This window comes from Zootoca vivipara, chromosome 11 (genome assembly GCF_963506605.1).
Source record: "Zootoca vivipara chromosome 11, rZooViv1.1, whole genome shotgun sequence".
In the NCBI taxonomy this organism is placed as follows: domain Eukaryota; kingdom Metazoa; phylum Chordata; class Lepidosauria; order Squamata; family Lacertidae; genus Zootoca; species Zootoca vivipara.
This window is the reverse complement of record NC_083286.1, coordinates 16,804,984-16,877,072: the sequence shown is the minus strand read 5'-3', so window position 1 is coordinate 16,877,072 and position 72,089 is coordinate 16,804,984. Positions and strand designations below refer to the sequence as shown.

At 40.5% G+C, this 72,089-nt stretch overlaps 1 protein-coding gene across 7 annotated transcripts; it reads left to right on the top strand.

Moving 5' to 3' along the window:
* Positions 1 to 14,494: 14,494 nt before the first annotated feature.
* Positions 14,495 to 70,790, top strand: CSNK1G3 (casein kinase 1 gamma 3). 7 transcript variants are annotated; one of them, XM_035099621.2, is made up of 16 exons: positions 14,495 to 14,744; positions 15,480 to 15,596; positions 20,129 to 20,201; positions 23,808 to 24,239; positions 30,870 to 30,910; positions 33,228 to 33,297; positions 39,215 to 39,363; positions 40,986 to 41,220; positions 43,189 to 43,274; positions 43,368 to 43,452; positions 44,283 to 44,431; positions 45,903 to 45,998; positions 48,035 to 48,130; positions 54,267 to 54,373; positions 55,326 to 55,349; positions 64,254 to 70,789. In XM_035099621.2, exons 4-16 carry the CDS (start codon positions 24,062 to 24,064, stop codon positions 64,306 to 64,308), a joined length of 1,371 nt encoding a protein of 456 aa, XP_034955512.1. In that variant the 5' UTR covers positions 14,495 to 14,744; positions 15,480 to 15,596; positions 20,129 to 20,201; positions 23,808 to 24,061; the 3' UTR covers positions 64,309 to 70,789. The 7 variants fall into 7 exon arrangements, with proteins under 7 accessions (XP_034955512.1, XP_034955511.1, XP_034955514.1 ...); XM_035099620.2 differs by lacking the exon at positions 15,480 to 15,596; XM_035099623.2 differs by lacking the exons at positions 15,480 to 15,596; positions 48,035 to 48,130 and having other exon boundaries at positions 64,254 to 70,790.
* Positions 70,791 to 72,089: the final 1,299 nt, after the last annotated feature.

Genomic DNA, 72,089 nt, shown 5'->3' with positions numbered 1-72,089 from the left:
TCTAAGCATTGTAGAGTTGGCAGCAGGGCAATGTGTCAAGTCACCAAACATCCCTCCCATTTTCAAGTTTTCCTACTCTGTTCTGAATAGCAGGACTATTGATCCATGCTACTTAGCACAGAGGAGAGAAATCCAGAAAGATTTAAAAAAATAGAGAAAAATACCAGCATTTAATGGCACAGACTGCAAACAAAAGTTCCACGTCAGCAATGGCAGTAGTGCATAGGATATGACTGGGGCTTTTCTACAGGAGAATGCTCTGTAGCAAGAATGAACATATATACAGTGGAACCTCGGTTTATGAACACCTCGGTTTACGAATTTTCGGTTTACGAACGCCGCGGACCCAGCTGGAACGGATTAATTCACTTTCCATTACTTTCAATGGGAAAGTTTGCTTCAGTTTATGAACAGACTTCTGGAACCAATTACACCCATGCTTCGGGTTAAGTACGCCTCAGGTTGAGTACTCCGCGGACCCGTCTGGAATGGATTAATCCACTTTCCATTACTTTCAATGGGAAAGTTCGCTTCAGTTTATGAACAGACTTCCGGAACCAATTGTGTTCATAAACCGAGGTACCACTGTAAACCTTGACTGACTGTCAACCACATAACCATGAAATAGTAGGCACAGGCAAGAATAAAGATAATGAGATTGATTATACCTTATCTTGTGGAGCAGGAAAGAAGCTAGGGCCAGACACTAGATTTCTAAGCACAGGAAACCTCGACCCTTGTGTAACGAAATAACCCTAGGATGATGTATTGGGTCACAGCCTGGATGTATAAGGGTTAATGCACCTCCTACCCTGAGTTACATCACATGCTTGTGGGGGCGGGGTTACGAACATTCTATGAGGAGAAAACGGCAGTTAGTGACAGTTGGGGGAGAGAGGGAGATTGAGCAGGAGCGTGTGAGCTTGGGTGAGGGTGGAATAGGTTTATAGAGTAGTGTTAGGTGAGGAATTGGTGAGGTTTGAAATTATATGTTTAACAAGAACAGTTCTATTGAAGCCACATGCTTGTACACATGAACCTTGAATGCAACCGTTAAGATCTTGAGACATTAAATGTTAAGCTAAAGTTCCATCTGAACTATCGTCTGTGTGATCTATCCAGCAGAGGTATCTAGTGCTCATCTGGTGGGGATACTCATTAAAAGGACAACACCCCTTATCTAAAGCAGGAAGGAGAGGTTGTTGTCCCTGGAGTGCACGGGAGGAGGAGGAAAGGGGAGACTGGTTCAAGGGTGTCACAAAGTTTCCTCAGGTGGGAGGAAGGCTTCAAGTGGGGAATCCCTTTCTGTTGTGTACACTAAGAATAGTCTCATATTCCCCTCAGACTTTAAAGGCCATGTTTTGGGCTGGAAGAGCACTCTCCTTGTATCTTTAAACCCCAAGCGTTATAAGGGGGTTCATAAGGAGAATAACTGGGATAGTGGGAGGTGAACTTTACCTCAGGATATCCCCATTAAATCTTTTTATAAGCTGAGACAAACCTAGACAGCATCTTAAAAAGCAGAGACATCACCTTGCCGACAAAGGTCCGTATAGTTAAAGCTATGGTTTTCCCAGTAGTGATGTATGGAAGTGAGAGCTGGACCATAAAGAAGGCTGATCGCCGAAGAATTGATGCTTTTGAATTATGGTGCTGGAGGAGACTCTTGAGAGTCCCATGGACTGCAAGAAGATCAAACCTATCCATTCTTAAGGAAATCAGCCCTGAGTGCTCACTGGAAGGACAGATCGTGAAGCTGAGGCTCCAATACTTTGGCCACCTCATGAGAAGAGAAGACTCCCTGGAAAAGACCCTGATGTTGGGAAAGATGGAGGGCACAAGGAGAAGGGGACGACAGAGGATGAGATGGTTGGACAGTGTTCTCGAAGCTACGGACATGAGTTTGACCAAACTGCGGGAGGCAGTGCAAGACAGGAGTGCCTGTCGTGCTATGGTCCATGGGGTCAAGAAGAGTCGGACACGACTAAACGACTAAACAACAACAAAGCTGAGAAGTAGCTTGTACAATAAAGACGGAAAGTAAAGGACTTTCGTCACACCTTGTTAATGCAAAATGCCTTTACTTGCAGAACTAACGAAGGGTGCAAAGTATTTACATTTACATGCTTATCCAAGCATGGGCTTCATTTTTTTCTAGTTGAAGATTACAGCTTCTTCCTTTAACATTCAAATGGTCTCTTTCTCTCTTTCTAGTACGTACTTGCACTCAGCCTTCTGTATGTGACCCATCTAGGCCATGTGGTTCCTTCTGAGAGGTTTCCACTTCCTCCTTTCAGCAGACTTCTCCTTACTGCTTCTTTGGGGGAACATCAACTTCTGTACTTCTTTCTGTCACATACGTTCACAAAGATGCATTAGCTTTCCTCTCCTCTGTTGTGCTTGAGAGAGAGAGAGAGTTATCTAACACAGTCTCTTCTTCAGTGTTCATGGAGATGCAGCTATTACAGGCAAGTCACTCACACACAAAACAAAAGAAAGAATGAAATAGGATACCCATGTGACCAAAGTTACATGAGAGTTACTGGGAAACATTCCAGAATTAAACACAGAGCTTTCCAAACTGTGTGTCACGACACGTTCGTGTGTCGGCTGCAGTGTGTCACACAAAGGCTCCCCACACTACTCCTAGGAACGAAAGGGTTTAGTCTAACCTCTGATGTGACGTGAAAATAATGCATGTCCAAAATGGGTCACCAACATGGAAAGTTTGGAAAGCTCCGATTCAAGCACCCTCAATTTCAGCCAGGTGGATCATTGCTGGGAGCATATCTGAATTTGTTCTGCATTGTAGGCAAGTGCAACAATTTTGGGGGGTCTTCCTAAAAAAAAGCTCAGCAACCTTTGGGGTGTCCTGGTATTTACTTTTTGAAATAACTGACTGAGGTCCAGCGCTGAGGGCCTTCTGGTGGTTCCCTCACTGCGAGAAGTGAAGCTACAGGGAACCAGGCAGAGGGCCTTCTCGGTAGTGGCGCCCGCCCCGTGGAACGCCCTCCCACCAGATGTCAATGACATAAACAACTATCTGACTTTTAGAAGACATCTGAAGGCAGCCCTGTTTAGGGAAGTTTTTAATGTTTTATGTTTTATTGTGTTTTTAATATACTGTTGGAAGCTGCCCAGAGTGGCAGGGGAAGCCCGGCCAGATGGGCAGGGTATAAGTTTTAATTAATTAAGTTGTTGTTGTTGTTGTTGTTATTATTGGTGGCACACAGAACATGGCTTCTTCATAGGATGTCAAAGTATTTCATGTTGGTTATTCCATTAGGTATGATGGACCTAGTTTATACAGAGGTAAGAACTAACAGTCTTAACTGCTTTCAGAGACTTATCAGCAACTAGTCAAGATTAGATAAAATTGACATAATATACAGTGTTGCGTACTATCCATACCTAACATCAGCAGAAGGCAGGCTGCAGGATTCTGCCTTCAGAGGAAGCCCCACACAGACCCCATTGCAGTATAAGGATGGCAATGACTCCTGGTGTTTCACTAATTTGGGGTGTGTAGCCTGGATGAAACTTTTTTTTTTAATTAAGTAAAATAATCTATAAACTGAGTCTGTCTATTTATAGCACTATGTGAAAACAGTATGGATTTAAAATTTAAATCACGAAACATCTAAAAATGGAACATTTTTACACACTCAAAATGAAGAGTATCTGTTACTCCGCTAGATGAATAAATAAGACTTGGAAGGAATATTGCTGTATCACATGTAAACGAGACAAATCTGATTAGGCTCCCTGGAGTAACACTTACCAAATTACATTTCTTACCAAAAGAGGAGCTCTTTTTTGTGTGTGTGTAAATTCTGGAACATGGACACAGATGAAAATAGGATTTATACCCCAAATCTTTCAAGCAGCAATATATATTGGGTCAGACTCACAATGAGGAACGCAGTAGAAATCGTCAAACAGGAGTTCTCTAACAGTCTTTTCAACACAGCTCACATTACAAACGAAGAACGATTTGAGCGGCTTGATGCTCACAGGAATATAGAGGGATTCTTGTAAAACCTTGTAAAGCTATGGAAAGTACACTGCATGGATCTTCTACACAGAGCCCTCACTGATGGCAACCTCATCAATAGTGCAGATCTTCGTGTTGAGCTGGGCCCCCTCCGTCACATCCTACCTTCTGGAAATGGATCGCCACAAAATCCGCTGCGTGCATTCGCAAAATGACTGACGTCTTCCCAAATGCCTGGATGGCACCATGCCTTCTCAAGACGCTGCCAGTTTAGTTGCCAGCGTAGCTTCTCATAACGGGATCGCGTCAAAACACACTTGCAATCTAGCATGACGGATGAGAGGCTCCCATCACTTGCTATCCTATCCATCGAGAACGACATTACTCAAAAAACCTTGATCTCTCAGCCACCGTGCAGTTTGCACAAGACAAAAAGCCACATTCTGAGCAATGGCAGTGCACTGAAGAGGGCCGTGTCTTCAAGGGCATGTATGTGGCCCCCTAAACCATCCTTTCACTACCGGATGCCCTACAGGTATTTTGGACTACAACCTCACCAGCCCCATGCTGGCTGGAAGTGATGGGCGTTATAGTTTAGAACACCCGGAGGGCATGAGGTTGGGGAATGCAGAGGTTGGGGAATGCAGCCCTGTTCAATGGCCTTTTCAGTAGACATTGACTATTTGGTGATTTTTCTTCTTCAAAAAATGTTTTTTTTTTAGCTAAGGCCTTTGTTTATGTTTCTTCCAGGGGTGCCAAATATGGGGGCAGAAGGGGCTTCAGCCCCCTCAATATTTCTGGGTAGGGTGGGCGAGCCTTCCCCAATATTGAGGGGGTCACAATCCCCCACCGCCCCCAGGCCAGCGCTGGCCCATTGGGTGGGGGTAAGTGGTGGGCAGTTTTCGCCCTCCACGTCCTGTTGCCGCTGGGCCAGCACTGGCCCACCAGGGTGAAGACGGGACGGGTCATGTGACACCGAGTCCCCTCAATGTGGGGGGCACGTCAGCGCCCCTGGTTTCTTCTGTTGCTTTTACTGTTATTTTCTGCAGTTCAATAGTGTTTTAAATTGAAAGCTACCTCGCATTAGGTCTTTCCTCAAATAACTGGATATATTAGCAAAAACCGCATTGATTTTTCTTCATCAGAGACAACTAACATGCACATTCTCCCAGCATCTTGTTTTAAACCCTTTTTATCTGTTTAATCTACAAGAATTTATTCCAACCCCCCCCCCCCCGCAAGATAAATGATTCATAATAAATGTCCTTGGCTGTGCTACAGTGCTTATAATCCCCACTGTATTACATTAAAATGTCTTGTTCTTCCTTGTAGAGAATGAAGATGCATATGAACCTAACTTCTGTGACAATAAATGATGCTGCAGTTCACAAATCACTAGCTTTCCATGACCAATTTAGATCACAGAAGCCAGGGTGATCAAAAGGCACGTTGCTGTTCGAGGTATCTATAAAGTAAAGAGATCTCTCATTATTTGTGCTGTTTTATAATCTGAACGGAGTTGGTTATTGTGTTTTCTTGAATAGGATCCAGGATGAGGCATTGGCAGCAATCCAGTGCACAATTAAGCATGCTTAAGTCCCACGGAAAGAAAAGGGGCACAATGGGAGTTAAACATGCTTAACTGTGCACTGGATTGTGGCCATTTCCCATTCATCCTAGGACAAAGTAGGTTCTGACGTTCCTGAGCATCTAAAGTGATTAGTGGTACCAACGTGGAAATGTTGTCTTTAAAAAGTAAAGTATGGCCATGCACTTGTCAGAAAGAGTTCGCTTAACTAGAACGGTTTCTAATAGTTAGCTGTAAAGGCAGCGGCGGAAGGAATGCCCAAACGGATTGCTGTTTCAACAACTATCCCCTGGTAAGAGGACGTCAATCATTCTTCCATCACTCATTCCAGAAGACAGCAGATTGCAAGGTACGGTAAGTTTAATTAGCTCTCCAAGTTGCATCAGTGGGTACTGTCTCAACATCCCTCCTCAGGCCCAATCCTGGCAACTGAGGCATCTAATCAGAGGCTGATTACTACCCCTCCCCAAGGGTAATTCCTTAAGGATTCAGTTTTAATTTTCTTCTCTTCTGATTCCTGTTTGGGGTTTTCCTGGTAAGGCGGTTGTCATCTCAGGCCCTCCTGTTGCTTGTACAGTGGTACCTCTACTTACTCTACTTACGAATTTAATGTGTTCCGAACGCACATTTGTAAGTAGAAAAAAATTGTAAGTTGAATCCCATAGGAATGCATTGGGAGAAAAAATTCGTAAGTAGAAAAAATCCTATCTAAACCGCATCCAAGATGGCGGACGGAGCTCCATTCGTAAGTAGAGTTATTCGTAAGTGGAGGTACCACTGTACCATGGAAGAACAATGATAGTAGTCATAAGAGGTTAAGGCTCTCATCTCTATAAAGCCAATGGGTCCCAAGACATTGCGTTTGGGGGGCAGACACAGGTTTGCTTAAACCAGAGAGGATGCTGACTGCTTATAAGTGCCTCCCACATGACTGGAATAGCTATAGATTCCTCCTCCAGACTTCATTCGACTCCCCTATCCTATTCTTGGAGTGGCGACTTTGCCTGTGTACACATTACCATTTACTCCAGTGTCACTGCGCTCCCATCACTGGTATATGAAGCCAAGTACACACTGACACCAGCCACAATCCATATGTATCCTGTAGTTTCTTGAGAAACACCCTTGTTTGATGCATTTCCCCTCAAACTAGCTTCTATCCAATATGAAAACATAGGTTGCGGTTCAGCTGGGGCGCGGGTCTACATTCAGACGTGTTGTGTATGCGCAGGTGACAACATTGTTGGATAGGAGTTTGCAAGCACGGGGAAACAAATAAGGCAATGTGCCTTGAGTGAAGATATCCCTGTCCCCTTCCTTTTCTGTACAGCAATGTAAAAATGCAACTTGAAATACAATGGGGGGAAATGGCCTTGCTGTGTTTTGAGTCAGTAATGTGCACAAGGACGTGGCTATGCAGGCTTACCAGTATGTGGTTTCTGCCACAAACCTGTCAGTGCCACCACTTTGCTGATTATCTGCCCCCTTTCGCCTTGCATCTATGCCATCCCTCTTCCCCTCTCCTGTCTGCCCAAGGGATTTAAAGTTGCCCAAGGCTTCCTATAGGCCACATTTCCCACTTGGTCTTCTGTTGTAGCTGGAGGAGACAGGGTTGGTATGTGGGTGGTTCTCCACAGCGGTCCTAATCTTTTAATTCTTATCTTTTAAAAAAACATCATTTCTATCAAAGGATTACTGGAAATAATAGCAGGGCTTTACCTCAGTGCTGCTTGATAACTGCACGTTAAGCTCCATGTTTAGGAAAAAGGTGGCCTGCTGTATTCAAGAGGCTTTGGTTGTACAGTTAGACTGCACACCTTGGCACTCTTGTACAGCACATCCAGTTCCCCCAAAAAGAAAAAGAGAAATCAGGATTTGTGTGATAAGGTAAGTGACCAGAAAATGGACTAGAAGGTGTGGCTTAACATTTTCTTGATGCAATGCCAGATATCCACTGCACAAACAAATTGGAATGCATGTGCAGGTGAGCATCATATAGCCTTTGTGCAAAGAAATCAGGATGAACGGTCAATAAATAGGCCTGGAAGCGACCTTCATTTCCACAGAATTCACCAGTTTACTGCTGTTTTTTCTATCTCAGGAGCTTTTGCTCAAATCAACCAGAATGTAAGGAAGACTTGAAAAGCATATCCAGAGGTACCAAATTGGTGCCTTTAAAAATTATATGGGCATGATTAATTAAGCAGTTTTGGGTTCCACTGATTCCAGTGAAATAGACGTAAGGATGTGTTGAACTCTTCCACTTAAATCAATAGAACTGAAAAATGCCCAACTTCGGCTGTATACATTTTGGCTGCCAAACCAAGACCAGAGTCCCACAGAAATAATATAAGCATAAGAGGCAGAAAGTTACCATCTTCCGTATTTATTAATTTTTCTTCCAAAAAAAGGGAGAGTTGATTAATATTTACCCAGCTGTATTTGCTCTTCCAGCCTGGGTACTTCCATGTTTCTGAATTATTTCAAAAGCAGTCACACACACCTGACAATGAGACACTCCACTGAAAGGTACACCGATTTAATCAGCACGTACACGAATATGGAATGTCTTAACAGGTAGGTAGCCGTGTTGGTCTGACGTAGTCAAAACAAAATAAAAAAATTCCTTCCAGTAGCACCTTAGAGACCAACTAAGTTAGTCATTGGTATGAGCTTTCATATGCATGCACACTTCTTCAGATACACTGAAACAGAAGCTACCAGACCCTTATATATAGTGAGATATATACATATACCGGTAGTGGACTGTATTTATAGCTGTTCTTTCATTTGCAGTTATTATCTCCTGCCTATGGTTTTGAACTTTCTGATTACTTACATGCATTTGTTGCTGCTCCTGCCTAATATGCACTTTTGAGCTTTATGTATCAATGTTTCACATTATTTGCGCTGCCCTGATACTGGCCACAATCCAAGAAAATGATACGCATGAGCAGTAGAAAGCTATTCCTACAGCGGGCAGCTGCTTTGAAGCTTGCTTTGCAGCTGCTTATACCCCAGAAGAAAAGCAAGCTACACTTCAGAATAAAAAGTGATTTTTCTCTGAAGCTGTACAAGTGAATCCAGTGGATGCTTCTGAGTAACTTCATGGCAAGTTCAAAGTATTATCTCAATTATTTTATTGTTATGAGTTGGCGGTGGGGAGTAGGCTGTATGCTGAGACCCTTCTAATGCCTGGGCTCCCTTCTAATTATCAGAATAGCCAGGTTAGCTTCCTGGGGTGGTGATCGCCATTAAGGGGAACAAAGGAAGTAGATCTGTGTGAGGCGGCAAATGGATCAACTCATGGATCATTAGAAGGACAAAGCCAGAGTTAAGAACAGATATTTGAGAGTGGTGTGAGCTAAAAGAAAAGCAGCAAGCTGGGGAGAGTGAGAGACAGAGTGATGGTTGATTTCTATTTGAATCCAAGGCTGCAGGAATGGGGGAAACAAGACCTTCTTGGGGTGTTAATGCTGTGAACGCCTCCATCTTAGGCTCAGGATGTGTGTGTATTGCTATTTTTCTAGAAAAAGAGTGCCCAGAACCCCCCTGATGCTCTGGACTTTAGTACTCTCATTATAGGCTGTACCATTGCTCCAGAGCTAGCAAGGTAAGTCTTGCTTAACAATAAACCATGTTTATCTGCTCCCTGTCTATTTTCTGCCTCTCTTGGGAGAATTTCAGATACCCAAAGATTGGACACCTGTCTCCATGAAGGAAGGTCTCCTTCCATTTGGAAACTGTGCGAAGGATCCCTGTTATGGGCGTAGCCATGGGGGGGCTAGAGGGGCAGCTCCCCCCCCCAAGATCAAGTAAAACAATAAAAATACTTAACTGACAATCACGTCGGTTCTGCCCCCCACTACCAAAAGTCCTGTCCCCCCCCCAACAAAGTCCTGTCCCCCCAACAGAAACCCTGGCTACGCTCATGGCCCCTGTCAGCTAATCAGACGCCCCTCACCTGCAGGAGGATGGGTCAGTAGTGATTTTGGTGGCCCCCTCTTCTTCTGGCAGTTCTCTCTATCACAACCAGAATGGATTTTGGGCAGAGGAATAGGGGAAGAAGCAATGGTTGAAAACCATCTCTTCCTCCTAATGGAGCATCTAGCTAGTAGAGCTCTATTAAACACAGCTCTGGAACCAACCCAAGAGCCTTTAAAAAAGTTTGGGATCTGCCTCTTGCCAAGCATTTAACAAAAAAAGGGGGAAAAGCGGTTGTTAGAAGCCAAACTAAACACAATCCTATATCAGCTATGCAAACAGAAGTGATGTTAATGCGAATCCTCCAGCTATCAATGTTTACTTATGGAGATGCTATGTCATGGATAGTTGAGGCCTTGGCAATGTAGTCAATGATTCAGTTATTTGACAATTTCCTTGCTCCGTTTTTTTCTTTTATGTGACCAATATAAGCACTGTGAGTTTTGTTGGAACTGATTGATGTTGCCTTACTATAACATTAGTAAAACACTCCTTTTTTTAAAAAAAACATGCACTAATATCGATCCTATCCCTTGAGTCCTCTGGTGTCAATAAAGTGTTAAACTGCACATCACCCGCTTTGTGCACATATAGTTGTTAGGGAATTTATTTTATTTTCCAATAAACAGATCTGCAGATTAATTTGTGCATGTCCTGGAGGTGGAGAAAAAAGGTTCAATTGAACATGCTCCATTCAATAGGTAAGAGCCGTTTCCATGAAGACAGGGTTAGAGGTGAAGATATTAATGATAAATAAGGGGGAGATGGACACAGAAGATCCGGGTTTTAAAAATAGTCCGTACACAAACCACTTGGTTCTGGGCAGTGTGAGGACAAAGCGATGATTGAAAATCTGGATTCTCTAAGCGAGTATGGATGAGCTCTTGGTTTTGGTGAACTGTTGCAAAAAAGGATATCATGTTCATAAACCACAAACTTTAGATTAAATGCAATATTTCTTTATATAAAGGTATACAAAATTTTAAAAGGGAATCCCCCAGCAAGAATGAGGCAGATAATTTTTAAAACAAGTGATGATGCTTATAAGAAAGGGTATGTGAAGTTTTCAGGAATGGCAAAGTGAGATGGGAATTGATAACAGAGATAGCAAAACACTCTGCAGGAAATCATGGAAACAAGTTAGAAATCACAGCAAAATAAAAAAGTTGTTTTGAAGGAACCACAATTTGGACATTTTTGTTTATGAACAAAGGACTGGTTTCCATATACCAGTATATCATTTTTTTTAAAAAAAAAACACAAAACCAGCTAACTAATAAGGTAGAAGTGACTGAGATAAATGCCAAAAACACAAATGTGATTGAAGGAACTAGCAGAAGCATGATAAACTGGAAAGAGATGGAATAAAAATGCCCTCACTGGAAAAACTAATGGAAAGTGGCTGCGGACTGCTGGTGAGTATGGATTTATGGAGGGGAAAGTGTGAGATAGTCCTTTAAGAAGGATGCTGCATGGCGCATGGCTTCCCTCATAGAATCCCAGGAACTCCCAATTTCTCCCCCACAGATTAACAATACCCAGCACCCTTAACAAACTACAGTTTGTTCCCTCGATTCTTTGGAGGAAGCCATGTGCTTTAAACGTGTGTTGAGTGTGCTTTAAATGTATGGTGTGTATTTGACCATAGGTGCCAGACTATGGAGTGGAGAAAGGGTAAGCGGAAAGATGCAATTTAGACAGATTTCTGCTATGCATAAATAACTCAAACTACGAGCACCATCAGAAAAAAAGGGCATTTGAGAGAATGGTTTAAAAAGAAAAACTCCACAGTTAACATTGTAAGAGTTTGTGCTCAGCATAAAAATGTGGCAGTCTTTAGTAAAAATTTGAAGGGTGGTCCTGAAAGAACCTTGAGTTTAGCACTCCTGAATTATATCCTTCCGATACAGTACTGACTTTTTCTTCTCTTGATACACTGCAAGGCCAAAATGCGATGAGTAAGCAGAAGCAGGCAGGAGCAAAACTGCCTGCTGAATATTGACTGTTATGAAGACAAATAGTTTAACACCCTGAAATATATGTGGAGCTTGTGATAAATGTAATTTGCATGTTATATTCATATCTAGACTGTATTCAACCAGTCTACAAGGAAATAATTAATTTAAGAAAACCCCCAGATGGAGTATTAAAGAGATTTCTACTAAAATTGTTTTCTAGACAAAAAGAGCTTAATTTATTTTGCAGTTGGTATGTAGGCAATGCCGCCAAAACATAATAAAACAACCAGCAAAATTGCTGTATAAATATGGAAATTTCTATTGTTTTTATTCTCGTTATTTTACTGTTGGGTATTTAGCAGTATTTTACACGCTTTGGGGAACAGAAAAGCAGCCTATTTGTTTTTCAAAATCAAGAAACAAAATGTCCTTGCTGTGAAACCAAAGAACTGAATGGTTTGTAGTCTTGCATTAAAAAGAAGATGATGTATTTTGGGTCCTGCAGGATGTTCTTTAAGGTAATACTTGTAAATTGAACAGGCTGAAAACAACCAATAAAAACTTCTCAGATAAAATATGACGCTGTTTTGTACAGAAACTTTTATCCAACAGTACTAGAAGATCACCCATCTTCAGAAGGTCGGAGGTTCGAATCCCTGTGACGGGGTGAGCTCCCGTTGCTTGTTCCCAGCTCCCGCCAACCTAGCAGTTCGAAAGCACGTCAAAATGCAAGTAGATAAATAGGAACTGCTACAGCGGGAAGGTAAACGGCGTTTCCATGTGCTGCTCTGGTTTGCCAGAAGCGGCTTTGTCATGCTGGCCACATGACCTGGAAGCTATACGCCGGCTCCCTCGGCCAATTATGTGAGATGAGTGCGCAACCCCAGAGTCGGTCACGACTGAACCTAATGGTCAGGGTCCCTTTACCTTTATAGTTAAGTGTAATAACATGGTATGCAGTATATACTTTCAGCAGCAAAAAAAGACCTAACACCACTGTCAGTCACCATGCTGAATTATTACTGGTAAGTCCACTGCCATTTGCAACAGAGTTCCCATAGCATTAGTTGGTTTATTTAAACACATATATACAACCCGAGCCAATATAACCCTACAGGGTCTTATTTCTCCTATAACTGCAGCCTTGGATTCAAACAGAAATCAGTCATTGCTCTGCTTCTCTTCCTTCCCAGCCTGCAGCTTTTGCATCTAGGGTCACACCCTAAAACTCTGGCTTGATCTGTTGAGGGAAGTGGCCCCTACTCATTTGCCATCTTGCATAAGCACTTGATCCTTGGTTCCCTTAATGGCCCATCACCCAGGACGCTAACCAGGCTTGAGCTTTTAACACTTGCTGGATCCAGGATTTAGAAGTCTGGCGCCCAACTTAACACCTCAAGCTTTGATTAAATTTTATCACAATTGGTTACAGAACAGAAAGCCAAGTAGGACAAGAGAATTCTCCCAACAGAAGGGTGTAGAAAGTGGAGTCCCCAAAGGACTGGTACTGGGACCTGTGGCTTTTAACTTGTTTATAAATCACCTAGAGTTAGGGGTGAGCAGTAGGGTGCCTGAATTGTTCAGGATGGTTACATAAAAAAAGGGGATTGTCAGATGCTCCAAAAAGAGATCTTTAAACTGGGTGAATGAGCAGTAAAAGGCAAATGCAATTCAATGTAAGCAAGTGTAAAGTGGTGTACATAGGGGTAAAAAAAAAATCCTAATTTCACATGTATGCTAATGTGGTCTCAACTGATGGCGACTGTTTAGGAATGAAACACCGTAGCGAAAAAGTTGAATTCAGTGTTAGGGATCATTAGGAAAGGGAATGAAAACGAAACTGGCAATATCATAATACTATGGCACAACCACACTTGGAATACTGTGCTCAGTTCTGTTCATCTCAAAAAAGGATATCGGTAGTAGATCTGGAAAAGGTTCGGAAAAGGGCTCCCAAAATGATCGAGGGATTGGAGCAACTCCCCAGTGAGGAAAGCTTTAAAAAATTGGGAGCTTTTTAGGTAACGATGAACATGATAAAGAGTTGATAGAGAACTTTCCGCCCTCTCTCCAGAACTTCAGTGGGGCTACCCTTGAGTAGGAATTGGCTGACCAACCATAGGAAGGTTGTTTACTTGCGACACTTCCAAACAAACAAGCGGCGCAAACAGAGCCAGATGCATCTGCACTGCCGTGTAAAGGTCAGCGCAGCCACTGCACGCCTCCCACGGAACCGACACGGCCTCCCGCGCCGCAAACACCCTTCCGCGCCCACTCCTCGTTTCCCACCGCTTCTCTCGTAACGTAGCACCTTGCCTACGTACTCCTTACGCGCTCGCTGATTGGCCGCGAAGCCCATCCTTCAAGGCGAGGAGAGAGAGGCGGCTCCGGGAGAAGAGACTCCACACAACCCGCTCGTGTGCCCTTTCCCTGCCCCCGCCGCAGATTCTCACACGGCCCTGCCCGCCCCAGAAGCTCCTCCCCCTTTGCGTCACTCATCTCCCCCGCCCCCGCGGCCTCGGTACCTCCCACTTTGCCTACGAATTCGAGGTTGGCAGGGGAGGGTGGTTTTTTTTTTTGAGGGGGAGGGGTGGGGGTTGAAGAGAGAACAACAAAAAAGCCCTCCTCATGGCCGGCTGGCTCGTGGGCGAGTCTCCGCCCACTTCGGCGTAGCCCCTCCCCTCCCCTCCCTCTCCTAGGCCGCCGGCCGGCGCAGCTAACTGCGGCCGTTGCCTGCGAGGCGGGGCGACGGGAGCGAGGCGGGAGGCCGCCTCCGCTTGCCGCCGCCGCAGCCACAGGGGAGACTTCCGCCGCTGGTCCCTCACCTCCCGGCAGTCTTTCGCCCTCTCTCTCCCATATTTCCCTCAGGAGAGGCGGCGAGGCGGGCGGCTCCGTGGCGCCTCGCGGCTGTTGTCGACCCCGCGAAAGCACCGTCCGCCCTCTTTTATTTCCCTGCGCCGGCCAGGAGCCGCGGAGACTCCTCCCCTTCCCTCTTCTCTCTCTGCCTTACTCGCCTCCCTTCGCCCGCTCGCCGCCTCAGCAGCAGCAGCAGCAGCGCCACCTTCCTTCCTCCTCCCTTCCCTCCCGGTTCCTGCTGCCCCCGCGAGGCACCTGCGCCCCTCCCCCTCCTCCTCAGCCGCCGCCACAGCGAGAGAGAAGGACAAGGCCGGAGTCGGCCGCGACCTCACCCCGCGCGCGAGACCTCCCTCCCTCCCTACAGGTACGGTCGCCTCACGAGAGCCAGGCGCCCACGGGTGTGTGATGGGGCAGGGTTGGCGATTAGCGGCGCGGGGTTCCTGTGGAGGTGTGTGTGTGGGGTCTCCTTGAACGGTACACAATGGGAGGTGGAGAAGGTGGTGGTGGCAGAAATATGGCCGTGGCGGGATTGGGGCCCTGCCTCGCCTGTGGATTGTGAGGCATGTTGCTTTTGTGAGGAGAAGGGTGGAGTGTTGTGTGTGTGTGTGGTTTTTTTTTTTTTAGGGGATGATTTGGAAGGGAAGGGGGAATCTCGTCCCTTGAGGGTGGCTGGGACTCCCGGAGCCTGTTTTGTGTTTCCACAAGGGAGGTTCGCTTCGAAACCCCCGTGTCCCAACTGGAGCTTATAAGGGTGGGGGCAACGAGCGCTATCTATATACGTGGGTTTCATCGCCGTGAGTCAGTCTGTTGTTGTGCTGTGAATGGGAGTGTGGCGTGATTTCCACCCCCCCCGGTCACTGTGCGTATTTTTGTGTGTGTGCATGTGGGGGTGGAATTGTATGTATGTGCATAATACATGAGGGTAGCAGTGGTACGTACACACACTCACACACACACAGGCTGGCGCATCTGCCCATCTCCTTGCGGAGGAGTGTTAATGGGGGTGGGAGGCAGGGGCGACGAGGCCGAAGGCTAGCGGGGTTGCCTGCTCCTCCAACCAGAAAGCAGAAGGGAATTAACAACCTAATCTCTTCCCTAGGAGGGACCAGCCCTTAACAGACGGGATTTATTACCATGATGCCGCATGTGTGCGGTGTGTGTTGCTGTGTGGTGGTGGTTGTTGCCTTTCACTTCCCCACCTCCCCAATATACAAAGGTAGGGTGGTCCGTTTGGATGCAATGCCCATTTCCTGTAAGGCCCATATTTACTCTTTCTCGACTGCTGGGCATTTTCCGTAGCTGCAAATAATTGATTGCAGCCTTGTAAACAATACTTAAGAGGTCTCTTTTCTGTAGGCCTGCTCCTATGCCTCTGCTTGGAAGATTGGTTAATTAAGCTACTGTACTGTGCTGGCTACTGGATAGCCAGTAAGAGCGGATGGCATATACTATAGTATTTTATTTCTCTCTCAAAAGTTTATACGCTTTAAATGCAGTATGCGTTCAACTGAAGGTCTGTCCTATTAAAAATTTCTACCTGTGATTTTTGCATGTCATATACGTCAGAGCATAAAAACTTCTTTGTGTGAAATGTTAAGCTGGCTTAGACTACTTCTTTGTCTTTTGAAAAAGCTTCAGTCCTCAGTAATTTACTTGCTGTATGTGGGATCTCAAGAAATACCAGAAAAATAAGAAATCAAAATAATACATTCTTATCAAGCAATTATACAAATAAATATCAATTATGGATTTTCCTTTTGCTTAGTGATAGGGCTTCTTTGTACATATCATTTTTTGCTCTTACAAGTTATGGAACTTCCTTGCATATTTTCTGAAACTGATGCTTTAAAAAATTGAGGGTATTCTGGTGAAAGTGTAGCATGAAGTAATCCTGAAAAGTAATGCTTGAGTGAACTTTTACAGAACAGATACTAGCACTAGTCTTGGAATAATGAAACTTTGGCCTTTTGTTCTCACATAAAACCAAGCTATAGTTTATTAAACCATTATTAAAACCATTATTAAAACTATAGTTTATTAAACTATGGTGTAGCATTATGTGTTAATCCTGCCCAACAGCTTAATTATGGTTTGTTTGTTGCCAACAAACTACAGTCAGAATCTATGGTTGGCTTATGAACTTTGGTTTGATTTAACTATGCCTGGGTGTTACATTCGAACCCATCACTCTACTCTAACTTTGGCTTGTTTCATAACCTCATCTCAAATGCTCACCAAACTACAAAGGCATGAAGCAAGTGCAGCTGAAAAACAATATGAACTTTGTAGAAACTAGACAGTTGGACAGTATAGTCTTGGTGACGCTTTCCCCATAATTGTTATTGGCATAAGAAACTCGTAGTATTTTAAGAAAACTTCTAGGGACTACCTGATCTCAGATGAATCCTCCATAGGAAAGACTCATCCTGGTTGCTAAGGGAAAAGGAAGGGTAAACGAGATTCTGAGGACTAGGAATTAAGACAGAAGCCTCAGAAGTGCACCCAATGGGAAGTCAAAACAACATCTCTTTAGCACGCCCCCCCCCCAATTTTTGTTGCCTTGGAGTAAAATACAGTGGTACCTCATGTTGCGAACGGGATCCGTTCTGGTGGCCCGTTCGCAACATGAAAAGGCCGCAACATGAAGCGCCACATCTGCACGACGTGTCCATAACCTGAAAAGACACAAGATGAAGTGGACATATCATGAGGTATGACTGTAACTCACTTATCATCACAACTCTGACTTCTCATTGGCTAAAAACGTCAGGCAGGAGCAGTCAGGCTGGTTCATCTCACAGTAATTGCTTAAAAGAATACTTGCACATTTTGCTGCATAACTTAATTTTTCTACAAAGGGGTTCAAGCAAAACTTTGCTGTTGCCTATCATTCAGTGTGTATAAGTAGAATGTCATAGTTGGGGTTTTTTGTCCAGCTCTCGTCCATAGTGATGATTGATCTCTTTGTCTTAACCCCCACCCCCAAGTTATGATTTAGTTCTAGAATTCTATACATAACATTCACCTTGGAGTAAGTACGATTGAACTCATTAGGACTTCTCAGTAGACATGCATAAGATTGTTAGCTTATTAACATTTCCAGAAACTATCTCTGGATACTGCTGACTTTTGGTAGGAATGCTAATCTTATTTATACAGTATAGCTAAATGAGTGAGAGCTTCAGATCTACACATCCAGACATATACATCATAAGAACTCACTTGAACCATTGTCTTGTATTCTATTGTATTGTAAATATGGACTCAGAGTGCCAGAAATGCTAAAGTGCCAATGCATATTATTAAATACTGTACTTTATTTTTTCTCTGCATGCATTTATATCCACATAATATTGCTATGATGATAGTTCTGAATCACAATTTTGTATAAGAGTTAACTTGTGATTTATTTATTCTTAGAAAAGCTTTTCTGTTACCATTCTAAATAATGTTTTTATATTTGCCCATTGTTTGACCACTGCATAGGCAGACCAATGATGGACAGAGTGCTAGGATTAAATGTGGCAAATTAACTGAAATCACTTGACAATTGGGTGCCTGAACCAAATCAGAAAGCTGTTGAGACAGAATTGCCATTGTGCTCCTTATGTAAAAAGACAATATTTACATTCCGTAAACACATTCCACATACCGTACACCATGATACAGTTGAAAAAATAGGCTACTTAAAAAAGGCATGCCTTGCCTAATGGAAAGTTCAATGGTTGATAAGTGTTTCACCCGGAAGAGTGTGCCACACTGGCTTGCTTAAAGTGGCACGACGCTAAGTGATGGCAAAAGGCCCATGTCTTCCAAATATATGATCTGTTCTCTAACTACATTTAAATACTTCATTTAGTCTGTTCACATACTCTGTCTAGTCAGTTTCGTTGTATGGCTCCTGAGCTCTAGAGTCTAGTATACCAGTATTATGAGGGAGAAACATCCTTTTTATCCACACATGATTTTATGAATTTCTGCATATCCTTCCCGTTTTCATTTTCTTCATGTAGCCTTATAGGGCTGTTGATTCAGCCCTCAGACACTTTTGGTTGGCCTTTTCTATACTTTTTCTACTTTTACAATACAGTGGTGCCTCGACTTCCGAAGGTTTCGACTTACGAAGTCGGCAAACCCGGAAGTCTTTTCGCCGTGCGTGCGTTGTGCGCCTGCACAGAAGCGGTGTGCACGGTCTGCGCAGACGCGCAAAATTGCGCTTCACGCATGCGCAAAATGGACGCTTCAACAACCGAAGGTTTCGACTTACGAAGAGCGCCACGGAACGGATCGCCTTTGTAAGTCGAGGTACCACTGTATCTTTTCTGAGATGTGGTGACCCAAACTGTATATTATTTTCCCAAGTTATGGCCACATTATAACTTTGTATAAAGGGTTTTTGTTACTAGCAGTTTTGTTTATAATCTCTTCCTAATAGCTTACATAGAGTTTGCATTTTTCGCAGCTGACATACACACACACACAGGCAACATTTTCATTGAGCTATGTGTCATAACCCAAAGAGCTCTTCTATGATAAACCACTGCAAATTCAGACCCTATATGTGAAGTTAGGATCTCTGCAATTTGTATCACTTTACTCTTTCTTATAACTGTATTTGACTTGTTTTGGTTCTGTTCATTTCATATAGTTCAGAGAGATCCTTTTTGAGTTCTTCTTAGTTAACCAGATTGTGGGTGACACCACATTATTTGGAGAAACAAAAGCTAAGTCACTACTCATTTATAACTCCAGTTTGTTTATGAACAAATTTAAAAGCACTATTCCCAATACAGGTAATTGAGTCACTCCACTAATTACATCATTTCACTGTGAATACTGTCCATTTATTACTACTCTTTGGTTTCTGTTCTTCAGCCAATTCCTAGTCCATACTGGTGAATTTAGTCAGGAGCCGTTGGTGAGAAACCTGGTCAGAAGTTTTCTAAAAATTCCAATATGCAATGTGTACTGGATCATACTTCTCAACAAGCTTTTTGACACTCTCCAAAGAACCATAACAGATTAGAGAGACAGTACTTAGTAGAAACCTTGGTGATTGTTTTTCAACAGGACTTGTTCGTTTATATGCTTGATCATTTAAAATGTTTTCCATCAGTTTATCTGAAACGTGTTAATCTGACTAGCCTGTAATTTCCTGGCTCTCTGTTTAAATATTATACGTAGTTGTATTGATTCCCTTCTACACCTATGAAATGGAAGCTGATTTTTAGTGATAGTAGGTGGAATTCAGTTGTGCCCTTCCCTTTGCAGAAGAGCTTTTGATCCATTGGACACCTCTGGTAACAGGGTGGGGGTGAGTCAATTTTTGTCAATACCTTCTTTCTCCTAGAGTCCCCTCCATCCCCTTGGGGCACCCTTTCATAACAACATAGAATATGTTGCAGCAGGTTGCATGAGAAAGTGGGAATTGGTAAAATTTGCCTCCCCTTTTCCAAGAGCCTTCCACTCATAGAAGGACACAGTTGAAAATATGCATCTCCAAATGCAACTAGGCAAGTGGCTAAATGTACTATGTATTTGAAATTTTTGTGGAGAAATAGGCAAATAGAAGCAAGTCAAGGTATATAGGGAGTCCAAAGAATGACTGTTTAATAGTCCATACTTCCTGTGGAAAATATATTTATTGTTGGTGTGTTTTTCAGTATCTGGCCACATGGATTTAAGTAGTCACAGCATCAAAATTGCTTTGGATTGATTGCTTATGTTAAATTCATTCTTTTTTTTCAGAATTCATCTATGAATAAAACAATGTGTGAATTGTGATGGGGGGAAATGTATCAATATTGGAACATTATATTGGGTAAGTGTGACTCATAAATTCTGTCTTTTTATAAGCAGTTATGGTCAGGTGTAAAAATTAGTGATTGCTTTCGATCACATGTGTGCAGGCCTTAAGTGTGATCCACTGTGGGTGATCAAGCTGCCCCCCCATACTGAATTTTGCTATTAAGGGGGAGTGTACCAAACAGAAGACACTTGGGGATTTCACTTGTCTTCCTCCGCATCACAATCTAGCTCCAGATATACCCACTAGCATGAGGCCTCCAGCTGCCTTTAGGAGCAAAGTAGTTTACCTCCCTTTTTATAGATCTGTTATTATTTTCTTTGTATATTTTTATTTTCCTCTTTTTAAATTTCTTTTAAAATCTTAGTTCATTTCTCCACCACATTTCCCCTTTTTCTTGTTAAATTTGGAAGAAGATCTGAATCATGTGTCTAGCCCAACCTTTCTCAGCCTTGGGGTCTCCATGTTGTTGGACTACAGCTCCCATCATCCCTCACCAGTGGTCCTGCTAGGGTGATCGAAGCTGTAGTCCAACATTATTTGGGGATCCAGGGTTGAGAAAGTCTGGTGTAGGGTCTGGAGAATATGTATTAGGAGTTTCAGGGAGGGGAGTGAAAACGAACAGCCAAGCAAAGTGAATTGATTGGAAAGAGGAGACACATTATTGTGTAATAGTTTCAGTATGATAGTAAGAAAAATCACTAGCTTTTGGATCTATGCAATTTGATGTTGGTTCTCCTAGCTTTCAGGTAGAAAGGTGAACTTTAACAAGCAATGCTTTGAAATGATGAAAAATTCAGAGACAAATTTACTATGGAAAAAACTACATGATACTATAGTAATACTAGGAGAAATCCTAGGTGCCTCTAAAAAAAAATCTGGCGCTGCCTAGAAATTTGAAATCTAGTTCCAACTCTAAACTAGTTTTTTAAATTTATATTGGCAATGAAATTAAAGTAATGATAAGCATCTGAAAATAGCACCAGAGCATCATAGTACTTCTATGGTGGTGGTGTTTTTCTTCCTATTTTTCATATTTATTCTTTTAAAACAAGTGTTGATGTCAGTTGTTGATAAGAAATAGGTTATTTAACATTTAAAACTTGGAAACTCCTTTCCTTTCTTTTGGAATTATTGGTCTCTGCTTGTTACATTTTGATGACTCATTACTTCACATATCAGAATTCACTTTCCTTTCATCAAATGCCTGCTGCTTAGTTATTCAGCTTGTGGGTTTCATTCTAGTGGGGATATGGCACTTTATAAACAGCACACTTTCCAGTGACAACAGGATAGAATTAGGGCTGTGGAAAAAATTTTAAGTTGTGCTCTACGTTTTTAGGCATTAAGGATTTATCCAGCTTGCTGTCAAGATGCTTCTCTAAATTCACCTTCCTTTCTCCAGAGGGATTTGGGACACTGAGTTTGGCCTGGAGATTGATTTAAAGAGGCGACAAAGAGTATTGTTCAGGGGCTGGAGGTTCCTCATTCCCATTCTGGAGGACTCGTCTAGAAGATAGATGTTCTGTAATTAGTATTTTGTTTTGTCTTGATTTAAATTATTGTTGGCACCTACCTGTCTTGACAGTGGAGTGCACCCAGTGGGTGAGGGAGTCAAACCATTGTTTTGGCAGCATCAAAGTGACCTTGCCAGAGCTCAAGCCTGGGGACTCTGTATGGAGGTCCTGGGCTGCCCAGCAGCCTTGCTTACGTGGTCCAAAGCAGAGCAATATGTTTGGTACCAGCTTGGCTGCAGAAGTTGCTGGAAGGAGCAGTATAACACCAGCCAACAGTCTTAGGGACTCCATTCTGGATTTGTGTAGGGTCTATCCTGCAAGGCAGCAGGTTTAGGATCAGTTTTCCTTCTAGATGGGCTCCCTTCCCAGGTTGAGGAGCCCCATCTGCCCCTCATTTCCCTCTATAGCACATGCAGAAACTGCCTTCTTGACTGTTGGACCCACTATTGGTCTCATCCTCTCGGCATTTCTTTTCATGTAGGGGAAGTACTGTTAAATTAGTGTTTTAAATATTCAACTTTTTGGCAGTTTTTGACCCAAAAAGTAACTTGATCCAAGGGTATTTTTGTTTGTACTAATTTTCTTTGTTTGTACTAATTGGTACTGCAGAATTTATGTATGTCCAACATATTTTGTAATGTGAACATAAAGAATCCTTCTAAAATTATATTTTACAACATCCCAGACACCTTTTAGGAAAGGAAAAAAAATTAGTCCACAATAGAAAGCTTTGCACAAAGTTGGATAGAGGAGGGCATTGAAATAAAATACAGTGGAACCTCGGTTTACGAACACCTCGGTTTATGAATTTTCGGTTTACGAACGGAGTCGACCCATCTGGAACGGATTAATTCACTTTCCATTACTTTCAATGGGAAAGTTCGCTTCAGTTTATGATCGCTTCAGTTTATGAACAGACTTCCGGAACCAATTACACCCATGCTTCGGGTTAAGTACGCTTCAGGTTGAGTACTCCGTGGACCTGTCTGGAACGGATTAATCCACTTTCAATTACTTTCAATGGGAAAGTTCGCTTCAGTTTATGAACGCTTCAGTTTAAGTACTCCACAGACCGTCTGGAACAGATTAATCCACTTTCCATTACTTTCAATGGGAAAGTTTGCTTCAGTTTATGAACGCTTCAGTTTATGAACAGACTTCCGGAACCAATTGTGTTCATAAACCGAGGTACCACTGTATTAAAGTGGTACCTTCGGTTGCGGACGGGATCCGTTCCGGAGCTCTGGTCGGATCCCGAGGTTTCCACAACTGGAGGGACCGTTTCTGTGCATGTGGCGGTAGAACACTTCTGCGCATGCACACACGGCGAAACCCGGAAAAATACTTCCGGGTTTGCCGCGTTCACAACCTGAAGGATACGCAACCGGAGGTGTGCGTATCCAGAGGTACTACTGTACTTTGTTGCATGCTATTGATGCTACCGTATTATTTAAAGCAGGCACCCCCAAAGTTGGCCCTCCAGATGTTTTGGGGCTACGATTCCCATCATCCCTGACCACTGGTCCTGTTAGCTAGGGATGATGGGAGTTTTAGTCCTAAAACGTCTGGAGGGCCGAGTTTGGGGATGCCTGATTTAAAGCCTGTTATTGCTAGTTCTTGAAAATGTATTATTGCAACTTAAAGTGAAATATAGTTCGCCTGTAGGCATTTTTATATAATGGCTCCATCAGTAAACAATTTTAGCAGGTTTTTGCAACTTAGCCACGGGGAGCTTTAGCTGCTCTTGGGATGTGCTATGGCATGTGGTATGTCTACTTACCGGAATTTGATGTGCACTAATGTTGGAGCTCAGCACATTTCTAGAGAGCAGTTTGAATTTCATGACTTGTGTGTTTCAGACTTTACAAAGATTTACTAATTGGTTGTTCGCACCTGTGTATTTTTGTTTGCAGATTATTGTAATGCGTAGGTGATACATTTAACAACATGCACACAACTCTGATATTTTGTGAGTTTATTGTTGAACCAATAAACAGTTAGTAAACTTCTAATCATTTGCTGTATGTAATTTATACCTTTACCTGTATTCCTTTGTCCTTACATGCTTGATTAATAAACATTGTTGTTCTTGTTGTTGTTACAGAAGCACTTTAAAAACCAGTAAATGGTGCTGATAGAAGATCTACAGAGATTATATTTTCCTGTAACAACTACGAAGGAAAAATACTTTGCGAATGGGATGAATACAAAAGCAGTGACTGCCAGCAGCAGCTTGCTGACTCACAGTAACTAGCTGGAGCACTCAACTAGTGATGTTTCCATTTCTACTTTACCGCATTTGAGCTTGACTGTCTTGAAAGGGGAAATAAGTTCAAAGTGGAGTACCGTAAACTTGATATGGATAGCAAAAAGAAAGACAAGGACAAACTGGATGATAGAATGGCAAGGCCTAGTGGACGATCAAGTCACAATCCACGCGGCAGCAGCTCTTCAAACTCTGGAGTGTTAATGGTTGGACCTAACTTTAGAGTCGGGAAAAAAATTGGATGTGGCAATTTTGGAGAGCTACGATTAGGTAAGATTCTGCTCATTTAAATTAAGATACACATGCCTTTGAAACATTCAAGGCTGTACTGTATGATAACTTTGTTTCATTTCAAAATAATGAGGTCTGTTCATTTAGACTATAATACAAAATTATGAATGCTGGTAGTTACTGTAGATTTGTCAGCATAGTGTAAAGGCAGTACATTTCTGATATTTTGGGAATGTAATTTTAGACCCTTGAATGAATCCATGCCGTATGCTGTGGTAGGAATGTTCATTTGAGTGCATAGATTGCAGGTTGGCTCTTTGGGTACAATAGATTACCGAATATTGAACTTTGGATCTTCCGTCACCGTTGGTCTTGATTTGTGTTGAATTCCAGGAGTGGAAGTGGCATTCTATCTTTTTTTTTTTACACTTTGGCCCTTATTTTCATGGCTATGCGTTTTATTTAAAGAATGGGTAGGTTTGGATTTAACAGTATTGGATTAATAAACAATTTATTCATTATTATTTTAAATAATAAGTTTATTAAGCCTTGAATGAGCATTGATGCCATATGCATCCCACTGCTTTCTTGGCCTGACCCCAGTATTTCTATAATGGTTTCTTTAAATCACTTTCCCCATTATGTTTTGAAAAGGGGAACTGTAGCTCAGAGGTTTCCAATCTGTGGGCTGTGGATCCCTAGTGGGCCATGGAATTAATCACAAGTGGTTTGCAAAAGCCTGTGAAGACTGGGCATAAACTGAGCATCAGGCTCTTATCCAAAAATGGGGAGGAGAGAGAGGGTGGCTGTACTGGCACCTGCCCTGCTGCTGCAGCCATGGCAACTTGTAACACATAGAGTCCTGGGTCCCTTGCAGTGGTGGCTGTGCAGGGCTGGGGAAGGGACTGGGCACTGTTCACACCCATTTATTTATTTATTTATTTATTTATTTATTTACTCCTTCCTTCTCTCTGCCCTTCTCATTCTGTCTCTCCTTTTTCTTCCCTCCCATTATCTTTCTACCCCTCCTTGACACCATTGCAGCCACAGTGTCCCCCTCCCTCCAGCATTCTTCATTGAAACAGACTGCCCCTGGAGCCTTCCAAGCAGGCCCCTCTGGAGTGTGAGAGTGCATAGCACAAAAGCATCATACAAGGTGGTTCATGGACACCTATGCGAACCTTACTTCCAAGAATCTTGCCCGAGTGTGCTGGCTTACCACACACTGCATTGGAACCACTTTTGTCTTTTAGACCAATGACAAGATGGTCTTTAACTTTCTTGCCCTGTTCCAACTTTTGGAACTCAGCACTGGAAAGTGCTCCTACAGGTGCCACCATGTGCTAGCCTCCATCTTCCCCTGGTGAATACTCCTCCCATTTTGCAAGTGGTTTTGAGACACTCTCCCCTCCCTGATTCAGGTAGGGTTGTATCTCTGAATCTCCTGCTGAAGAGGGTATTTTAACCATTTTAGCAACGCCTGGTGAAAGAAAGAAAGAAACTCATTTTAATAGTTCTCTGCACATGACATCATTGCCCCCCTGGCAGTGGTGCAACCTGTGTCCTTTTGGGAGGCCCTGTGCCCAAGCTCCTTGGGGCAGTCCACCATGTGGGCCTTTGTGCCTGCCAGGCTGACATCACATCCCTACACATGGTGCATATGGTAGGGTTCACCCACTTCCTGCTTTACCCTGCTGCTGCAGAAAGGTACGGTTCAGTGTCCATGAAGTGGCACTCTCCAAGATGGTGGACCTGTGGGACAAGGCCAGAACAATTAGCATACAGGTCCTCGTACTTGTAAGGTTGGGAACTAGATTACTTTCCTTTGGGACTCCCTTCAGTTCTATGATTATATGAACCTCTGCTATACCTTAATGTTGAGTTGCTGACTAGGATCTGAAATGAATATCAAATGTGGTTTTAATCCTAGTTAGTAAAGTGATGTTATTACAGTTCCCTGTTTCAGACATAATGGAGAAACTGTTTTAAAGAAATTGTAGAAGCAGCATAGAAGAAGAAAGGCATGCAATCCAATGCCGTTAATTAACTTGTGGTTTATTATGTCAGTATTGTTATGTCTGGACTAGTCAAATAATGTGCTAAATATATGTTAATTGCTACATTTCTAAGTTACTAGCTCAAAATTTTAGAAGCAGAATAATCATCACACTGGTTGTTCGAGCTTTTATTATAAATATAAACAAACACATACAATCAACAAATACAGTCTTTGCGAAGAAGAAAAAGTCCAACACGTATTGTGTACTAATTTCATTTATATAAGCTGTGATCAGTTATCAAACTGGAGGTATGGGGAGAGAATATTGATCATATTTGTACCCTTCTGTTTCTTCTCAATAACTTTGTGGAAGAAGGTATGCTGAAACAGTCACAGGCCAAAGGCCACTGTGTGGCTTCCATGCCTCAGTATGGATTTTAAATTTAGGCACATCAGGTGTTGAGTGTATATACTTCACTATTGCTCTGACACATTTTATTGAAACAAATTTCATTTTGACTTCAGACTAGCAGGCTAATCCCACTTTTTTTTTTAGATGGCTGCCAAATTTGTTTCACATACATCAGGCATCCCCAAACTTTGGCCCTCCAGATGTTTTGGACTACAATTCCCATCTTCCCCAACCACTGGTCCTGTTAGCTAGGGATCATGGGAGTTGTAGGCCAAAACATCTGGAGGGCCGCAGTTTGGGGATGCCTGACATACACCTTTAAATTTATCCATGTCTTACAATTGGTAAAGGGAATACTTTCTATAAAGTGGTCTTCTGTAATGAAATGAATAAGAGCAAGCCATACTATCTAAGCACATGTACCAGTGCCATCTGTATTGCACTAGTGCCTAAAAGAACATCTGTCTTGGAAGCTGTCTTCATCATACTCCCAAACTGACTCTCATTTCACCAAATGTAAAATGCAGCCTTCCCAACAAGCCCACAAATTACTAGCCTGCTACTGACATCAGGGGCTGACATCAGAGGGTCATGCTTTATGTGAAAGAAATACGTCAGCACAATACAAATAAAACTACAGGTTTATTTTTTATGCCATGTGTAGATAATAGTGGGGTTCACTCCTCCATGTCCAGCATAGAAGTGCATCCCACGGGATGAGACAAATAGCACATCCCTTGGTTTCTGTACTGGATTTGGAGAAGGGTACTTTTTATATTCCATGCCACATGCAAACACATGCAGGGGGCTACTAGTGAATAGGATAGAGCAGGGGTCCCCAGACTACGGCCCCCAGGCCGGATGCGGCCCAATTGGCCTCCCAATCCGGCCCGCGACAACCCCCGCTGCTGCTGCCCGCTCTTGCGGCGCGCTGCGCGGCGGCGCACTTCCAGATCGGGAAAAAATTGCCGAAAATCGTTTCTGCGCATGTGTATGGGCCTCTCCCGACCCAGAAGAGGTCATTTCCGGTGCACTTCTGGGTCGGGGGAGGTGCACTTCCGGGTCGGGGGAGGCCATACGCATGCGCACAAACAATTTTCGGCGATTTTTTCCGGCCTGGAAGCGCGCCACCGCGCCAGTAAATGGGTGTGCACATGCGCACTGGCGCGCACTCCCCCACCCTCCGGCCCACTGTGCGTGCACTCTCCGGCCCGAAGGCGGGTAAGTCTGGGGACCCCTGGGATAGAGTGTTCCATCTTTCTGTCTGGATGCCCTTTTGAACTCTACACTGGATGTAGAGGCAGCAAAGTACTCTCTTCCAGATCTAGCATTGAAACAGAAGAGGCTGATAGAGGGAGGATTGGGCAGAGAGCTTCATCTCTCCGCCTTTAGACCACAGCTCATTCATTCACTTGCATGTTGCCTATGATATGTTTTGTTTTAGTAAATATTTTTGTTCCGCATATAAGACTTACAGCAGAAACCTATGCCTATTACGGGGAAGCAAATTCCACTGTGTTCAGTGGAACTTGCTCCCTAGTAAATGTGTTTAGATTTAGAAACTAAAAGCTTTAGTATATTTTTTCTTCAGAGTATGATTAATGATAAAGCTAATGAAAGGGCTCTGCTGCAACTCCTTAAGGAGCTCTAGCTCCACATTTCTCATAACCTTTGAGGCTATGATTGAGCAGCTGCTCATGAAGGCAGGAAACAGCTGGCTCACCTATGCTACTTTCTACCATTTCTTAAAGAAGCCATGAGCCAATAAAATACTCTTTTCTGGTTCACAAAATTTCTCCCATTTTAACTGTAAAATACTTTGTTGACACACCAGTTAGCAAAAAAGAAAAACAGATTCATTACATCACAGCAATAACATACAGATTGTCCCAATCATTTCAGTAGTCAGGATTACATTATTTCTCCCACAGCCGTGCCAGTAGCCCTCAAGGATGAAAGACTCTGATGGTGGATATAACTGTGAGCAAAATATTCACCTGTTACTGACACAAGAATAAGTCCAAGCAGTAGAGGGCCATGTTTATTTTTGGCAGCTACCATGATGTGACAAAATTGTATTACCTGAACCCAATATGACTATCATCTGAGATTATGGTTTATGGGGCAGGTGTCTGGCAGGAAAAATGAGTAACTCTTTTTGGATGATGTCGGCATTTATCTAGCCTCTTGCTTCACGCTAAAAGCGTCATAGTGATTCTAACTATTTGTTGTTATTTATAGATAAAATAGCAAAGTGTCATTGATAGTGGAAGGCTTGATGATTATTTTTGTTGTTGTCATCTTGCCTTTCTATAAACCTCAAATAGCTTTAGGTTTTGACTATATACTGAAACATTGATTAATGGAACATATAGTTAATAAACTAAATTTTGGAAGGGATGAACTTCAGTAGTTCTATCTAACATTAAAATACGGTATATGCTGAACTGGTCACTTATTTAAAATAATTGCCCATCAAAGTTAAGTGCTCCTGCGGATATGTCAATATGTAGTGTCCCTGAGATTTTTGTTTTTGTACTGTACTCATAGATTGCACAGTGGGGATGGACTTGTAATTGTAAAGTTGTGGAGTCTACTCTGTGTAACTGGACTAATGTTTCCTGTTTGAGTTGTTTTGTTGTCATACTGTACTGAAACTACGGTGCAAATTATTGGGATAAAAAAGTGCTCCTCATTGGCTTAGAAATATCCACATTTGTTTCAGTTCTAGAAATAGAAAAGTAAATCCAGCTAAAATACAATTTATGATCATTGATAGTCTTGTCCTTTCAAGTTAAGCTACTCGTGGAGCAGTTAAGTGGCATAAAACAGCATTGGGAAAAGTAGGCAAAGTCTGTCTTTCTGTTGGAATGCGTAACTTTATGTTAGTAAGTGCAATGTTCTGATATTTTTACTTTACATTAGTGAAGAAAAAAGTAACCCCTCCCCTGTTGTTTAGTTAGAACTCTGCAATCCTTTAACTACGGTACATTTTGTAATATCTCTATATAATTTTAATTAAAGGGCAGCAAACATCTTAGGGAAAATTGTGTTGATATGAGTTGTAATTAAACACTTTAATCATGGCTTTACAGTTTAAGAGGGTTATAAGGTCATTAAGAGGGTTATAAGGGACCCAGGTGGCGCTGTGGGTTAATCCACAGAGTCTAGGGCTTGCTGATCAGAAGGTCGGCGGTTCGAATCCCTGCAACGGGGTGAGCTCCCGTTGCTTGGTCCCAGCTCCTGCCCACCTAGCAGTTCGAAAGCACATTAAAGTGCAAGTAGATAAATAGGGACCGCTCCGGCGGGAAGGTAAACAGCGTTTCCGTGTGCTGCTCTGGTTCGCCAGAAGCAGCTTTGTCATGCTGGCCACATGACCCAGAAGCTGTCTGCGGACAAACGCTGGCTCCCTTGGCCTATAGAGCGAGATGAGCGCCGCAACCCCAGAGTCGGACACGACTGGACCTGATGGTCAGGGGCCCCCTAAGGTCATTAACTTGTTTAGGTTTGCTTATTGTTCGTACTGGAATGATTTTCAGAAATTGTTTATGGTCGATTAAACAATTAATAAACAGTGTATGTTCAAAATAATCAGTTAAGCTTCTTTAAACTGTATTGTATTTCATTTGTTCATAGTTCATCATTGTGTGTTAATAAAATGTAGATACGATTATACACTTACTATGGCTTGGATCCTAAACTGCCCCTTCATTTATGTAAGGCCAGGGGGGGGGCACTTGCAACAGATACCTGTGCATCCCATAAACCATTCCCATTTCTCATCCAATTTCCAAAATAGATTTTATTTCAGCACTGGTGTCTGCAAGGGGGGAGTGAGAGATCCCCTAAGCGTTGTGATTTTGTGTGTGGTGTGATTTTCTGTGTGTGTAATTGTTAGTTCCCATCCGTATAAACTAAAAGAGGCTATACTTCTTAAAGTAACAATTTTCAATGCTGAAAGATAAACAAATAGATAAAGGAACAAGGGTGTGTCTGAAGCTGCTGCAAATTTGTTTTCCTTAACTAGCTTTATTGTATTTAATACCCAGTGTAGCTTGAAATTATAAAATGTTGATTTTTAATGGTCAATAAGAGTTTGACACTTCATATTGAAGCAAACGGGCAAGTTTCATCAACTTTTTATTTCAATGTAGATGTTTTGCCATGTATATATATATATATATATATATATATATATATATATATATATATATTGCAGAGGTATGAAATCTGACATTCTTGTTTCTTATCTTTCAAGGAAAAAATTTGTATACAAATGAATATGTGGCAATTAAGCTGGTAAGTTGACATTTATTAATAATTACAATAACTACTTTTCACCAAAGCTTTTTGCTAATATGTATAGTTTAATATTTTCAAGCTACTTGTTTCTACTCAGATGACTGGCTCAGTACTCCAATGGGCCCAGCATTTTTCCAAGCAATTTTTGGCAACATGGAACACCAGCACATGCTCATTTCCTCTGCCACAGCCCCACAGAAAATGGCAATTTAACGTCCTGGTGATAAATACTAAAAAAGAAACTTCTTGCTATTACAAAGCTCATACCTAAACAGATTATCTGGGTAGTTTCTCCCTGTGCTTTGAAAAACATGTGCAACCTTTTAAAATGTGTAATGTTTTACAGTATTATGTTTTTAGATACACTGGAAGCCACCCACAGTGGCTGGTAGGGTATAAATATAATAATAATAATTTCTCATTCACTATCATAGCATTGTAGTCTATAAATCTTTAATGGTGAATAAATTACAGAATAATCCCATCCCCCCCTTTGAGGCTATCCTATTCACCATTATTTGGGAGTAGGCCCTATTGAACTCAATGATACTGACTTGTGAGCATAGGACTGCGTTGTAAGTGGGATTATTAGCAACTGATAATGCTTTTGAGGAAATATCACATTGCATCTCTCATTAGAAAGTGAACCCTTAGCATAATTTCTATGGTTGTATTAGTTACGAGAAAAATCCATAGTTTTTTCCTGCTAATTAAGGTTTCCATTGGGGGGGGGCATTTTGAAATTGCATCCTATTGAAACTATTGTTGTTTCTGACTCCCACCCACCCACCAAACCGCTGCTGGAATTCCAGCCTCCACACTGTTGTGCTAAATACTTTTAAGTAATGCTATGCTTCCTGCATTGCTATAAAACCAGAAGCAAACACTTTTTTCCCATTAGGAGAAAAATGCTTCACTGTGCCAGTTGAACAATGGTGAGATTACTATATTTAGGGGTCAAGTTACTAGTCAACAAATCTTTTTGCCTGTGAATATTATGGGGGCAATTCTCCTTTTCCCATTAACATTAGTATAATCAAGTACCGTGTTTCTCATATTATAAGACATGTCTTATATTTATTTTTTCCTCAAAAAAACACACTATGGCTTATTTTCAAGGGATGTCTTATTTTTTTCTTTCTTCTCCTGCTGCGGCCGGCATTGCTGCTGCACCTATCACTATGTCTTATTTTCGGGGTATGGCTTATATTCCTCGAATGCTTAAAAATCCTGCTATGACTTATTTTATGGGTATGTCTTAAAATATGAGAAACAGGGTAGAAAACACAAAAATACTGGATCTGAGCAAGAAATTATTTTCTTTCAAGTTCACTGTCAGGAAGATTTTTGTTAAAGCCTACTTTTTTAAGATTATGAGGCAAACCTCTGGAGGAGATAGAAAGTTGACAATATGGCCTATGCTTCTGATGACCCTTTCTAGTCAATCTTGTGATTGGGTCAAGAGTGTCAGCATTTCATTGAAGATCTGTGTTCTGCCCCCTTGTAGTATTGGTCCATATTTTATCTAATGCCTTAAGTTTTGGACACACACATATTTGGGTACTGCAGACCCCCCCCCAAATTGTTAATAACCAAAGGGAAAGCACAAACACTTTGATTTGTCCCAATCTCCCTTGGCATTAGATGTGATAAAAATCTGGGGAGTTTGGCTGTGAAAGGAAATAATCTCTGTGTCTCCCTCTTCTTCCACCCTTTTACTGAAGTGGTGTCTGGTGAAAAGGTGGACTAGAAGAAAAGGGGAGGGGAGTGGTTCTCCCTGTTTCAGAGGATCAAGAAAGAGAAAATAAATACTGTCTTCATTGACCTTACGCAAGATTTTTATGTTGGGGGGCACTCAAAACAGTTGCTTGCCTTGGAAGAGGATCACTTGGGGAAGTTACTATTGCAGTAGATGGGAAGGTGCATTTTTGTGCCCATGTTTTTCCTGGCTGCTAGTGGCTTGTGTCCCTTTGAAACTGAGATTTCTACTCCTATAATTGCTAAATTGACAGCACCTCCAGACATTGCATACTGTATATTTTAATTCTGCCTTTTGAGTCCAATGTTTCTTCCTAATCCTAAAGAAACAGTTTTGAAATGACAGTTCTATATGCAGTATGGAGTACAAATTAAATGAGGTGTAAATATTGTATTGTCAGTCTTGCACTGTGATAAACTGATTTAAGAAAGTAAATATTGTCAAAGTCTCTTTTGGAGGAAAGGAAATTGGAAAGTTATTTCTTCAGATAGCAGTCGCATTAACATGTTGAGTTGAGAACTTGACTTTTAAATTCCAAAATCTTGGTCTCTTCAGGAGCCAATGAAGTCAAGAGCACCACAGCTGCACTTGGAATACAGATTCTACAAGCAGTTAGGATCTGGTGGTAAGTATAATTTAGCAAGTTGTAGCATAATGTGAAATACTACAATAATGAGGTTATAGATTGCTTAATAAAAGTCCCACAATTTGGTATATAAATATTTGTGCATTTTGTCACACATAAGTATATTTAATGTCCTTGGTTTATATTAATAGTCACAGGTACTTGCTACACAGTTCATTGAAGCTACATCTAGCATTAGCCTGATGACAATTTTCTGTTGAAATCGCTCAGATTTCTTTTACTCTAGCTAGTGTTCAGCATTTGTGTTTACCCTGTGGAAATATATTTTTCAGAGTGCCAGTGAAAGTTAGGTACCTCCATCCTTACAAGGCTGCTTTGGAGAAAGTGTTGCTGAGATTTAATTTCATATTGCAATATACAGTGGAACCTCGGTTTATGAACACCTCGGTTTATGAATTTTCGGTTTATGAACGCCGTGGACCCATCTGGAACGGATTAATTCACTTTCCATTACTTTTAATGGGAAAGTTCGCTTCAGTTTATGAATGCTTCAGTTTATGAACAGACTTCCGGAACCAATTACACCCATGTTTCAGTTTATGAACGCTTCAGTTTAAGTACTTTGCAGACCTGTCTGGAACGGATTAATCCACTTTCCATTACTTTCAATGGAAAAGTTCGCTTCAGTTTATGAACGGTTACTCCGTGGACCGCCTGGAACGGATTAATCCACTTTCCATTACTTTCAATGGGAAAGTTCGCTTCAGTTTATGAACGCTTCAGTTTATGAACAGACTTCCGGAACCAATTGTGTTCATAAACCGAGGTACCACTGTATATCATTTATTTTCACCTTATGTGAGTAGTATAAAATGTAGCTCAAAAGACCAAAGTGCAATATTTTGGAGAGGCACATGTGTTCAGCATGCTTCTGTTGTTGTCCATGACCGGAACTGGGTGCAAACCTTACTGGCTGTCTTCCAAGCGTGTATTTTATACCTATCATTATGGAAAAGTCATAGGACAAGGTGCTACACAGTAGCTTATAATAAATTTAGACAGTACTTCTCTTTGGATAACTTCTACCCTGCGTACCATAAGAAAATGCAACCCCCCCCCCCGGTAGAAATGACAGGAACCAAGAAGCCAGAAATGTAGGGAATAGAATGTGTTTGCCTCATACATTTGTCGAGTCTGAAGTTCTTAAAAATCCACCTGGAATCCACTGAAATAAAGATGTCAAAACTAGTGTTCTGGAAGCAGTAGGAATTGGTTGTTCACTCATTTCTATTTAGTTATGCCTCACCAAATCTCTTGTCACTTCTTTCAGTACTGTTTAGTCCTCATTGTCTTTAATAATAGTGGTAACCCCTGAAGTAGTAGGTTTGATTATATTGAAATTATATTGCAAATCCAATATGCTGCTATGATTTATGTAAGAAATAGTATGCCGAAGAGCATTCTTAGAGGTTTTGCATCAATTCCATGTTCTGCTTGCTGATGTTGCATGTTCTCCAAAACCCAAGATGACCAACATATATCATAGCATGTATGAAAATGAAGTTTCCAGTCCCAGATTGCAGTAGATGAATGCCTGGCTTGCAAATCATATAAAACTGGAGTTAAAATAAATTGTGGTTTAACAAGAGCAAGCAGAATGCTGGTATACTATCCTGAAATAGTATACCTTCTCTCTCCACTCCTGCCGTGCTAGATAAGAAACAAGTCATAGCTTGATTTGTTGTTTTGGCAGAACCTGGTTTCATGGTTTATTCACATGCTCTTTACTCATGGTTTCAGGGTGGCTAACACTAAATATAAAACAACTGATTAAAATACAACTTAAGAACAAGATTAAATACATTAAAATTAAAATGCAGCCTCATATGGAAGGGAAAGGAAAATGGGGGAGGGGATCAGGCCAAATGCCAGGTGGAACAACTCTGTCTTACAGGCCCTGTGGAAAGAAATCAGGTCCCGCAGGGCCCTGGTCTCAGGAGACAGAGCGTTCCACTAGGTCGGAGCCAGTGTTGAGAAGGCCCTGGTTCTAGTTGAGGCTAATCTGATTTCCTTTGGGCCCGGGACCTCTAAGGTGTTACTATTTATGGGCCTTAAGGTCCTCTGCGGGGCATACCGGGAGAGACGGTCCCTAGGACGAGGGTCCTAGGCCGTAAAGGGCTTTAAAGGTCAAAACCAGCACCTTAAATCTGACCCTGTACTCCACCGGGAGCCAGTGCAGCTGGAAAAGCACTGGATGAATATGCTCTCATGGCAGGGACTCCGTGAGGAGCCTCGCTGCAGCATTCTGCATCTGCTGGAGTTTCTGGGACAGCTTCAAGGGCAGCCCTGTGTAGAGCGAATTACAGTAGTCAAGCCTGGAGATGACCATCGCATGGATCACTGTGGCCAGGTCGGGGTGGAAAAGGTAAGGGACCAACTGCTTGATGCGGTGAAGGTGAAAAAATGTCGCCTTAGCTGTTGTAGTAACCTGCGCCTCCATAGAAACTGATTTAATAAGATATGAGAACCAGACTAATGAAACTTAGGTTGCTAATATTTTTAATCTAGAACAAGAACTGAGCTTAGCGTACGTACATGACAAAACCATTTATGATTATATCTTCTATACTGCTATTACAAAAGAAGATGTCTATTAAACCTGGTTACATTCATGTCAGAGTTTTAGTTGAGATTGTAGGAGAATTGTTGGCCGCCTAAATTTGAACCACAGCAGTGAAGCATCAGAGGACATTGTTGTATTTTCTACTGTATTTTGATGATGTTTAGTTCATAGTTCTGTGAACAAGAAACTAGATGTTAACTTTGACAACAAAACAGCTTAATATGATGAAGTACTTTATATATATTATTCAGTAGAAATGTTTTGCATGTTGGTCATTAGCAGCATCCTCTATCTGTATGTATCAGGTAGATAGATTTCAGACACTTTCCTAAACTACCTGGTGTTACTGAGGGGGTCTGTTCTACAAGTCTAGCCCCCATAAAGTCAGCTATTGGTTTCAACAAGAAGTTTTTTTTCAGCCTAAAACCTGCTGGTGGGGGTGGCACAAAGAGTGGGTGTTGTGGGCTGGAAGGGGAGGATCCATGGGCTGCATCCAGCCCACTAGTTCCCCAACTTTATTGTGTTGGGATGAAAGGAGCATAGTGATACTGGTGCATGATGGGTAGCTACATTTGAGGATTCAACTATAACATCAAAAATATCCAGTGTAGAGCATGTGACTGAAACTGTCTTCAGCTACTAGATCTATAGAATTAGATTTGAAAGGGTTCTCGGAGGTTATCTAGTATAGTACCCTGTTCAATGCAAGGTCTGCAATGCAGCATACAACTACAGCCATTTAGCTGTGTGGCCATTTAGCCTCTGCTTAAATACCTCCAGTGAAGAAGTGTTTTTGTTTGTTTTATGTACCTGGTATCTGATCTTATCAGGATCTGTTTCTTGATGTCATTAGGTTTTGGCCAGCATCAGTAACAAGTACAGTGTTGGATTCTCATGAGCAAATGTGACTTGGCTCCCAGCTGCCTGCCTTAATGCATGGGGAAACTCACCTGATTTGGAAGGGATTTTCTGCCAACAGGGCCTGCCTTTCTGTGAAGTGTCCTGTGTCTGCAGAAGACATTGCTGCTGCTTGCTGACTAATGGAGCATTGTTAAGCCAGCACACACTTTCCACCTATTGCAAGATAGATGAAAATGCCCCATATGACAATAGGTTTAGGCTTGTTCTTGATTTTTCAGTTCTGCTTGATGTAGAAGTTTGTATATGTTCTGTAGCTATCTGGGGAAAGGTTGAATGGGAAAAGCAGGCAACCTCTGGTATCTCTGCACAAGCTGTTTCCATTACTGTGCTTCAGTATTTTCTCTCAATACTGACAGAGGGATCAGAGAGAAAGGAAGGGGAGGGATAGCGTGCCGACGCAGCAAGAGACCCTATTAGCAAAAGCACGCCTCTAGTTAAGTACAATTTTAGGTTAAGAACGGACCTCCGGAACGAATTAAGTTCGTAACTAGAGGTACCACTGTATACCATAGCTGCCAAGTTATCCCTTTTTTAAGGGATTTTCCCTTATGCTGAATAGGCTTCCTCGCGAGAAAAGTGAAAACTTGGCAGCTATGCTGTATACCACTCCCACTGATTCCCTCCCCCCCAAAGGCACTGCCTACTTTTGATTATGGCACTTGATTGTTTTCCATGGGTCACAGGCTCTTCACAGAAAACATGTTCTCCGAAACATGCTTTGAATAAAACACACCACAAATCATTTGTAGCTTTTTCTTTGCCCAATGAAAACTGGTATACTAGGTTAATGAGCATTAGGAAGCACTATAGCTTTGTATATCTGCTGTTGGAAAATATAGTTTATTTGGGGTCTTACAGAATTTTTTATATAAACACAGGCATACAGCTTTTAGTCCAGATTTTGAACCACTATTGATAGTAATAACAGATAGATGATGATGATGATGATAGTAAGAGATGCCCAGGCATATCTTGTTGATGTACCCCTGAGAATGAACAATACAGTGGTACTTCGGTTTATGAACACAATTGGTTCCGGAAGTCTGTTCATAAACTGAAGCGTTCATAAACTGAAGCAAGCTTTCCCATTGAAAGTAATGGAAAGTGGATGAATCTGTTCCAGACGGTCTGCGGAGTACTTAAACTGAAAAGTTCATAAACTGAAGCGAACTTTCCCATTGAAAGTAATGGAAAGTAGATTAATCCTTTCCAGACGGGTCCACGGAATACTCATCCGGAAGCGTACTTAACCCGAAGCATGGGTGTAATTGGTTCCGGAAGTCTGTTCATAAACTGAAGCGTTCATAAACTGAAGCGGACTTTCCCATTGAAAGTAATGGAAAGTGAATTAATCCGTTCCAGATGGGTCTGCGGCGTTCGTAAACCGAAAATTCGTAAACCGAGGTGTTCATAAACCGAGTTAGAATAATCTGCCTATATCCATATGGTGATAGCCAACTTAGATTCATTTATTTCAGTGGGTCTGCTCTGAGGATTACCTAAGGCTGTAACTGCAACACCATTTACTTCCACGCAAGTGCCATTGAATTCAGTTGAACTTATTTCTGAGTAGACACAGTTAGCTGCATAACAGTGCAGGCCTATCGCCAATACACTATTTCATGCTCTTCTAGATAATGTTTCATAAAATTGCCACTGGGATCGTTTACTTTTCAGAGTCGCTGGCCCAAACCAGATAAATGTTTTAGGTCTGAACTACACGTTCTGAAAGAGCAATGTATTATTAGATTCAGGGTAGCTTGATTGATCTCATGCACTGTGAAGTGCTTATTCTTGAGCTCCATAGATACAGTTTGTGGGATTTAGAAATCTGCAGAACCTTGGTTCTGTTGTAGCAAACAGAAGACTATGGACAATGTTCAGTATAAACATGGGCAAAATGCTGGAAATTCTAGCATCTTCTGGTAAAAATACTAAAATTCATTGGTTGTAACTTTATATTTTATCTTGATGGCAGTGGTGCACGACAACCGTGAAGTAGACAATGTGCTAGACTTTGCAAGATACCGTAAGATTGGGCTTCATAAAGTTCATTGTGTACCTTGTGTGTGGATGTTTATCTTGTAATTAAGTTATTGTGCACAATTACTGGCAACCTGTCATAGCAAATAATTAAATACCAACATTTAAGTCTACACATTCCTAGGATTACAAAACCAAGTATTTCAGTATAGTATTTCAAGTACAGCCCAGACTACAATGAAAAGGGAGAACTTAAGAATTATTTAGTGAATCAAATATTTCCTGAAACAGGAAACTTAATAGTGATAAGTAGCTTAAAGTCTGTGGAAATTTTTGTGTAAGATAGCCTTAATTATTCTCCAGTTGAAATGTGAGATGGTTCTTAGGACAAAAGTGTGTTGAAATGACTGTTACATTTCATTTTCCCAGATGGAATACCTCAGGTTTACTATTTTGGCCCTTGTGGCAAGTATAATGCTATGGTGCTGGAACTACTGGGACCTAGTTTGGAAGATTTATTTGACTTGTGTGATAGGACTTTTTCTCTAAAAACTGTTCTTATGATAGCCATACAGTTGGTGAGTATACTTCTATTTTCTTTTTAAAATAATCATTCAGTCAGTATTAGCTGGATATTCTTTGAGCAAATGCAGAAAGAATGTGTCACCTGGTTGCTTAAAACTTATTATGGTTGTTTTCCACTGTATTTCTCTGTGAAAGTAGTGTTCGATGTCATGAAGACAAAGGGTTGGCTATGGAGGTCCTATGAGCAGAGTTCTAGTCACTGAAGGGAGGGCAAATGATTCACATAGATTCCACTAAAAACCTGCTTCAAAGAGTTGGAATAACCTCTGGAACATTGTGGAAGACAGCTGGAGGGGGGAGGGGGAATCAGCAAATATTGCCTCCCATCCCCCTTTTACTAGAGACGACCTCTGCTTTTCACTAATTGCCCTTTTGTTTGTAGAGGGGCTACTCTGGATCCAAGCCACATCTTTATACTTAACTAAACACATTAATAAACAAACCATTACCTTTAGATCTAACATGAAATATAATTGAGGATGCTGTATGCTCAGTGATGAAAACCATTTGAACGTAGAAAATCTGAACTTTGTGAATTGTATTGCTCTGTCTCTGTTATTCATGGAAAGGACCAAACAGCAATGCAACTCTCCCCCCCCCCCCCGGGCAAACTCTTCTTCCACAGGAGTCCTCCCTTGGACCTTACCCTGTCTGGGTTTCTGAAATGTCACTTAGTCCACTTAGTCTTCATATTTCAGGCTCATTTTAATTGTTGTACTACCTAGAAACTGATTTTCAGCATACTACATTCAGTACCTGTTTCTGCACTATGTAATTCAAGTGCAGATTTTCATAATCTTTTGAGGTCTGTCCATTCAGCACCCATTTAATTTACAAGGCAGTGCTGGGGTTTTATTAAAGAGGTTTGAATTATTATCACAAATCCATTTTCTTCACAATAAATTTTGCAGCCTTTCCCTAAAAACCAAGTTTCTTTTTTCTGAGAAGTGTTATACACTGTCATCTTGGCCAGTTTTTCCTTAGGTGCATTAAAGTTTAAAAGTGGTTGCCTAATAATCTTAATGGACAGACTGCAAGCACTACTTAGTTTAACAAAGAGTAATTGAAACACACACACTGACTCAGCACTAAAAAGCAAACGTGTGTACTCCTGCAGAAGCGAACATTGTTGCTTTGCTTCTCAGGTGTTTTGCTGCTGTGTTGTAGTTTGGCTTAAAGTGTTATCAGAACATTGACTCGTGGTTTAGGTCTCCCTAGGCAAACCATCGATCATAGATCATGGGGCAAAGTTTTGTTACAGTTTGTAGCTTGTCTGGAGAGAGCCTGGGTGCAGATGATGTGTAAACCAAACCATGGCTTAAGTTCAGTGTAGAGCAGCAGCAAAATGACTGGGAAGCAGCAAAGAGGCTTGGGAGTCCATGTGTTTTATTGTTCGTGCTAGGCCATTTAGCTGCTCACTAGTCATAAAAGAGTGCCTGCTGTTGCAACCTCAACCAAAGCTAGAAGTTTCAGTGAAAGAAGAGCTTCCATTTTTATTTTGACCCATGAAGAAACATGTTCTTTCAAGACAGAAAAGATACAGCAATTTTTGTTTTTATTTGTTCTGTTACTATAGTTGTGGTAAAAACAAACTTTCTTTCATTCTGTTTAATAGATTTCTCGAATGGAATATGTTCATTCAAAGAACTTAATATACAGAGATGTAAAACCTGAAAACTTCTTAATAGGACGACCAGGAAACAAAACTCAACAAATTATTCATATTATAGATTTTGGTTTGGCAAAAGAATATATAGATCCAGAGACAAAGAAGCACATACCATACCGAGAACACAAAAGCCTTACAGGAACTGCTAGATACATGAGTATAAATACACATTTAGGAAAAGGTATGTATTTATTTTTAGAACACAAACTTAGTCAATTCACTAGAATTCTGACCATATCTGTGCATATTAATCACTTTTGCAAATGACTTGTTTTTGTAGCTCAGATAGGCTTTGTTGTTTTATCGAAGGGTACTTGAGTGCATGTTGAGCATAAAAATACTTGCTTTTGTGTTTAAGTAGTGGACTTGAGCAGCTCTCGTATGAGGAAATGTTACAATGTATGGGGCTTTTCACTTGAAATAAAAGATAAGTAAGGTGGACTTAACTGTCCAGAGGTGCTTTACCTTTACCTATAGAAATGTGTAAAATTGAGTAGAGAAATAGAGATATTATTTTTCTTTCTTGCATCATATTAGAAACCAGAGTCAGCCAATGAACTTGCATGGTGGAAGATTCACAAGAGGCAAAAAACGTAATTCTTCACACAGTGCATATTGTTAAACTACGGAATTCACTGACAAAATGCAGTGATAGCCACCTATTTGGATGGCTTTTAAAGGGGATTGATGGAGCACATAGATGGGCTATAGATGGCTGCTAGTCCAGTATGCCTCTAAATACTAGTTGCTGTGGAACACTAGTGAGTGCGTTGTGCTCGTTTCTTGCTTGTGGGCTCTCCATTGGCATCTGGTTGGCCACTGTGAGAACAGATACTACATGGTCCTTTGGACCATACCTCCATACCATCTGTACCTTTTCATTTTGAGTTATCTCTTTACTTCTTTCCCATTCCAACCATGATGGCTGTGATTCATCATACAACCCAATGCTAATAGCAACTGTTTTGTAACTTTGTGTCCAAGGTAGCTCACGCTACAAAATTCAAAACAGATAAATATAACAATAGAAATGAAACAATAAAAATAAACAAACCACTATCAATGCTACATAAAAAGAAGCAGCAGTAAAGACCCAGTTAAGTAAAAGCCCCGGATAATTAGTGTGTCCAAGAATATAAACTTGTGTGCCTCATGGAGCTTTGTGGAATGAGTTCCAAAAATGAAGGGCTACCACAGAAAAGTGTCTTATCCACACTTTGCAATTGCCTAAACTGAGGGCAGGGACACCTATAGCAGGACCTTGGAAGAGTTCAAGTGAACAGGCAGCCTCTCATATGGTTAAATGTGTACCACTGTTTTAAAGGTTGTGTTCTGGAGGACGTGGCTTGCTATTTATTCTTTTGCAGAAAGAGAATAAACCTCCCGGATCAAAACAACTCAAAAGTGTTTTGAGAACTGCAGATGGTGCTTTCTCTTTGACTTGCTCTAGAATTTGTATAAGATTAGAATCATTTTCACAAGTGCTTTCAGAAGCCAATGTATGAAATTCTCTGCTTTTTCAGAAGGGAGAACAGCGTGTTTTAGGCACCTTTCATAATACAGCATAAAACTGGGGGGAACTTAAAAGTGGTGCTCATAGCTATTATTCTCCCCCCCCCCCACTCCCCGGTCCTGAAAGGGTGCTGTGAGAAGTTTTGCATGCAGCCTTTGGAAACTCTCCACACTTCCCTAAAAGAAAAAAAGGTGGCGGGTGCAGGGGAAGAGAAGCACGTGTTTCTGAAATCAATAGGCAGAGTTCATTTTTTGCATTCAAGAATATGGAGAGCTGGAATAGTGTGTCTTGGTTTTCTAGAACACAACTCTTGCAGGTTTAAGCCTCCAACATCTTGTTGCTATAACATGGCAAAAACACAGTCCATTTTCAAAGGAGCTCTTTTTTTACTTAAATATATAATTTAATTAGAGGAGTAGCAGTTAAATTTATACTCCATATTTCCACACTTTTAAAGGCTTGATAAGTAAAGAATAATTTGTTATCTTACCAAGATTTTTTAAACCTAAAATTATACTTGAGAAAAAGCTGTAGAACATAGCAAATATATTTTTGTAGCTGTGCATCTTGTATAATTCCTTTCTTATGAATAAGTTCAGAACTTGGAGTCTTAACATTTTAACTTTACTTTTCCAGAGCAAAGTAGAAGAGATGATTTGGAAGCTTTAGGTCATATGTTCATGTATTTTTTAAGAGGCAGTCTTCCATGGCAAGGCTTAAAGGTAGTGTGCCAATTATTTGAATTTTGTTTGCTCAAGTATTGTCATAATTTCATAAAATATTTCTGAAGCAACTCAATATCTTTTCAAATTTAGGCAGATACACTGAAAGAACGGTATCAGAAAATTGGAGACACAAAGCGAGCAACCCCCATAGAAGTACTGTGTGAGAACTTTCCAGGTAATCATTGCTTCTGTAAAAGAACTGTCTGTATAGAGATGACACTGCCAAATTTAAGTTGCTCACTAAATTAAGTTGCTACATCATGCTCATATTTGTGATGTCCGTCGTGCATATTTTCTCTTGCCTCGTACCTTTACCATTTTGGTTTAATTAATGTTTAGCATATTGGTGAGGAAACAGGTTTCAGTGTTTGTTGTGCTTCCCCACATTTTTCATTTGCCTACTATGTAAGAGGAACTGTTGTTTCTAATAGATTTTATGAAGCTGACCATGGAATTGGTGGCTGGTAGACATGTAGTGAATTCATGAGGGAGATGTCAGAAATCAACTATGTAGCTGCCAAAAGGGCTTTCATCGCTAAGAGTCCAATATCCCATATTGAGAACGATCTCACAATTGGCAAAATATTTGGCTATGGAACATCTTACAAAACTTGTGGTGTCTCCAAAGCTGATAACCTTAATAAGCATCTGATAGGGTATTTTGGGAATGCACCTCCCTGAAAAGTTAATACCAGCCCTTTGAAGTGTGCCTGGAAACAGACTGAAAGGTAGTGAAAATGACAAGGAACAATATGATCACATATTCCTGTCTTGGTCAACAGTCTTGTTGACTTACTTGGGACAAGCTGAGGTTTCTGGGCCATTTTCAAAGGCGCTTCCCACATATAGTGCATTGTGTTTGGTTAAGTCAATTGCCAAAACTTAGTCCCCTTTTCTGCACTAAATTCCAGTTTGTAAAAATACTTAAGGATTAGAGTAGTTGGTAATTAGAGTAGCAGTTCTCTGTTTTTACTGATATTTAAAATTATTTGTTTATTCATGTAGAGGAAATGGCTACATATCTTCGTTACGTGAGAAGACTAGATTTTTTTGAAAAACCAGACTATGACTACTTAAGAAAGCTCTTTACAGACTTGTTTGATCGGAAGGGCTATATGTTTGATTATGAATATGACTGGATTGGTAAACAGCTGGTAAGTGTACAATTTAACAAGTACTCTTCTAATGTCCCTGAAACAGAATATCTGCTAGCATATAATATACTTTTCTGCAATATAGCAAATACATAGATACTATAGAAGAGACTCCATTGTATCCTCTATTACCTTAATTTGTTTTCCTGAAGCCGTAGGCAGATATTTCATAGGACCTTTCTCTCTTTGAAAAGAATACTTGGGTTATATTTGTCTTGCCTTTTGAGTGTGTAGAGGACACTGTTTACTCTGTAAGCAGGACTTTAGCAGTAGGAACTACAAAAGCTATATCCTGTTTCACATTCCTTTGTATATATCTACCACTCTGTTATGTTTGGTTGGCCTAATCAAAGGAGCCTAATGAGGTCTTGTTTACAGAAACTAGCACTGAAATCAATGTTCTTTAAGTTTGACAATATGGTGGCCTATAAAACATGTATGTTTAATCATATCAGGGCAACTTGTGTGTTCTCATAAGCCACAGTGTTCACAATACAGTGGTACCTCTAGTTACAAACGCCTCAGGTTACAAACACTTAAGGTTACAAACTCCGCTAACCTGGAAGAGTTACCTCTAGTTGAGAACTTTGCCCCAGGATGAGAACGGAAATCCGTGTGCTGGTGGCGCAGCGGCAGCAAGAGGCCCCATTAGCAAAAGCATGCCTCTAGTTAACAACTGTTTCAGGTTAAGAACGAATTAAGTTCGTAACTAGAGGTACCACTGTATATTAAATCCACAAAATTCAGATAGGGTTAAATGGCAAGTGTAACTTCCTAGTTGTTAGATGCCTCTTACTACACTTGCTACATTTACTGATGTAGGACATTAACTGAAGCACAACTATCAAGATAGCCTGCATTTAGCCTTCCAGTAAAATGTTGTGTTTTACTTCCTGGTAATAAGTTTAAACTGTGTAATGGAAGTGTACTTCTGATGTTTTGAAAACCTGCTCTAGTTGGACTGCCCCCCTTCTCCCACTCCTTGCCATCTTCCATTAATTGCCCTGTAGGAACGATTCCAGAAAAAAAGAAAAAGACACCAGGAGCTTTTCTGTTGCAGTTGGACTGTCTGTTTCCCCCCACTTCTCAGCTGCCCCATGGGGTAGAACCTGGAGAGATGCTGAGATTGCTTATTGTGCCCCCCTCTTCTCCAAGTGTGCATTTCTGTTGGCTTGGAAGGATATGTGTCCTGAAAGTGTAAAAAAGGATACTTTAACCTCAAGTTAGTCTTGCAGGTGGGTCCACAAAGTAACTAGCCTTCTTACTCACATATATCAATGTCAGTAGCTTACAAAACCTCTGTGTGATAGTAGTTCTTTCTTGCCAAAGGCTTCAAGGCTTGTGACTGACTTAATATTTAACTTATGTAAACTTAAGGTGCCCTTTCAGCCAGTTTTCCAAAATATATGCTGGTAACTTTGAAACCTACTATGTTATATTGCCAGTATTCAACATAATGTATTGTTTGTAGCCTACTCCAGTGGGTTCAATCCATTCGGATCCTGCAATATCTTCCAACAGAGAAGCACATCCTCACAGAGATAAGATGCAACAGTCGAAAAATCAGGTATGCTGTCTGTCAACGTGCATTTGTACTGTCATAGTTTTGCTTTAGTTCATGCTTCCAGTAAAACAGATGTTGCTTTCTTAGTACAGTTTTTATTGATACAATGCTTTTGATTCTTTAAATAAATATACTCTGTGTATGTAATTCTATATGTACTGTTCAATGCTTTATTATGTAGTTAGGTTTATGTGTCAGCATGAGGAAGGGAGAGAAAAGAAGTGTGAGAGAGACTTCCTGGATCAGAGGAGGCATATTGAAGAGCTACTTCAAAGATAGTGCATATTGGATCATCCCTCCACACCAGTCTCTTTTTCAGACTGAATTTTCCTACCTGCTTTCACCATGGTTAATCATTACATCAGCGCTGACTTAAACTATTGCTATGGTTAACAAGGCTTCCTATTAAAATAGGATTTGAAGCCAGCATCAAACTCAGTTTTTAAATTTGATTTAGCAGGAACTCTGGTTAGTCTTCTGTGGTTACTGTTATTTACCTGTGTAATGATAACCATGTTTTAAATCCAGGGGCGAGGAGAATTTTGCCTCGAGGGCCTGGAAGGAGGGCACACATTGCCTTTCACCTGTCCCTGATCCATTTACTGTTGTTGAAGGTTGTTTTCTTGCCAGTCTACAGAATGTAGCTTCTTGTTAAGAATGATATGAAGTCTTTAGACACAGCTTGAACTTCAGGTGTGAGCAAAGGTTTTGGAATGCCTAGATTTCCCTGTGCTGTCATTGCTAGCTATCTTTTCTTAGCAAGAGCTCTGTAGAAGATGGGGAATGGTACTAGCTCAGGAATAATACTTGCTTCTTGTTGGTAAAAATTCTAATTGAGATTGGAGTTGCTGCTGTGACCAAAAGCATCCAATTGTTGAGGTGTATAGTATAATTTTATAGCTGTTCCTGAAACAATTAGTTCAGTGTTTGCTCATAGTTCATGGAGCTCTCTAGAGTTCGTGGGTGGGATTCAGCTAACAAACCCTGCTAGGGGAAGCCCATGCTAGCTAACTCAATGGGGCATCCACCTCCCCCTAAAGAAATCTTGGAACAGTGCATGTGGGGAAGAGAGGGCAGATTGTTCCATCAGGCGAGCAGAAGTGCTTGCTCTGATGGAGCAATCTGCTTAGCCTTGCGCTGAATTTGTCCCCACATATTTTGTATTTCTTGAAGTGGTTCTGTCATTTTTATTTGAATTATATGATTATGTTTACAACAAGGGCTGATTAAGAATTACATATGCTATCAAATATTAACTGTAGCTCAAAGTTGCCAGTATTTTTTTGAACCAAAGCTAGTGGTAGCAGCCTGGCCTGGTTACATCTATTCTGTGATTTCCCTCAGCAGTTCCCCCCCTCCCCCCAAGCCTAAGGATAAAAGTAAACTGAGAGTAACTTGTGGCTATAAAATGAGTAGGTTTGTGCAGCCTGGCTCAAGACTCAGTGTACTTAATAGACTTGATGCACAAGTAAAAATGTGGATCTGTCAAAATAATTTCATTTTATTCTTACATTTTGTATAGAAAAATTAAATAGTACCTTAGTGTAAACCACCACATTAAGTTTCTCATGCTAACTTCTGCTTTAAGCTTTGGATTAAACAGTTTTGGCAGGTTTGAATTTTAGCTTTCAAATATTCAATGTATCTATGACAATCTGTATTGTATTGAGTATGCATGCTATGGAAGTACTGTAGATCTCAGTTTCTAAGAACACCTCATTCAAGTGAGCTTTTTAGAAAGCAAAGTTTATCCTGCCCCTAATGTCCCCAAGTATTCCTATTCTGCATGGGGTTTCATGTTTGAAGTTTTTGTTGAACAATTTCAATTACTTTTATATTTAAAAAAACTTTAAACATGTGTCTTTCTGTATTCAAATACATATGTATGCATAATGCTACATGTGCATAGATGCCCTTGTGTTCCTGTAATTTTTTTAAAAATGTAGAATACAGCTGATTAGCCGCATGATGTGTTTAATATGTTCTGGGTTCTTATTCCTCCTCTTCCATGCATGCTTAATGCATTGTATAACTGGCAGTCGACAGACCACAGGGCAGCTTGGGACCCCCATCAGGCCAATCCCCATCACTTGAGAGCTCACCTAGCAGCTGACAGACATGGTGGCTCGGTACAGGTATTTTCTGTTATTTGCATGAATATTTCCACATCTTTATATCCTTGGACACATGTGCCACGTGTGTAATTTTCTGCTGAAAATTCTACTTCATAACCAAGTTTGTAACCACGCTCCTTTTGTGATACTATCCTTACTGAAAAAGATCACACAAAATTTCACTTCATTTCTACAAATGCTTGTAGAAAAATACTCATCTGGATTTTTATTTATTTATTTATTTGGGAGGGAAGGGTTTGGTATAGTTGACTGAGTTGATAAGTCTTCCTGCTTGGCAGGGGGTTGGACTGGATGGCCCTTGTGGTCTCTTCCAACTCTATGATTCTTTGATAGACGGAATGACACTCAGTGTTAGTGATAGAAATAACATTGGGGCCAAATGAATTTGGACTGTAGAATATCTGCAAAATATTATGCTACTGGAATATATGTAAAGAAGCTTTATGCCACCAAGAATAAGGTTTGGTATAGTAGGCTATTATATATCTAATATGCTTGTGCAGATGTCCTTCCACCCCAAACAGATTATCAGCGCTGTTGGTTCCTTTAGAGGTGATTTTTGTTAAACAGCCAGGAAATGGGATGCCTGGCCGCTGCATTTTCCATTTCCTCATGTATCTGATATGTTAATGCCACAAGAGCAAATGAACTCTTAAGTGGTACATGGGTTGTGCAGGAGTGACCTTGTTCTCTCAGGGTCTGGATGTAAGATATTTCAGTGCTGAGGTTTGAACGCATGCATCTCCTTCACATCTTCCACTTGGAAGGTTTTCACTGAATTGGAGTGCATGTTCAGAAGTAGCTTGTGATTCTATACTCTGCTTGCTTTTTCTCATTGCAAGTGTATCTATAGCTCCATCATATCAGAGGGGATTGAATTTGTATTAGCGGTATTGATGACAAAATTGAGCAATCTTCTCACAGTAAATACAGAATGTGTATGCATAAAAGCTAATCATTGAAATCTGCTGACCCTTTTCGATGGGCTTCCAATTCCTCATGAAAATTGAGTGGCAAATGGGAAGTTCTCTTAAGATTCGGCTCTCCCTTTCCTCCATCTAAAATAAGGACCCAAGTAGCTCTTGCTTCTTTAATTGCAATCATATTGGTCCACTGGTTAATCTTGCTGTTCCCATAATCCTAGCAACACTTGTACTTTGTTTCACTAATGCTTATACAAGGATAATTGAGGGTCTTCCTTTTTATTACTGAATGACACTGATAATTACAAATCACTGATACAAAAAGAAGGTTTCTGACATATTTTTGTCCAGCCATAGTCATGATTAGCTAAAGCATGCTGTTGTCTCAAGTACTAGACAACAATAGAAGCGAAATGCTTTCCTCATACTGAGCGATTTTAATGGCGGCTGAGATAGAACTGGGATTCAATAGTTCACAGTGAGCAGGCAGAGACTATTTAAGAAAATTTATTTGCCATTTAATCATCAAAATCTCCAAGCAGTTTGCATAAAATATAAAATATGCATTAAAATGAATGATAAAAGCAGTTTTTAAAATACACATTTTAAAACAAAACAACAGATTAAAATATTTGTTGCATTTACATCTTTTGGTAGACTTAGTTAAACAAAAAATAATTCAGCAGTTGCTGAAAACATTAAAGTGTGGGTACCTGCCTAATGCCAATGGGCAAGGAGCTCCAAAGTGAATGATTATTTGCAAGTGCAAAATGAACATTATTTGGTGCTTGTAAAAGTGTTACAGCCAGTGTGTCTGTAATCTCCAGACCATGCAAGATAGTTCAACTTGCTGCCCACTGATGCAATGCAGGCTGTGAAATGTGACTTCTTTGCTGTTTGCACTGCCACATGGTATGCATGATTATGGGAGTTTGGTTGGCTTCATGGTGAGACTTGTACCTCTTGCACTCTAATTGTCCAGCTTGCTTCATATCCCATAGCTCCTCAGAATACCAAGGAGCCACTTGGGCTGCACAATGCCAGAGAAGAAGCTCAGAAGGAATAGTTTCCATCAGTCTCTAAGGGTTGCCCATCCAAATGGATCCACTTCCCTTGCAGGGGGGAATTTTAGCTATCAGTCCAAAATACCTACTATCGTATCCAGTATTATAATAATAATCTCCCAAAGCTGGCTTGTTGAGAGAATAGATTGATTTTTTTAAAAAAAAAACCCCTGAGTTGAACATCCATGTAAAGGAAAGGAATGTCTGTTGTAATTTACAAGTGCTCTCATGAGTATTTTTCTGATACTGGTAAACTTCAGGCACTGCTGATCTTCATGAAGGACATTGTAAAACACAAAATGTCACCGTTTATTTTTGCTGTTAATTTTGGTGAGAGCATTCTCACTCCTCACAGTAGTACAAATGAATCATTTTGACTTTGCATTTATATAGAGATCTCATTGCTTTTGTTCAGTAGACTCTGTTAAGTGGTTCTCTGCTATAGCCATAGTGACAAAGGTGGGAACTAAGCTAGTGTTGTAATGGTGATTATAGGAAATGAGATGACTGTCACTGTTGTCTGACACCTCCATGACCTGCTTTAATGGAAAAGGAACAAATTGCAAGTTGCTAATCTTGAAGTTTCTGCAGTATTTTGTGGCAGATCTTCCTATAAAATGATTTGGTAATATAAATGTGTTATAAGCATTATTCGTTTGGTCAGGATTTTGTGTGCTTGTGCAGCGAATTGGTGAGTTTTCCCATACATGCTTGGAGTCTTATAGCAGTTGATTATAGAAATTAGTGCAGTCACAATTGTGCCACGACTGATATGTGACTACATCAGAATCATTTGTAGGTGCAATGTAATAAGTCTGGGTTTAAGTTCCTATTGTGTTTTCAGTTCTAGCTGCCATGGACACTTTTTTATGGCAAGCTGGAATATAAATCTAACAAATAATTAAAAACATATCCCATTCACTCATTATTCCATGTTGAATCATGATGGTTTGTATTTTTCAGGGCATCTCAAATTAAGTAGCAAATTACAAAATGAGATGTCCATGGATATGACTTATTGAAATATTTTAAGTCCTGTTCTGTTGCTGTGAGCTTTGAAGAAGGTTCCTGAAAATTATTGCCTACATGATGTGTGTGTGTAATACACACACAGGTTTCTAGCTATTCTATGAGGCCCTGTCCTCCTGGCATGGATTGGTGTATAAGGTTCCTGGATAATAAATAAATTTACCTTCACAGGAACTCAACCATTTTAGGTTTGAGCTTGGAGTTATGTAACATCTGAAATGAGTGGTTGGGTTTGGTTTCCAAAAAAAATGTGCACAGCCAAAATTGGAGTTTAAGGTTGTGAATAGCTATTATGAATCATAATATTGAAATAAAAATGTCCAACTTGTGGGAGATCTCAAATACAAGTTTTCTGTAAAGTAAGAAAAACTGTTTTAAGTAAACCAGTTCAGTAGTCACACCTGAAACTTTAATCTTGACTTCTTTCCAATAGCATGCAGCCTATGTACTTCTGGTTTAACTTCAGCACAGGAGAGGCTTGTGCCATTTGCAGCTTAAAAAATAGCCTATTCCAGCAAATAGAGTATAGCTATGCAGTTCTTTCCACTTGATTTCAATAACACTTTAATAGTGTTGTGTTTTTGCTTGTTCAACATGCTAACATTAAGATCCTACATAAGAGGTTGTTAGCAAATCCATTCTTTATCATCTCCTTTGCAGCACAGATGAATCGGGCACAGAGCATTGTTTACTGGCACAGCAGTACTGATTGCTGCCAGTGCTAAACAAACACAAGAGTTGGAATAGGAGGGTCAGGTCCCAGTACCAGAGCAATGAGATAGGTTGTCTCTTTAAACTGTTAATGGGAGCCTAGTGCTGCTTTCATGAAAGTGTACACTTCTAAACAGAACACATCCCTTCTCCTATGACCTGAGGACCTGCCATCATCACTAGCAAGTCAGCCTTGTGTGACAAAATGTTCTTTGTGTTCACTCTTGTAAATGGGTGGACCATATGTACTGTTGCCTCAAAAATACTTTTATAGTGTTGGAAGATATTGGCCTACATTATTAACTTCGGCGGTTATAAAGCACCTGAAAGCATCTTAAAATGGAAAGCTTTAGCCTTGACCTTATGCATTCAAAATAGTTCACTGATCTCATTTACCTATCATTTTAGTAAGTACAGAATAGCAAAGCATCTGTTGGTAGTGATTAGGGTTTTTTGAAAGTCTCAAACATGTGGTTATGGTGCTTTGGGAAATCTGTCTTCAGTTTTATTCTGTCTATTCAGCTTCCATTAAAGCACATGAATGATTCAAGTTGTGGAGAGAAATTTGTTGGTTGTCTAACAGTATTTGACTTGTCAATGTGAGACATAAAAAAGAAAATTCTTCTGACTGTCCATTTTTCTCACTTGCTTTGATTTCTGGAAGAAACATACCGTTCATTGTTAGTGCTTCACTAGCTAGCCTCCTACATTCCTGTTTTCAAAAGTTTGCCTTAGTTCCTGAAAATGTCAGCTGAATAGCTCTGATGAATTGTCTCTTTCACAGTTCTTGTGTTGCAGGAACTTGAAACACTTATAAAAGGTCTTTTAAAAACTGGTCCCCCCCCCATCAAATTATCCAGACATCTTATTTATTGTGAGAGGCAGATTTCACTTGGTTTTTTTTCTAAATATTTTAGACATGCCTATAGGTTCCCAGTTTGCTGTTGCTTTAGGGCTGGTCCACAGACCAATCTTGACCTGCCATTTTCCTATCCATCAGCTAGGTCAGGCTTCCTCAACCTCGGTCCTCCAGATGTTTTGAGACTACAATTCCCATCATCCCTAACCACTGGTCCTGCTAGCTAGGGATCATGGGAGTTGTAGGCCAAAAACATCTGGAGGGCTGAGGTTGAGGAAGCCTGAGCTAGGTGATGTCTAATGATGAGCAGGGTGGTGAGGTTCATCAGAGCATTCCCTCAACAAAATGTGTTGGTGAAACAGACCCCAGTAGCCAGCAGGACTGAAAACTGGCTGATGCCAGGAACAAGTCAGGCTTATATTAATTTGATTTCTTGAAATACACCCCCCTCTTCCCCCCAAAAGATATTTTCATATCTTTGGTAGTACCATGAGCCATGTAACAAGCAAAGCAGATGCTTGGATATTATGGATGGGATTAAGACAATGTTCCCTGTCAGTGGAAGCCCTGTGCAAGGACTTCTGCTTTCACAGTGGGGCTCTCCCCATTGCTGCACCCTAGAAATTGGCTATGGCGAGGTGGGAGAATGGCACACAGAAAGGGAGAGAGGAGATCATTCCATCTGGCATGCGAAATTCTTGCACACATAGGAAGTTTGTATAGTGCGATGTTTAATTCCACCCTGTGGTAGAAATTGTACCTCTTGTTTATTAGAGTGAAAGTATACTCAGAAGCAGAAAAGGCTTGAAGAGTGTTTGGTATCATATTCATTATGTTTTTGTGGGCATGTACCTTCATTGAAATGGCCCTTCACAGGACATTCATAGGACAAACCTTCCTTCTCCCTTTTGTAGAATTTATTTTATTTATAAAAAAATTTATATACTGCTGTATCACAAAAGTATATCAGAGTAGTTTACAACAGTAAAAACAATAATACATAAAAACACACAAAGTTTAAAACAAGTTAAAAAACAAAAAAGTTCAAAACAAAGACCAGGAAACCATTGCCTGCATAGGCCTGGCAGAATAGAAAAGTTTTCAGCTGGCATTTACAAGTTGCCACAGGAGGCGCCACTGAATGTTGCCAATGCTTGAAGTTAAAGCTAAACTTCATAGTAATCCTGTTCTTCATTATTATACCATACAGCTGAAAATGTGCTGTTTGTGAATACCTGTCTTTACATATTACAATATAGTTCTCTTTTTAATAGTAGCTGTTGCCATTTACGGAAAATCCTTTATTGCTAATTATAGTAGTTCTTCATTTTTTCTCCTTTAACTAGTCATTTTTTTGGGTAGATGGCTTTTTCTACAAGCAGTTGGAGAAGGTTTAGTAAAAATATGCATGAGGCTTGAATGGAAAAATAGTTATAACCTAGAAGTAACACATTAATATACTAATTTCAGCTCCTTATGCTATGAAACAAATACTACACAAATGTGGGCATTTACTAGTGTATGAATTTTGGAAATGCTTGTAATTACAGGTTGTAAGCTCAACAAATGGAGAGCTCAACACAGATGATCCTACTGCAGGACGTTCAAATGCACCCATCACAGCCCCTACAGAAGTGGAAGTAATGGACGAAACAAAGTACGTACAGTATTGTCTTATACAAAATAATCACTATGTTACCATCACATGTTATGGCACTGAATGTGTGAGTTAGTCTGTCTTTCCAAGTGTAATTTCCATGATTTTTAGTTCATAACTTAAACTAGCAAATCACAAACTGCTACAGTAGTTTTGCATTTAAACTTGTTAAAAATTGAGGTTTTCTTATTTCCACACAATGCAAAACCTCCCAGGGTATAGGAGCCTTTTAGTTTTTCAGTACCTGGTTCTCAAGATAGGACAGATTGGAGGGAACAAATGCTTGACATGGGAGGGATTTCTGTTGCTTAAAATGGGCAGTGTCATAGTACTACCCAGTAGGGGCATTCATGCTGCGCTTTAGATGCAGCTTTGCAAATCACAGGGGCCCCCAAGGTACATGTGGCCATGCGAGTTGAGTTGAAGTGCTTCAATTCCAATCGCTGCTTGTATTTGTCACTTTTTAACTTAGAAAGCTCTCAAAACTACTTACCCAAAAGAATGCAAATGAGTGCAGCTATTCTCTAGGGAAGGCTGCAGCTTGAGTCCCTTTCTAGGGACTCAACAGAGTATATTTCTTCCCTCCTCCACCTGATTAGTACAGTAAATTGGAGGTGGGTGCATCTTTTCATAAACCCATGTAAGTACCCTTTTCTCTTAACTCCAAATAACTCAATACCCTCATACACCAGTGATGTGGTAGTGGTAAAAGGAATAGGGCTTTATTGACACCTAAAAGAACCCCTCTGCATGCAGGCATGGGACTCCCCCATTGAAAATTATGCAAAACAAATTGCATAGCAAAGAAGCAAAGTTTGTGCATTTGTTGTACTGTAAAATATAGTTTTGGTTTCTTGATAACTTCAGTGTTATGTTATATATGCAAAATGCAGCACTTTTACAATGGATAGCATTCTGATTCTCTTTCCCCCTTGTATTTTCTTTGTATTAGCTGCCAGAAAGTGTTGAACATGTGGTGAGTTCTAAAGTGCAGGCAGGCAGAAAAGGCTCCAGAGCATTTTAAAAACAAAAGAGCTCTCAAGAGCAAAGTAAAATTGGAAAACCATTTCAAATGAATTCTAATGGCTTTTGCTATTGGTCTTTTTTAACATGAGAAACCTACTACCTTATCGCGGAGCACTTTTGCCTGCTTCTGTTCCTGCTTGTTTTTCAAATCTTGGTGTACTTTTATCTAATACTTCTAAATTTTTGTTTTAATGTCAATGATTATATGCAGTAGTTTACCTATTGGTATGCCATTATAGAGGGCAGGCTATTTTTTCAGGTCCTAACATCATAAACAATTAAAGCACTATTGCCACTAGGTTATAGCAGATGTCAGTACACCTATATTTATGAAAGTTTAGTCATTGGTAATTATTTGCTAACTGATAGCTTAATCTGTGTACATTTGCATTTCTCAAATTCATACTTTTGCGTGTTCCCTGACTTCATTGCTGAACGCAATCTGCACAAAGCTAATTTTTATCATACTGATTTACTACCATATATTCCAGCGTATAAGACGACTGGGCGTAAAAGACGACCCCCAACTTTTCCAGTTAAAATATAGAGTTTGGAATATACCCGCCATATAATACTACCCCTCTTCCTACGATCATCCGTGGGCCGGACATGCCCACGCTGCCCATATCCAAAATGTCCGCAGCACCAGAAATCGCTTCTGCGCATGTCCGGAAGCCAAAAATCGCATCTGGACAGGCGCAGAAGTGATTTCCAGCACCGTGCTGCCAATATCCAAAATGTCCACAGCGCCAGAAATCGCTTCTGCGGCTGCATATAAGATGACCCAGCATATAAGATGACCCCCGACTTTTGAGAAGATTTTCCTGGGTTAAAAAAGTTGTCTTATATGCCGGAAAATTCAGTAATTCTGTAACTAAATGGCAGATTTTCTAAAGTGGTGGAAGAGCTTGTCAAACTTCTGTTGTTTAGTATTTGCACCAGACAATTGGAAGACATAGGGACATTTTCTCGAAGCATGTTAAGGTTAAAATAACAAAATCCAGTGTATTTGTTTAAACATAGGCTATAATAATATACAAGCTAACATAAATATATTGGTAGAGGTCACAGCCTAAGATACCTTGATGAAAGCTGTGTAAACCTGTCTTAGTAAAGCTACAGAACAAGCATGGTGTCAGGTACACAATAGTCATGGCAAATAAAACAAATAATTAAAGTGAAAATACTGCTTTGTTCATCTCATTCAGAGAAGAAAACTCTTTGGGGGATGGACCAATAATATATCCTATCTAGAACTGGAAATGATAATCAGACTTCCTGCAAAATCTTGTCACAAAAATAGTGTGCCTCTGGCTATAATTTGAAGTGAAAGTTTTGCACCTGCCTAGGAAAAATTTCCATGCACTGCAGAACGAGCAGGCAAAGATGCATTTCAAAAGAAGCATTACCGCACTGACTGAAAATATTTTTTCACTGATGACATCCTTACATGCATCACGTATGGTATCGCAGTCATCCCTTTTCAGTACAAATGAGCTCTCAGCTAGCTTTATCTTTGCACAAACCTGGGATGAATGTGGGAAGTTCTTTCGTGCTGGCTCTTGCTCATGTTGATGCCAACAGTAGTGGGAAGTGCAAATGACTAGAGAACATTTCTTCTTGAACTGTGTATATGTCAAGTCTATGTGAACTATTGTGTACATGTGGAAATTGTTCATGTGCAGTTCCACAACTTTTGCTTTACCTTATTTGTTTATTTAGTATACTTTTATTCAGTCCTATAGCAAGATTTTAGGGCATGTTACTAATCAATTAAAGTACAGATGACCTAAGAGCTGTGCAGAACAGATAAAACAAACTTAATGGCAGCACAATCATAAAAAATACATTATGGAGTCAGCAGGACTCCTTAAAACAACAAACTAATGCTAGCATTTTTTTAATGCCTGTGCAAATAGGTGTTGCAATGCCAGCAGAGTCAGTGGCAGGTATAGCCCTTCCATAACCTTGGATATTGTTTATGATTATGTCCTAGAGTTAGATTGGAAGACATCAGTGGAACCAGCTGGTGAAAAAATCAACTTCTCACATTGTTCCAAAACCCCCACCAACACTGAGGAGCTAGGGGGGGGGGGAAAACCCTCCCAAACTGCAAAGGGTAGTTCCTTGAGTGACAGGCTATTTACTGCCTAAGTGCAATAGGGAGAAATGCCCTTTTTGGAGGGGAAAATTTGACATTTCTACATAAATAAAAACCCATTGGATAATTTCTCAAAAGATGACCATATTGATCTGCCTACCAACCATATCCATTTCATTTTAATCTTGATTAACATAAATTGCTCTGGTCCATCCAGTAGCTATCTTACATTACTTCAACCTGTGATGGAGTCATGCAAACTATGCTTGCTGAAATTCCTCTGCTGAAATGTAACAGTTAAAACTGCAGTACTCTGTTCTCTTTTTTCACCTTCCCACCCTACCTATTTCATTTATTTCATATTTTTTTATGCTGCTTGATTGTACAAAGAAACCCTACCTAGCAGCCATGAACACGTCATTTGAATTTACTATTGCTTTTTTTTTAGAGTAGGACTGGGCCAAGGCACTGAAGCAGAATTAAGCAACATTGGAAAGAAGTGAATATAAAACAGCTGAATGTGCATGTCACTATATTCCAGGGGTAATCTATGTTGCCCTCAAGATGTTGGGCTACAAGTCCCATCATCACTGACCAGCATGACCAGTGGTCAGGGATAATGGGAGTTGCAGTCCAACAACTTCGACCACTTGAAATATCCCCAAATTTAGGCTGTAGTCATATCCACTTGCCTAGGAGTAAGCCCACTGAACTCAGTGGCACTTACTTCTGAGTGGATCTGCATGGGATTGCACTGTTAAACAAGAATATTTTAAAAGCATTTCCGTCTCCAGGCTAAACAAAGAAAACCTATGCAATGCATATATTGTGTGGCAAAGGGATGCAAAGTCTAGTGGTAAGAATGAAAAGTGTAAAAGTACTAACTGTAAAATAACATGGTTTAGTAGTCAGATTTACACCATTGTTTTGATGCAGAATCAGTGGCAAGCTTCATCTTCATACTTTCTTCTTCTTCTTCTTCTTCTTCCTCTTCTTCTTCTTCTTCTTCTTCTTCTTCTTCTTCTTCTTCTTCTTCTTCTTCTTCTTCTTCTTCTTCTTCTTCTTCTTCTTCTTCTTCTTCCTGATTCAAATCATGAGTTAAATTGCCTTGATTTCATTCAGACACCCTGATTCAAAGCCTCAGCCTAAGCCACCAGTTTTATTTTCACTAATGAAAGTAGCTCCCTCCTCCCAGGCAATTTCCCTGTATCTTATAGAAGCATTGATCCAGTTTAGAGATTAACTGAAGGCCAGAAAGGAGCATAGGAGTCAGGTCATTGGTCCATCTAACTCAATATTGTCTACCTTGACTGCCAGTGACTCCTCATAGTTTCAGACAGGAATCTCTCCCAGCCCTACCTAGTGTTGCAGAGCATTGAACCCAGGTTGTTTTGCATGCAAAACAGCTGCTCTGAGCTATAGTCCGTCATCTTTATTCTCTCCGAGACAGCAGTGAGGTGGAGTTTATTTGAGATGCTGGAGAAATGCACTTGTTCTGTGTTCCTTCCCCACGCTGTAGCCCTTTTCCTTGAAGTGGTGAATGATATTACACTACTAAGAAGCATACCTTCCTGACAGCTTCATTTCTCAGTACTGAGAAGAGTGGGGAAGGGGAGGGAGTTGGGTAGGTGGGTTAGATGCTTTTTCTATTAAGATGGAGATGTTGGCAAATCTTTACATCTGTTAGCTCAATCCAACCTTTTCTTGGCAGTTTGATTGGTAGCTGATTTGAGTCACCTGCTCTGTTTGTCTGTCACCATACCTTTCCACCACCCATTAGTAATTACATGAGATAAATGGGAGGAAACGTGGGAAATAGGAGATTCGTAGGTGTGTGGCTCTGCATGTGAGGAGGAGGAAATGACAAAAGACCAAATGTTGCTCTTTATGCTCTCACTTCATCCTCTCAGGTCCCCCCCTTCTTAAAATTCTGCTCCCTAAATCTGTCTCTCTTTGTTTTCTTTCTTTGAATGCCTTCTAGTATTCTGTATGTTTGTCCTTCATTTGTTGTAGGTGGACATATAAGCTTACTAACAACCCACTGTTATCCCTGTGATCATAGCCTCTATAGTATTTCAGTATTCACACTTGGAATCCTTTGGAAAATATAAATAATTGTTAACTGGCTTTCTTAGCTCTAAATCACATTTGGCTACCATAGTTTACAATCGGTATCTAAGCTTCTATTCACCTAGAAAGGAAGTCACCTTGAAACATAACATATGTTTCAGGTGGAATTCTAAATTCTTCGGAGTTTTTCATGAGATTCCCTTTGTTTTTTGTTTTTGTTTTAAATTTGGTTGTAGGCCTGGCAACAGGATTCAGCCTGGCTGGGCATTTCTTGGTGTTCATGCATTGTCAGAAGGTCGGTCCCTTGGCAGCTGCTGACAACAAGCCTGGTAAAAGAGCATCAGTAGCTGCCACCAAGAGTCCATCTGGGGTCTGCTTCCCCCTTCAGCCTGAGCTATGCTGTCTGTTTTTGTTGCTCTCTACAAATATTGCCTCCTTGTTGGGAATTGGCCTGGACCAGCCCTTCGAGGCATAGGAAACGGAGTGGAATTTTTGCTGCTTGCTATTTAATGGTGTGGGAAATAACAAATTGAATATCAGAGACAGAAGGAGCATGTGAAACCAATAAAATGTTGCAGTGTGCAGTGCTCCTATTCATGTTTATAGTCAGCCATGCTCTCTTCCAGAATATTTCATTCTCCCTGCCCCATGTTTTTAGGGCCACCTTCTTTACAACAGGCAGTGTGTTCTGTACCCACTGAGCAGGCACCATTCTCATTGAGCTCTTTTTGTACTCCTGCAAACTTATGGGTTTCCAGTACTTTGAGGCTGTCTCATCTAGATAAGCCTGGCTTGTGGCTTTATTTTGCAGCTCTTTGATGCACATTTGTATCTCCACAACCCCATCATTTGGCTGTAACAATCGTGTTTTCCAGGAATATAGAAAACCAGTTGTTGTTGTTTAAAAGGTTAGTATGCTTTCCAAGAAACAGATTAGTTTCCCCAGCAGAACTTGAAGAGAGGAGGAAAAACTCCTGAAAACAATTGGACAGCCAAAGCCAAAGTTGCTGTAAGCCACGAGAAATTAAAAACCTATAAAATAGAGCTGGAAAATCCTGAAGTGCAGGCACATTTTAAAAGTAAATGATGGGAAAGGTCACATATACAGATGTTAAGGGAAAAGGAGATTTCCTTTCCCATGCCTTGGCTCTCAGCCTGGACAAGATTTGACACTTTACTTTGTAGGTGGGGAGCAGAGAAGTTGTTAAATCAACTATATTATAGACCTATGACATTGCACAGGGCAGCTTAGTTTTGCTTGCATTTGCCTAACTCCGAGAAGCTGCAGTGAGAACAAAGGTCCTGAAAATAGTTAACTACTGTTTGCACAAAGCAATTAAGTCCTAAATCATTTCATAGCTTTTAGTACCAGGGCAGTATAAGTTCATGTAGACTATAAATGCCTTCTTCTGTGTTACAGGTCATGAGTATGTATCCACTTTTCTCTCAGACTTGGAATTTTTGCCTCAAAGGGGATAGATAGTAGAAACATCTCAGAATAGTAACTGTATGTTATAAAATGGGAAAGTGAGGCCCTCTAGTGACCATTTATAGTTAAGAGCATATCATTGGCTGCAACTGGTATTCTACAGTTGTGTGGATATCTTTTTAATGCAAACAAAGCAGTTGCAACATTTTATGAAATATGTATTTGTCCAAATAAACAGGGTGATGTTGAGGATAGTGTTATGCATGTATTAGCATCAATTTATTCAACTCTTATCGTAATGTGTTTTAATAATTGTTTACATCAGCCTTCCCAAACCTGGTGTGCCCTCCTTGTTCCTCATATTTTTTTTATTTCACTAGATTATTTTTAGGTCACCTAATAACAAAGGTGGTCTAGCAAATAAAATAAAATAAAAATGCACACAAAGTCACAAATAAAACTGTAGAACAAAACACAGAAAACAGGAATAAAAAACACAGTACTAAACCATTTAAAGTAGAGAGCAGATTAGTCAAATCCACTAAGGTTAAATAATGTTTGAATTTACAATACTTAGAATTATGCTTCTCAGAATCACCCAGATTTTATTAAGCCTCTTTGATATGGTTGGGGTTGAGCCTATTTTCAATTGGCTACAATCAGAAATTGGGCTACTATTAATATATCCAAAGTTAATCACTTTTGGATTTGCATAATATCTTCATTCAAGCAAGCCTTCCAAAATTGACTGTCATTTTAGCGTGACAAGACTGAGACACTGTTAATGGGTGGTTCCCTAAATTGGATGGATGGGATTATACTCCCTCTGAAGGAGCTGGTACACAGTTTGGGGGTACTCCTAGATTGATTGCTGTTGTGTGAAACTCAAGTGCTCTTGGTGGCACAGAGTGCCTTCCATCAGCTTTGCTTAGTGCCCCAGCTACACCTCTTATCTGGACACAGGGATAGCTTAATTTCTGTTAACCTTTAGGTTAGATTACTGCAATGTGTTATACATGGAGCTGCCTCTGAAGACAGTTCAGAAACTTTAGTTGGTGCAGAATTCAGCAGCCAGGTTGCTGATACGACTGCACTACCAATTAGTTTCCAGGCCCAATTCAAAGTGCTGGTTTGACCTAGAAAGCCTTAAACAGCTGAGGAACACAATACCTCTAGGACCGCTTCTCCTCATATGAACCATCCTGGATCCTGCAACCATCATATAAGGCCCATCTTTGTGTGCCTTCTCCGCAGGAGCTCTGGATGGCAGCAACAGGAGAATGGGCCTTTTCTGTGGTGGCTCCCCCTTTTAAAGGTTTTCTTGGTTTACAAAGATAGCAGCTTTTCTTGAGTGAATTTGCCTCCCACTTTCTCTCTGCTGGCCTCACTGGGGTTAGCATGACCCCTGATAAATGGTGGTGCCAAGTTTAAGTGAACAGAGGGAATTCACACTCAGTAAGGGAGAGTGTGGTCAGTTGTACGACCTGTGTCTCTTAAGACCATACTGTGTTTTCAGTGGCCTTTTCTCTAATACTTAGAACTGGGTCTCATGTTCTGTAGCATAGTCCATATAGGCTGTTGAAAGGGGAAAAGGGGATTTCTGCTTGTCATCCTGGGACTTATTTTGCAGCATACTGCAGGGTTCTGTATTACTCACCATATTCAGTATCTGTATTAAAAATTAGGGAGAAATTAACTGTGAGCTTTGGAGCTTTTGCAGTATTATCAGTCAGTTGATGACATGGAGCTCTGGCTTATGTTTTCATGTAATCCAGAAGAATTGCTTCTTGGTTAACAGGATGGGCACTAGACGTTTTTGACCAAATCCAGAAAAGCTAATATTATGATTGCTCCAGGTCCTTGAATTTCTGAGGGAAAAGTGGGATTCATCTTTGGTATTTCTGTCCTGGTGGCTGATGTCAAATAACCTAGATACTCTCCTGAACTTGTTCTTGGAGTTTAACTGTCCATGCTGTGGTTCACAGTGCTTTTTACCAGCATCTCCAAGTGCAACAGCATCAACATTTTATTTAGGATAGATATTCAGTAACCACCATGCAAACTTTTGGTAACCTTGAATATGCCATTCAGTGTTGAATACAGTGTTAAATCCATAAGAAAATTTGGAATATTTAGCTTGTGGAGTATATAAGAATCAGCTTCTGAAAGCTTAGCGGCGGGAAGAATGTATTAGATCTGTCCTGAAACAGCTACTATAGGTACCTACGGATTAGGTGCTTAACTTTAAAAAAAAACCCTTAAGTGCTTTGGGATTGCATGTTTAGTGAAAACTTCTTATGGAGCAGGTGGATTTCTGCAGAGATGCAGTTATAGTTCTATCTTGACGTTAAATAATACTGAACAGACATGGGGCAGAGATCCCCCCAGCTTTGCAATGTTTTAGAAGTAAGCAGTGTCATTTTTACTCAAGACATTCAGGATTTTGCTGTAGTGTTCATCTTTTGACATTTCGCACTTTAATGCCTAAGCTGCTTGGTTGCTTTCACAAAGGCAGGAATACATTCTTGCTAGAGCAGGGACATAGCCTGCTCCATTTCCTGTATAAAGACCTGAGAGCAGTTGGGTGGAATGTTATGTCACCAGTAAATAAACTGGTACAAACATCCACCACCTCTCTTTCCTGTTTGGCTACACATAATGCTATAGTGTAACTGTCAACATTTATCACTTACTGATGGCATTAACACTATCGAATGGTAAAAGAGGTCATATAAGTAATTCTTCACTATATAAACAAAACCTTAAAAAGTGAAAGCCATTCCTACAAGCCATTCTCTTGATTCAGACACATATTGCTTATGTCAAAACCAAAAGATTCAACTCCATCACATTCTTTAAAAATAACAACAGATAAACCAGCCCCCAAAGGCACACAAAATATGCCTACAGATTTATGTTCAAACATTGCCATGCCTAGTTCATCTACTGTTTGTTAGTAGCCAATGAAACCAATGTACAGGGATCTGTTGCCTTGTGTTGTGCTTATTTTCCCCCTCATAGATATTGATTCCACATAACTTTACTATCTACATTGCACCATCTGCATAGATATCAGATGATGAAATGTTTTAGAAGTCTGCTTTATTATACTTATTTCCCTATAAGTCGATGTGAGTTGTCTTTAACCTGCTTTGAACTGGCTTAATTTTCTTAACTGTATTTATATTAGCATGGTATTTATATCAGAGATGCCTTGTTCTGCATATAAGACCGTTTTCATTTCACAATTGCAGGTGCTGCTGTTTTTTCAAGCGAAGGAAAAGGAAAACCATTCAGCGTCACAAATGACTTTGGAAGAAGGCAGACCATGGGGAATTACTTACTTGCTCATCTGCTATATCGTGATTAGTGACCACACGTTTTTCTGGCACCCCTATTTCAATGAGAAGGTCCTCATACTTGCTTTGATTTGGTGGTTCAACATATTTAGTTTGGATCATCTCTTCTGGAAGCTTTAAGTCTGTGTCCACATGAGTATATATTTGACCACTAAGATACTGGACCAATGGGGAAAAATGCTGCTCTTTCCTCCAGCAAAACTAAACTGTCATAGAAAACATTAGCAGTGATTAGCTGAAGACCAGATATTTCATAAACCTGGCTTGTGCTGAGGTTTTTCTGATGCCATACCGAAAGCAGGTGATTTTTCAGAGAACAATGGACATGAAAGCATAACTACCCAAACATTTGAAATACATCTTGCTTTAAGATTTCTTTTGTCAGTAACACTTGCATTGATTTCCCCTTCCCCCATTGCTTTGAAGGTACTGCATTTGCAAAATTGTTACCATTAAATCCTACCAGAAAACATGGTACAGTCACTGCCTAGTGGTACTGAGACAGAAGCAAGAAAAGGAGTCCTCTGATGCCAAAAGTCTGTGCTGTGGTTTCTAGGGGAGCGGGTGAATCACTGTTGGTAAAATCTGGATTTAAAACTCAGCTTTTGTTGTGCCTCTAATTGAAATGCAGTGTAGTAGAAGTGGCAATAGTGCTTGTACAGAAATAATGTTTGTATAATGCAAGTTGTGCTTCCAGTTATGTCCGACACAAAGGCTGAAACTTCAACAGAAAAATGCTTAGGAGTTCTGAAAAAACACACTACAAAGAAATAACTGTGAACATGAATCGGGGAATACATTCAAAAAAATTTAATCAAAAGCTAGTGCTGAATAACAAGTTTCAAAGTGAAGGTCTGGATGTGCCATGTAACACAATTTAGGTCTGTTTGTAAATTATTTTGCTATTTGATTTAAGAAAAGAAATGGATTGGATGTAATACTGCCTTTAATGAATGCTAGCCCTTAGTTCCTGATCACAGCCGGAGGTTCCTGGAACTTTCTTACGCTTTGGTGAAATATTGCGACACTAAGAAACAGTTAACAGCCTTGGTCAGGTACTTTCCTCAGAGCTCCTTGAAGTGCCTGTATTATGAACAAGTGAACTGTTCAGTAGAAAAGGCAGCCCCCCCCCATTGTTTCATTTAAAGCCATAATGACAGAGGTGTGCTTTTGTCATGTTTAGCTGCCAGCATCATGTGGAGATGGAGCAAAGGAAGTAAAATGGCTAGACGGATTTGTTGACCAAAACTCAAATGGTTTGTTTCCTTTTAAAAAGAGCCTCCTAGAGCTAACTTTTAATAACTTTGTCTATCAGTGCATGCCTTTGGGCATACTTATTTATTTTTAATATCTTGTGGTAACATTCAAAATGTGTATTAAAATCGATAAATGCACACCTTTGGATTCATTATTGCATTTACAGGGATTGTTTTGTAATTTATTTCCCCCCCTTAACAGCCAAAAGTGCAGTGCATTGTCTTGAATTAGGTGCACATAAGAACACATTGTGCAGATCTGGTCATTGTTTGTCACTGTTGCTGTTAATGACTTTAGTAAATCCTTGGTATACAAGCTTGAACCTGGCCTATTAAAACATAGACTATATTACTTGGTCGAAAGTTTTCACTCTACCTGTTTGTATTATTGATAATGTCTTAAACTCCCAATGAGAGTTTTTAATTTTTATTTGAGCTGAGAAGGTAGCCATCCTAATGTGAACACTTTCTTTGCAGTATTTGACCAAATTTTTCTTCATAATATTTGTAAATATGTGCAGTATCCTATCATACACCTGTTCAATTTCATCTTCAAGGGTTTCTTTGGCCTGTACAGTGTTTATATGATCTGAACTCCTTACACATAATCCAATTATGGACTTGAAGATTTAAAAAAATATAAAACCTGTTTGTTTACTGCAAAGACCAGAATCTAGTCATGGCTATTTAGCAATATTTTTACATACTCCACTTTAATGCTAAGGAAGACCTTGTCCTCGCAACACACAACTGGTCAGTAGTAAGTTATGCAGTTTATGTTCAGGTTAAGCCAACAATGTTTGCATTTATATGCTTTTTCCCTGTCTAAACTAATGAAATCAACATTGCCTGAATGTCTGAATAATAAAACACATCCCTGTTTAAAAATATGTAACAGATGAAGAAGAAAAAATAAAGGTAGTTTTTTTACTTGTCTCTTCCATCTTTTCCACAGCATTGAAACTGTGAAGATAAGGGACTACAAGGGACAACTGGCCTATTTCCACTACCACTAAAAAGTTTTAATTTAAAGTCTGTACACACCTATGAAAAGAATCAATAGGCATATTTCATGACTCCATTGCAAATACAGGCTTGCAGTGGCATTGCTACTCCTTCAAATACCAAGCTGAAAGTAATTACTGATGGTACTCTAGTTTTTATGGGACGCAGGTGGCGCTGTGGTCTAAACCACAGAGCCCAGGGCTTGCTGATCAGAAGGTTGGCGGTTCGAATCCCCGCAACGGGGTGAGCTCCCGTTGTTCGGTCCCAGCTTCTGCCCACCTAGCAGTTCGAAAGCACGTCAAAGTGCAAGTAGATATATAGGTACTGCTCTGGCGGGAAGGTAAACAGCATTTCTGTGCGCTGCTCTGGTTCACCAGAAGCGGCTTAGTCATGCTGGCCACATGACCTGGAAAGCTGTCTGTGGACAAACACCGGCTCCCTTGGCCAGTAAAGCGAGATGAGGGCCGCAACCCCAGATTCATCTGTGACTGGACCTAACAGTCAGGGGTCCCTATACCTTTACTCTAGTTTTTAACAACTTCAGATATGGTATCTAACCTAGGCTTTCAAAATTTATTTCTTACTAAGGTGAAGGTATGCCATTGCCCATGCATTATGGCCTTCCAGTGTTTTTCTATCTCTGATTCTGTTTAGCTTGGTGGCGCACTTGTTTAGACATAGTCTAACCTGTACTAGTTTGACAAAGTACATAAAACTCATAGCTAATATATAGTGATGTAAAAAAATAATTGATAAAGGCAGTCTTTTTGTTTAATAGTGATTAATTGATTTAACTGGCAAATAGCAGTGATTGAACTAAGGATAGCTAGTATATATCTGGATGATATCCAACATTAGGCATAGAGTAGACCCACTGAAACCAAGCTGCGCCCTGCGAGGGCGGGGGCGCCAGAGCGATCTCCGCCCCTCAGCGCCAGGGCGGCCGACCTGCTTGAGACTGCCCTGATTACTACTACTGCTACTACTCTGAGTATGCCCAATGCTGGATATCTCTAACTTGCCTGGTTTGCACATAATGCTAAACCATGTTTTATTAAACTATAGCTTAGTGTTATGTATGAACCCTGCCCATCAGTTCAACTCTGATTTGTTTACTGCAAACAAACCAATATCTGAAACCTTGGTATGTTGTCTTACAACAGGTGGCTGATCTACTCACAGAGTTAAAAACTGGCAGTGAGCTACCCCCTCCTTTGGGTTTCAGGTCAAAGTTGTTGAGCTTTTTTTTTTAGGAAGGAGGAAGGCCCATGGGGGGGGGGGGGTTTCAGGTCATGATCTACCTGTTGGATGTGCCTGTTTAGAACATTGTTTTGTTTTGTTTTGCTGGCTTGTCATTACATATCACCATGGTTTATTTGACCCCACCACAGAAGCTCACCAAACTACAAAGGCATGAGGCAAAAGCAGATGAAAACGAACCACACTTCATAGAAATAAGCCATGGCTTGATTATCTGTAGAGCAACTCATGGTTAACTTGTGATTTGTTAAACATCATGGTTTTACATTGCATGTGGCTGTTTTTTCTGTTGGATGGGGTGATTCATCTGGTGATTCATCTGGTGAAGGGTGGGTAGTAACAACGACAACAACATTTTAGGGGTCTAAAAGGTATTTCAAGAAAATAGATTTAGAGTCATGCAGGTCTTCTGTAATTTATTCTATATTATAAAATAAGATTACTTTGCTCTAATACAAAAAGTAAGACTGAATAGGGAAAGCTGTGTTCTTGAGGCTTTTAAAAAAGCATTTAAAAGAACTTCAAATATATATTTTGAAGACACAAGTAGGGCTTGGTTTGTGCCTAGGTTAAAACATAACATATTGCATCACTATTGTGCATTGTTTTAATAACAATTGTAAAATAATAATAATAATAATAATAATAATAATAATAATACCCAGTAAAGGGAAGAGGTCTACCTGGTGCCAAAATGTATCTCCAGGACATTCTCTCTTGTGCATGGATGGTGGCATTTTGACTTTATAAGGATACACTCTAGGACAATAAGTTTGCTCTTGGTATACAGGATTCAAAGCATAAATAACAGCCAAAGAGAAAGAGTGCAAAGGGTTAGTAGAACACACAAAGCCCTAGACCTACAATAAGAAAGAAATAAGGGTCAAGATTTATAGAAAGAGAGATGCAATTGAGGAACATAATACATCAAACAGTTAAGAGAATTGGAAAAGGACGGGCTTAAAACAGGTACAAGATAATAGGATATTAATAAAGTGCATAATGTATCTTCCCCCTGCCCCTCCCTGCTTTGTTATGACCTGCCTGGTATGAAGACAGCGGGCCAAGTTGCCATGGCAGCCAATTACTGGTGTTGATGCAGAGAAAATACCCACCAATCTGAAGAATCACAAACCTGAAAAATAAATTAGTTAATAGGCTTGGCCTTTTTTTTAAACGCTCTCAAAACTGGCTGGATCCTAAATCCAGTTGTGCCACAGAGCCAACTGTGTTTAATGCTAACCCCGAGTCCCTGCTGTGATATGATTCTTCCCTGCGGGAATCTTCCTATAGAGAGAGAGAGGCAGGTTGTCAACCACATTAAGGTGTCGTCCCACACTTTTCTAGGCACAAATCTGCACTCTCCCCCACCCACTCTTTACTGATTTTTTTTATCAGAGCAAATGGCAATTCTATTCACAGGCAAAGCGCCAGGGCAAAAAGGGGGGCTCAAACATGGTCCTGGAAACCTTTGCCTAGAAATGCAGAGCAAAAGTAAGTGTTGATGAGCCCTAAGGTGGGATAGCTCAGTCGGTAGAGCATGAGACTCTCAATCTCAGAGTCGCAGGTTTGAGCCTCACGTGGGGCAAAATATGCCTGCATTGCAAGATTCCTGCATTGCAGGGGGTTGGACAACACAGGGTATCTTCCAACTTGTATTCTATGATTCTTAAAAAAAAAAAATAAGGTTCCTCTTTCCTTGTGTTTCCCTTACTGGTGCCAGATAATAATTTCTACTGTTTCCAAAAGGCTTATACAGTATTGTTTTCTGTGCTGGTGAAATATTGCAAGTCTCTCTCTCCCCCCCCCTGACATAAAAATAACAATTTTGTCTTCAACACACAGCACTGCTACATCATGAGTAGGTGTTGTAGCAAGGGAAGAAGCACTCAATATTCCACTTTTTGCAGAACTAGCACAAACTGGTGCATAGCCGGGTGATTTATTTTAAATATACACGCCTGGGAATAGTTAGAGGTACTCTTGAAATGCTGATAAATTTGCATTTTCTGAAATTTGCTAGTTAATGAAAAATTATACAGGCAAGTCACTGGAAATACTAAACAGGGAAATGGACATGGCAGCGATGAAGAAATTGACAATTTTTACACATTTGGAAAATAGAGCTAGGGAAGAAATTAAGAGTGTGTGAGTTTGAACAAGTTTAACCCACTGGAATAACGATTATTAACTATCTTGTATATTTCCTTTGCACTGTCATCTCCCCCCACCTTTTGGGAGGCAATAAATAGATTTTGTTAGAAATGCATAAATGTTGCCAGTTTGGAATCTAGAGATGGTAAAGAACCAATCCAAAACTCAAGGGGTTTACAAGTAAATAGCAAAATAAACATAAAATACTCTTGGGCTACTGACCCTGAAGCTGATCATACACTGTGATTGGAATTCTTCAAGGCATGAGAGGTAAATAAACAATGGGAAAGAACCACAAGGGACAAATATTTTAATAAAATTGATAATTTTGTATACTTTCCCCTGGATTTCACTTGCTGGCTCTTGTTCTGAATAATAATCACCAAAACTTGTTTTTTGTCAAATGAATACTGTATTTGAGGGGTTAATAGCAAATTTCACATATTTTACACTTATGTATATGATGCATCACTGAACATAAGTGTATTAGTTTCTAGCTGTCTAGCTTTTCAGTGTCCTAGGAGAGCTCAGTTGCGGTTGCCTATACATACAAAATAAGCATTATATATATTGAAGCTGTCGTTCAAAAAACAATGCAACAATATTGCAGTAAAGGTAAAGGGTAAAGGGACACCTGACCATTAGGTCCAGTCGTGACCGACTCTGGGGTTGCGCGCTCATCTCGCGTTATTGGCCGAGGGAGCCGGCATACAGCTTCCGGGTCATGTGGCCAGCATGACTAAGCCGCTTCTGGCGAGCCAGAGCAGCACACGGAAACGCTGTTTACCTTACCTATTTATCTACTTGCACTTTGACGTGCTTTCAAACTGCTAGGTTGGCAGGAGCTGGGACCGAGCAACGGAAGCTCACCCTGTCGTGGGGATTCAAACCGCCGACTTTCTGATCGGCAAGCCCTAGGCTCTGTGGTTTAACCCACAGCGCCACCTGCGTCAGTTGTGGTTGCTTATACGTGCAAAATAAATTAAGCATATATATTGAAGCTGTCATCCGAAAAACAATGCAACAATATTGTTGTACCCTTCATATATTTTGGAAATGTGATAACAAATGGTTAATTTAAATTTCAGTTTGTTATCTGTCCATAGGATTGTATGAACTGGTAGATAGATATATAGATATATAATATCAAGAGCGACGGTCTTGACTTTGAATCAATATATAGAATAGTTAAGGAAATGAAAGATAGCCAAAGAATTGTTTAAAATTTAACGTAACTGCAATAATTATCAAGAGATATGCAGCTGACAGGCTCAGGATTAGTTTAGCAGCTGAAATACAGCAGAATGGTAATCTGATGAATTAAGGCAATGATAGAATTGAATTGGAAATAGACCATAGCTTTTTCATCAAAACCTCCAGTTTCCTATTGATCAGTTTCTACGGGAACGTTTGAATATATAGCAGAAATGATGATGATTTTTTTCCATTTCAGTACCAAGGTTTAGAAAGAGAAAAACTATTAAGGGACTGAATACATTTGATGGAACATAGATGCTATTTATAATTCTTGGCATCATTCCAATGGTCTTTTTATTGTTTGGAACATTCTGAACATTGCTTGGAGTAAGACTGCCCCCCATGGATGATGAAATAATCACCAGAACATGTAGATTGCCAAATGAACCAGGTGCGAAAAGACTCAGGAAAACATTATGTCAGTAATGTATTGAATTTAGATGAGACAGTTAGAAAACATGAAGCTTACAGTTCGTTTCACAGGCAGGTGTGTGTGTGTGATTTTTCTGGTTTTGAAATAATAGCTCTCAAGCAGTTCTAATATGCCAAGCCAATGGTAAAGGTACCCCTGACCGTTAGGTCCAGTCGTGGATGACTCTGGGGTTGCGGCGCTCATCTCGCTTTACTGGCCAAGGGAGTCGGTGTACAGCTTCTGGGTCATGTGGCCAGCATGACTAAGCCACTTCTGGTGAACCAGAGCAGCGCATGGAAATGCCGTTCACCTTCCTGCCGGAGTGGTACCTATTTATCTACTTGCACTTTGATGTGCTTTCAAAATGCTAGGTTGGCAGGAGCTGGG

Excerpts from the sequence above, each read along its gene's own strand:
- CSNK1G3 (XM_060280133.1), top strand. The coding sequence starts at position 24,062 with ATGGATAGCAAAAAGAAAGACAAGGACAAACTGGATGATAGAATGGCA. Across the intron at positions 41,221-43,188 it reads AAATACACATTTAGGAAAAG|AGCAAAGTAGAAGAGATGAT; the intron begins GTATGTATTTAT and ends TTACTTTTCCAG. Across the intron at positions 48,131-54,266 it reads GACATGGTGGCTCGGTACAG|GTTGTAAGCTCAACAAATGG; the intron begins GTATTTTCTGTT and ends TTGTAATTACAG.